The 72,089-nt window shown below is 44.7% G+C and overlaps 1 protein-coding gene across 1 annotated transcript; it reads right to left on the reverse strand.

The window, feature by feature from the left end:
• Positions 1–3,953: 3,953 nt before the first annotated feature.
• Positions 3,954–55,309, reverse strand: LOC142187873 (NACHT, LRR and PYD domains-containing protein 3-like). Its single transcript, XM_075261681.1, has 10 exons — positions 55,253–55,309; positions 53,616–53,787; positions 47,527–47,592; positions 32,927–34,625; positions 27,386–27,556; positions 26,282–26,452; positions 20,131–20,301; positions 13,709–13,879; positions 5,423–5,593; positions 3,954–4,779 (listed from the first exon to the last, which is right to left on the reverse strand). The coding sequence occupies exons 1-10, from the start codon at positions 55,307–55,309 to the stop codon at positions 4,692–4,694; spliced, it is 2,937 nt and encodes a 978-aa protein (XP_075117782.1). The 3' UTR covers positions 3,954–4,691.
• Between the last annotated feature and the right edge of the window lie 16,780 nt (positions 55,310–72,089).

A 72,089-nucleotide genomic window follows, 5' to 3' on the forward strand; every position in this document is an offset into this window, starting at 1 on the left:
GTAATGCAGCCGGGTGTAATGGCGCTGGCACAGCTTCTTTGCTCGCGCCATTACTGGTCAGTAATAGTACTGACCTGAGCGCGAACGTGCTACTTGCCAGGACATACTATTACTGACCAGAGCGTTAAGGGGTTAAAATTATCTCATCATTAAAAAAAAAAAATAATAATATCTCATCATCTACTCCCCCCTTTGAATCATGAACTCCTATTCGTAAAAGAGTTGCAGGATTCAAAAGTCAAACAATTCTGAAATGAGATGTTGGAGGAGGATTGTAGAGCAAATTCCATCTTGCGCTATCTTACCAAGGAAATATGACATCTGTCTACCTGTGTGAGGATTGCCTTACAACTGTTCTGATAGAGGAAACACAGCAGGTTCATGGTAGCAGCTTCACATGTCTGTCTATCTGTGGCACAAGGAAGAAAAATTATCAACATATCGCAATAATATTCACTTAATTTCCCATAAAACATTTGTCTATTCTTTTCATACTCTGGCTGTTTCTGGCAGTGGATAGGAGTGTGTCACTTCCACTATCAGCTCTTTACTCTTTTAGTATATACCATAGTTAAGGTGATGATAACAGACAAAACAATAAATTCACATAATATTGTATAAAACGTAGTCACAAATGACACAAACTATCTCCAAAAGTGATTACTCACAATGCAGCTGCTTCTAAATAGATACTTAAGATGTTCAGGGCAGTACAATGCTTCACCTGCCCTTAGGACACTGTCAGCAGTTACAGAATAGGGCTTTTGCATACCTTATTTTTACATTTAACCATGGGTTAACCCTTTTCGTCCAAATCATTATCTTTGTTTCCACTGCAAGATTTATTACCCCTTGTAAACAGTGTCTTATCATGGAAGCAGCTGCGTTGGCTCTCCCCAAACTTGTCAGACCTGTAGTACTACATGTCCCATCAGACTTATTTATACAATCCCAAGTAAATTCAGTTCTCTACAACTTCTAAACACTCCAGAATTACAAACAATTCATTAAATGCTCAAAATATATATATCAGCAGAGAAGGCAGAAGCTTTAAATAAGGGATCAAATCTATCTCCCGATCACCATGACAAAAATTTATACACAAAAAAAAACACATTACAGAGCAGATATGTGAGTGACTTCTAATTTACTTAGTCAGATGTCTAGCACCTTGTAGCAAACAATGTCGCAGAAACACCACTTTAGTTTTGCAGAACTGCAATTTATCTTTACCTGCGTGTACATGTTACCTTGTGGGAAGATAGTTCACATGTATTGCAATGCCTACCCCTATGGTGCCTAATCCCATATCAGAAGGATCATCTGAATAACAATGACCAATAACAATGTACATGTATGAGTATCAGATAAAACTTTTTCACACAATAAATCCTGATTATTAACATTCATGGATTTATAGTATAAACCCATAACCAATATTTATATTACAAGTATAAAGCCCATGTGATATACTTGATACACACAAGCACTAATAAACACTGAGTACATAGTACATGTACATGGTATATCAAGTACATCTCATATTCACCAAAACACACATATATGTATTCAACAATCGAAAGAACTTTTGCCTCCCTTTCATATCTACTTGTCACCACCCTCTGTGGGGTTATCAGCAATCAATATCTTCATCTGCTCTCTGTAGAGACTGAAAATGAAACAATACAGGCATGGACAAACAGAACATGTACACATAGCAGACACATGTAACATGTACATATAACTGACACACATATGGGTCCATTTACTTCTCTGAACCTTTAATACAAACATGCAAACTTCACACTGGAGCTCCAGACAAAACAAATGTCCATTAAATCATAAAGAGCTTGTCAAATTTTTATATATTTTGTACAGTGATATCAATTATTGTCTCAGGATGGCCATATCTTATTCTTCTTTTCCTACAAATGATCACAGTTAGTTATAATCCCTGCACAGCTAAATATTGAGGAGAAAACAAACCAAAACATGTAAGCAGATGCCTTCCTCTTCAATTTGTATATTACTGTAAAATAAACATAATAATGATTATCTCAAATGTATGCCATTAATCCAATTCTAAAGCCATTAAATATGATTTAAGCAGACAGCCAATACTGATACCAACATTACATATTAATATTTTTGTGCAATTTTTGAATATTTCCATGGCAAACCCCACTCTTCTAATTGCCACAGATGTTCAGAATCTCTTAAAAGTCTGGCAGTTGGCCCTTAAGGCAAACCTCAAATATAGTTTATACCACTGTAAAACATCACAATACTCTTACACAAGGCTTAAAAGTCAAATACTGGCATTGCTAAAAACAGCTTACACTATACAGTTACGAATTATTAAACCATATATTCATAATTTTCCATACATTAAACCAGTGGTGTTACAATCTATCACTTGTAGCTGACAACTTAGTTTTGTTTCATCCTCTCCCCCTCCCCCTTCTTGCTAAATTCTCCCAAAGCATGTATACTGCATACCTCTGCTGTAGATAAGAGGGACACTGTAGCTAGAGAGCCTGACCTTCATTGTGAGTTGTCCTGACCCTGAGTAGGGGCAGGTTTTCTACAATTGTCCCTTCGTTTGTGGCACCAACAATCCCTGGCCAGATGTCCCGATTTTCCACAATTAAAACACTTTCGAGTTCCCTTCCGCCCTTGTTGCCTAGGGCGGGTGCCTTGTTGGCCTTGATTACTTGGATTATCCAGTTTTAAGGTATCCGGATTAGTGTAATTTTTCACTGTAGCTGCTGCCTTTTTCTTTCTCACATTTACATCAAACCCAACAGCCTTGGCATACAAGTCATCTGGATTTGTGCATCTCAAATCTGGGTTGCAGCTTATTTATTTTTTTGCTTAGTGCTCAAGGCAAAACCTCTTTCGGTTTCCACAGACTAAACTTCTGTCTGTGTCCTTATTCCAAACACCCCTGAATCTTTGCACGTACTTGCTCTTTTGCTCTAACTAAGGATGGAGAATGACTCACCCTTCTGTGCTGCCCTATACACTTTATAACAGATGTAGCAACCAAATGACAGCATGGACAGTATACAAAGAATGAGGTATAACGTTTCCCACCCCCCCTAGAGACAGGTTCCTCCGCAACGGCCTCATCATCCCCGGAGCTGAAGGCCTCACCGGCTGATGACATAGCCGGGGCCGTAGTAGGATCAGCAACAGGCAGAGTGGCGAAGTCCCGGCCTCTGACCCTGCCACGAAAAGCAGGGCACCCGCAACGGATAGGTCCTGGAGAAGATCCTGGGTCTTCTTCTTCCTGAAGCAAGGCCAGCTGGAGGGAGGCAGGAGCAGATCTCTTGGAATGCCGTGGTCTGCATACACCCTGGAGACTGGAAGCAACGGAGGTCGCTGTTGGGGGAGGAGCAACACTGCAGGAGGGTTGGGGGGCAAGAACATGCGCACTGTAGCAGAGGTGGATGCATTACCTGGAGGGTCCCGAGGAGGGCTCCGGCGGTGTTGCTTGGGAGAAGCTGAAGGGCTCAAGCGCTGTGGAGGCTGGGAGGGCCGGGCCCTAACCCTGAGCGCAGCAGGCACAACCCTGGCATCGGAAGGAGCTGCAGGGGACGGAGGAGGCTGCAACACCATGAATGGAGGCAAGTCGATGGATAGAGTCCTGAAGAAACGCATCAACAGAGATGCTGGCCATTTTCAGGTAAGGCAGACGGAGTTGTATGCGAAAGATCTTGCTTCAGGGCAGGAACAGGGAAGATAGGGAGAGAGGAGGGATATGTATATCCCCCAGGGGGGGTCATGGCACAGTTGCCACCTGCAGACCGGACCATGAACTGTAAACAACTAATCAGGAGTTAACCCCTAACGTGCTGCAGAGCAGGCTCGTGCATGACTAAGGAATCCGTCATGACGGGACTGCGCTTATTTCATTCAGCAACGGCCCTCCCTTTAGTGTGATAGGATGATACAACACAACACGTTACAGGACACAGACACAATGACAATGGGAATAGCGGTTTATTTCATCCACACACATGGCACTATTATACTACATGTAACCTCTTATGGCTGATATGTAATAACATGGGATAGGAAGAAGACCTCATACAAGACAAGTCCGTGTCAGACGGATCACACAACAAGTCTGTCTTGGGGCTGATGACATCACACAGATGATCTCCTCGTTGTCACACACTTTGTGTCTTGGTCTATGGGAGGAGGTTACAGGATAAAACACATGGAGCTTATTACACAGATGGGGCTGGAGGATCTAGGGGTGGCCATACTGTAGTCTGTGACGTCATGGCCGTCTGCTGTAGGGACATCAGTGTCCTCCTCTATGTAATATACAGGATCTGAGTGTATCATACAGTTATACAGGCCAGGGGTTGTGTAATATGGAGGTTTTATCCCCTATAGACAGCGCTGGGTCCTAGGTCTGTGCCCATGATGTCAGGATATCCATCACCAAACCATGACCCCAGTCACATCACCAGTATACCCATCATGTGTCACATCAGGGGCAAGGACTTACTGTAATACAATTTGACATGTGGGCGGAGCTTACATTGTATGTAATATGTAAATGAGTGATATTACCCATAATGCACCAGGAGACGCTCCTAATACTGGAGCTGTGAAGAAGTATTCACCATAATGTCCTGTTATCTGCTCCGCACATACACATCTGGCCTCTGGTTTATTTAGTAATATATCTTCATATTTGGTTTGTGTCTTTCCAGGTTTCTTATTTCTTCCTTCTCCTCTTCAGACAATCTATTGCCCCACAGACTAGAACATAAAACAGACAGCGCAGTATTAGTGACTTTGTATTGTGAGGATTTTCTCCTGACCTCAGATTAGTCAGTGACTAGATCTGCTGAGGATGAATCTGTACAATGTTACCAGGGGCTGGTGATGGGCTATAGGGGATACATGTACATAGTCAGCACTGCAGGACAGGTAATATACAGGACACGACCACCAGAGCGACGCTGTAACAGCAGATGATCTATCAGGTGAGTATAAGCCATGTTATTACCATATTATATGATATTGTTCCCTGCTGTGCAGCCATTTCTATCATTTCTAGACAACCTTTTTCTGAGGCTTTTGTTAGTATCTTGTGATATTATGATGATTGGTCTTCAAGACAAATTGGGATCTTTAAATAAATGGGGGATAAGTTGTGTGTGGAGACATCTGAATGGCAAACCGAGCAGTGTATGGCAGAGCTAAGACAGCGGGATAGCAGAGTGTGACCAGTGGTAGTGTAGAAATATGGTGTCCAGCCCAGTATTGGCGCTGGAGTGTACTCAACCTAAGAGGTGGCAGATCATCTGCCATTTTAACTCCCATCCTCTGGTCTCACCCACCTTGGTTGTGGCACCTGTCCCCACACATGTCTCCTCCTGTACACATCTCTTATACTCACTGTAATTCCTGTATCCTGCAGGCTGGACTGGACAGAGCGGCCATCAAGTCACTGAAGTGAGGACCGGACAGACGGTTATTATACAGCACAAGTCTCTTCAGGGACTGGTTATTCCTTATTACAGAGGACAACTGGGTGCAGGAAGTGTCTGGTAGATAAATACCATGTAAACTGTAAGAATAAGGACAGTATCACACAGGATAGGATTAGATACACAGCTCAGTATGCAGTATCACACAGGATAGGATTAGATACACAGCTCAGTATACAGTATCACACAGGATAGGATTAGATACACAGCTCAGTATACAGTATCACACAGGATAGGATTAGATACACAGCTCAGTATACAGTATCACACAGGATAGGATTAGATACACAGCTCAGTATACAGTATCACACAGGATAGGATTAGATACACAGCTCAGTATACAGTGTCACACAGGATAGGATTAGATACACAGCTCAGTATACAGTATCACACAGGATAGGATTAGATACACAGCTCAGTATACAGTATCACACAGGATAGGATTAGATACACAGCTCAGTATACAGTATCACAGGATAGGATTAGATACACAGCTCAGTATACAGTATCACACAGGATAGGATTAGATACACAGCTCAGTATACAGTATCACACAGGATAGGATTAGATACACAGCTCAGTATACAGTATCACACAGGATAGGATTAGATACACAGCTCAGTATACAGTATCACACAGGATAGGATTAGATACACAGCTCAGTATACAGTATCACACAGGATAGGATTAGATACACAGCTCAGTATACAGTATCACACAGGATAGGATTAGATACACAGCTCAGTATACAGTATCACACAGGATAGGATTAGATACACAGCTCAGTATACATTATCATTCATGATAGGATTGGATACACAGCTCAGTATACCGTATCACACGGGATAGGATTAGATACACAGCTCAGTATACCGTATCACACGGGATAGGATTAGATACACAGCTCAGTATACAGTATCACACGGGATAGGATTAGATACACAGCTCAGTATACAGTATCACACGGGATAGGATTAGATACACAGCTCAGTATACAGTATCACACGGGATAGGATTAGATACACAGCTCAGTATACAGTATCACACGGGATAGGATTAGATACACAGCTCAGTATACAGTATCACACAGGATAGGATTAGATACACAGCTCAGTATACAGTATCACACAGGATAGGATTAGATACACAGCTCAGTATACAGTATCACACAGGATAGGATTAGATACACAGCTCAGTATACATTATCATTCATGATAGGATTGGATACACAGTGCAGCATACAGTATCGCACATGACAGGAATATACAGCCGTGGCCATTGTATTGTGTCTATTTGTACCACACTAAGCATGGAGAACAGAAAGAGAAAAAGAGAACTGTCTGAGGAGTTGAGAGCCAAAATGGTGGAAAAATATCAACGATCTCAAGATTACAAGTCCATCTCCAGAGATCTTGATGTTCCTTTGTGTGGCCCTGAGCAAAATTAAAAGTGGGCACCCAAATGCTGATATATGAGGGTAGTTTGAAAAGTTTCCAACCTCCACATGTAGATGGCAACAATCGTCAACCAAAGTTGGGGAATGTGTTCACGCATGTGTTAGAATGTACTTACAAAAATTTCAGCCATTTTGCACCAGTGGTTTTTCTTTGAGTCGTAGTGAGTCGATGCAAGTGATTTTGTGAAAATGGATAAAATTGAATATCGAGCTGTCATTAGATATTTGTTTTTGAAAGGCAATATGCCTTTGCGAATTAAAGACGAGTTGGACGCTGTGTACGGGGACTCTGCACCATCATGTGCCATCGTCAAATTTTGGGCAGCTGAATTTAAACGTGGCCGTACCAGCTTGGTTGACGACGAACGTTCGGGACGGCCAAAAACTGCAACCACGAACAAAAACATTACTCAAGTGCACCAAATGGTGTTAGACAACCATCAAATTAATGTTAGAGAGATAGCAGAGGGTATGAGCATATCGAAAGAAAGTGCTTGCCACATATTGATGGAAATTTTAGGAATGAGAAAGCTGACGGCGCGCTGGGTGCCGCTATTGCTCACTCTGGACCAAAAACGTGTTCGGATGAACATTTGCAAAGCTCTGTTGGTGCAATTTAGGCGCAATAAATCAGAGTTTTGATGCCGATCAATTACTGTGGATGAAACTTGGAGACACCATTACACCCCAGAAACAAAAACACAGTCAAAACAGTGGACTGCGAATCAGCTCCAAAATGAAGAAAATTCGGCTCCAAAATAGGCAAAGACAGTTCCTTCAGCTGGGAAAGTGATGGCAACTGTTTTCTGGGATAGTCATGGAGTTCTCTTCATAGATTTTCTTGAAAAAGGAAAAACTATTACAGGAGCATACTACGCGACATTAGTAGACAAACTGAAAGTGGAAATTGAGGAAAAATGGCCCCATTTGCAGAACAAGAAAATTCTGTTTCATCAGGACAATGCAGCCAGTGCTATGGCGAAAATCCATAAACTGCCAGATCTAGCGCCAAGCTACTTTTTTTTTTGTTCCCTTGCTAAAAGTTGAGCTCGTAGGACAGAAATTTTCATCAAATGAAGTAGTCATCACTTTCCTGAACAACTATTTTGAAGAGAAAGATACCAACTTTTTTTTGACGGGTTAAAGAGATGAGATCATCGATGAGAGAAGTGTATATAAGGAGATTATGTTGAAAAATAAAAATAAATTTGATGAAAAAAATGTCTTATTTCTTGGTTAGGTCGGAAACTTTTCAGACTAGCCTCATACAAACAACACTATCATCTTCTAGTGACGATATGACCACCTTTGTATCGCCTAATAGATTTTTGCACCCACTCATCAGTTATTATAACACCTCCTTATAAATAATATTACACCCTTATCAGTAACAGCTCTATAAATGTTAGTCACTGCTTATAAATAGTGCCCTGTATCAGTAATATTCCCTCTTATCTGTAGTAGTTCTCCTTTATCAGTAACAGTCGCCCTTATTAATAATATCTCTCTCATATATTATAATTACCATTATAAATAATAGTCCCCATTATCACTAATAGCTCCCTTTATAAATAAGTCCACTTGACAATTATAATCCCCTGTATAAATAATCCCCCTCTTATAATAATAGTTCCCCCTTATAATAGATGCCTTATATATAATAGTTCCCCCTTATAATCGATGCCTTATGTATAAGAATTTGCCCTTTTTAGAAGCCTTTTATAAATAGCTCCTCCCTGATAAATAATAGCCCATCTTATAATAATAGTTCACTCTAATAGTAGCCACTATTAGGGGCATCAAGGGGTCCCCATAATAGAGTATGTTGTAGAGTTCCAAATTAAATATCAGGCCTGGAGAAGTTACACACATACACAGCTGATGGTGTATCAAGTGAGTTCTAATTTAATGGTGTGAAAAAGGTAGTTTAAATACAATACAGACAAAAGCAGGTTGGACTATTCTAATAACATGATTGGTTGTAGAGTTATAACATAAACCTGGCACATGACTATTGGCTGAGGCCTAATGTAATCTGCATCTCATTATTACTTTCCAAACTGGGATGGACTTTCTCATAAAACAAAGAAGAATTTAATATATTTATGTGTGAACTGACATCTCACACTATTTCTAAATGTATATATCATGGCAAGAGAGATAAGATGACATGCTGGCGCCAGACTACTCCAGCCTTGGAGATAATGAATAATAGGCTTCAGAAACTCTGTGTCTACACACTCAAAGTGACCTCCATATACCATACATCATCAAAAGATGAAGCCCTTGAGCAAAACAGAGAGATACGGATTCATAGTCCATTCATTAACATTCCATACTCCTAACGCTGGGTTCACACCTGCATGCCAGAAGACGGAAACCATAGAACGGGTCCCGCCGTGAGCGGCGGTGAGCGTTTTAGGCTCTCCGCCGCGAAACTGGATTTTTTTTTATCCGGACACAGAGTACTGCATGTCCGACTCTGTGTCCGGATTATAAAACCCGGTTTCGCGGCGGAGAGCATAAAACGCTCACCGCCACTCACGGCCGGACAACTCTCTCACCCATTCAAATGAATGGGTGAGAGAGACTCCTGCAGGTTTCCGTCTCCTGCCTCTGTTTTAGGCAGGAAACGAAAACCTGCAGTACGGAGAGGGCGACGCAGATGTGAACGAGCCCTTATAACCTAAAGGGGTCTCTTGGACTCTACAGAGATAAAAGACATACTTATACAGTTTTTATATGAAAGGTTACAAGATGGCTGACAAAATACAAAGATGGAGGATTTGACTCTAACACCACTGTATATATACTTTCCCTTTATAATAGCCCCCCTTATATTTACAGTGGGGAGAAAAGCCACCAATTGTGCAAGTTCTCCCACTTACAAAGATGAGGGAGAACTTGCACAATTGGTGGCTGACTAAATACTTTTTTTTACCCCACTGTAACAGTTCCCCCTTATATATAGTAGCCTGCCCTTTTATATAATAGCTACTCCATTATATATACAGTGTTGGCCAAAAGTATTGGCACCCCTGCAATTCTGTCAGATAATACTCTGTTTCTTCCAGAAAATGATTGCAAGCACAAATTCCTTGGTAATATTATTAGAGATGAGCGAACACTGTTCGGATCAGCCAATCCGAACAGCACGCTCCCATAGAAATGAATGGAAACACCTTTCCATTCATTTCTATGGGAGCGTGCTGTTCGGAACGGCTGTTCCGAACAGTGTTCGCTCATCTCTAATTATTATCTTCATTTAATTTGTCTTCAATGGAAAACCACAAAAAGAATTGTCAAAAAGCCAATTTGGATATAATTCCACACCAAACATAAAAAGGAGGTGGACAAAAGTATTGGCACTGTTTGAAAAATCATTTGATGCTTCTCTAATTTGTGTAATTAACAGCACCTGTTACTTACCTGAGGCACCTAACAGGTGGTGGCAATAACTAAATCACACTTGCAGCCAGTTGAAATGGATTAAAGTTGACTCCACCCTCTGTCCTGTGTCCTTGTGTGACCACATTGAGCATGTAGAAAAGAAAGAAGATCAAAGAACTGTCTGAGGACTTGAGAAGCAAAATTGTGAGGAAGCATGAGCAATCTCAAGGCTACAAGTCCATCTCCAAAGCCTTGAATGTTCCTGTGTCTACCGTGCGCAGAGTCATCAAGAAGTGTAAAGCCCATGGCACTGTGGCCAATCTCCCTAGATGTGGACACAAAAGAAACATTGACCAGAGATTTCACCGCAAGATTGTGCGGATGGCGGATAAAGAACCTCGACTAACATCCAAACAAGTCCAAGCTGCCCTGCAGTCCCGAGGGTACAACAGTGTCACCCCGTACTATCCGTCAGCGTCTGAATGAGAAGGGACTGTATGGTAGGAGACCCAGGAAGACCCCACTTCTTACCCAGAGACATAAGCCAGGCTGGAGTTTACCAAAACTTACCTGAGAAAGCCAAAACCATTCTGGAAGAATGTTCTCTGGTCAGATGAGACAAAAGTAGGAAAAGGCATTAACATAGAGTTTACAGGAAAAAAAAAAAAAAAAGCCTTCAAAGAAAAGAAGACGGTCCCTACAGTCAGACATGGCGGAGGTCCCTGATGGTTTGGGGTTGCTTTGCTGCCTCTGGCACTGGACTGCTTGACCGTGTGCATGGCATTATGAAGTCTGAAGACGATCAACACATTGTGCAGCATCATGTAGGGCCCAGTGTGAGAAAGCGGGGTCTCCCTCAGAGGTCAGGGCTCTTCCAGCAGGACAAGGACCCAAAACACACTTCAGGTCAGCACTAGAAAATGGTGGTGAGAGAAAGCCCTGGAGACTTGTAAAGTGGCAGCAATGAGTCCAGCCCTGAATCCCATAGAACACCTGTGGGGGAGGAGGAGAGATCTCTTGGTGGCAGTTTGGAGAAGGCCCCCTTCACATCTCAGGGGGGACCGCGAGCAGGAGCCAAAGAAGAAGGGTCTAAGATTCCATCAGAGCCTTGTAAGAAACTCATTGCTGGTTAGTGGAAGCGGTTGTGCACAGTTATTGTGTCTAAAGGTTGTGCTACCAAGTATTAGGCTGAGGGCGCCAATACTTCTGTCCGCACCAGTTTTGGAGTTTTGTGTAAAATGGTCAATGATGTGACTTTTTTTCATTCTCTTTTGTGTTTTTTCATTGCAAGCAAAATAAATGAAGATATTACCAAAGAGTTTGTGCTTGTAATCATTATCTGGGGGACACCGAGGATTATCTGACAGAATTGCAGGGGGGCCAATACTTTTGGCCAACACTGTAATAGCACCCTCTTATATAATTGTTTCCCTTATACAGTATCGGACTGAAGGGCCTAAAGCCCACCAGAAGAACTTGCTCTGGGGCCCCACCCAACAGCCTTCTTCTAATAGCCTACACCAGGGGTACTCTCAGCATGCATATTTGCTCTCTTGTTCTTGAAACTCCCAAAAAAGTGAATGAAGCATGTTGGGAGTTGAAGTTTCACTGCAGCTGGAGTACCAAAGGTTGCTGAACGCTGGCCTACACCACGGCTCCTTTACTGAAGTACGTTCCCAGTATAGTCATCCCTTCTAGTACTACACATGTGTGTAAGAATATAGTTGAGGGGATATCGTCACTGCATAGGGAGAGACCACCATTTAGGTGTGTGGAGTCGTATTAAGCCATGAGCGCTCCACTGTGCAAAGGAACATGTGAAGAATCTGCAAATCTGATTTCCATGATGCAATTAGGATGCCAGTGCCTCCGGCATGCACACCAATAGAGGGCGCTCACTGAGAATGTGCAAGTCTATTTACCATGATGTAATTAGGAAGACAGAGCCTCAGTCAAGCAAACCAATAGAGGGTGCTCCCTTTAACATCATGCCGACCTTCTCAGAGGTCTTTGTTTGCAATGATGTTGGGATTTTACCAGGTAGTCTCTCAGCCAAGGACAGCTGTTTCGATGTTATTGCATCTCATCAGCTTGGCACAGAGAAGACTGACCTGGCAGAGGTGAGAGGCTTAGACAGGGTTGAGGAGACATCCTCACTCCATAGGGAGAGACGATATCCCCTATGGAGTGACAATATCCCCATAACCCTGTCTAAGCCTCTCACCTCTGCCAGGTCAGTCCTCTCTGCGTCAAGCTGAAGAGATGCAATAACATATCCATATACTTACCTGTAGATTAGATTGGAAGAGCCTATTGCGGTGTTTGCGGACATTTCTGGATGCCGTTCACTCCTGTAATGTAAATAACCGCGACTAGGAACTAGAGGTTACCTAGGACGCTTGTGCGTTGTGTGGATGGAGTCTTCGGCTCTGCCCTAGGGGCGGGTCATGACTACGTGTCATCCTGGCAGTGTTTCCCAGTGATTGGGCACACCTCCGATGACGCAAAACCTATGGGAGGTGTCCGGGGTCTATATTAACCTGGATGTAGTGTATTGCCGATGCGGCTTTATATCACAAGCCGACCGGCATTACATGCACATGATGTTGCTCCTACCTTAACGGGAGATGAATGAATATAGCTCCCGGCTATGAATGTTAGGTCCGATATAGCCTCTGATGAACTGGATAAATGAAAAAACCAGGGGAAACGCGTCAGGCTAATTCTATGGGGCCGTTATCTATGTGTGTTTTTGAGTGATTGTGTCAAAGTTAGTGATTGTCAGTCTTAGTGATGGGGGCAGCAATCTTGCCCTCCAGTCTAGCGGTAGTGAGAATTCCACTACTGTGTGTGTATGCATGAGTTTAAATCTGTCTGGGGCTTGACTATATTCGGGTATTGCCTTTTAGTCCCTGAACGTTTGGTGTGTTATATCTACCCACAGATAGAGACAGTTGCACCTGATTAATAGTGGGTGTGTTGCAGCTAATAATAGTGGGGATCTTTACTGCCACAGTTAGGTTCTATATACACCCTCTTTGTCGCCCTAATAACTAGCATACACATTGAGGCTGACACTGATTATCACTTTTTTAGCCTCCTTTCTACTATATCTCGATTTTTGAGTATTAGTATCCCCTCTTTCCTGAGGGATCTTTTATGATATAGTAAATAAAAGTTATATTTTAATGTACCTATTCACTATTTTTTTATTTCCTCTGTACAATCTGCTTCAAAGTGGACCACATGCAATATGATCTGTGCCACAGGATGGGTGCCCACAGAGAGCTCTCTGAGTGCCACCTCTGGCACCCGTACCTTAGGTTCGTCATCACCATGCTATACTCACTTTATATCCTCTATCCTGCAGGCTGGACTGGACAGAGCGGCCATCAAGTCACTGAAGTGAGGACCGGAAAGATGGTTACCAGACAGGTCAAGTCTCTTCAGGGACTGGTTATTGCTTATTACAGAGGCCAACTGGGTGCAGGAAGTGTCTGGGAGATCATTACCAGCCAAACTGTAAGAATAAGAAGATAAGATGTGAGAGATGTATCAGCAGACTGTATCACACATGATAGGATTAGATACACACTTCAATAAAGACATCACATATGAAGGTGCAGACAGTGCACAGGTGCACACATGCATACCTTCCAACCGTCCCAGATTCTGCGGGACAGTCCCAGATTCAGGGTCATGTCCCACAGTCCCGATTGATGGGAGGTATGTCCCGAATTCAACTCATCTGCATCCGGAGAGAATACAAATGAGTTGAATATAGTGGTGAAGCAGGACCAGACAGCCCCCAACAACACTGAGTCCCTGCCTGCTCGGCCGTGTCTAGATGGAGGTGCTTCGGGTAGGGGTGGGTCCTCTCCAAGGAGGGCGGGGTCTCTTCCATCACAGCGCCGTACTCTAAAGAGGAAGAACAGAAAGCAGTGACAACTGTCTCAGGAGACTGCATATTGGAGAAGGCTGAGGGGAGGGGGTGATGTATTTACATGGCACTGCATGTTGAGAGGCTGAAAAGAGAGATGTTTTACATGGGACTGTATCCTGGAGGGTCTAGGGTACCGTTTGGTAGAAGGATGGACGTTATCCACATAATCTGGTCTCTCAGCCTCTCACTTCTACCAAATCAGTTCTCTCTAGGCTGCGCATTCTTCAAAGCCCAGCTAGACTCAGGAACATCCTTCGGCAATGGGCAGAGATCGGTAATGGCACTGATATCTCTTGCCTTGGGTCACATAACGGGAAAGTCGACAGTGTGCTGAATTCAGCGCACTGTCGGCTTTCTAGTGGTATGTAAAACCGCATGTGCCCGAGGACATGAAAGGTCCTCTTTTATGATTGAGTTGTAGCAGCTGTACAGGATAGAACGTTCTTGCATGACCCCATACCATACACAGAGTAATGGGGCTTGCCATCGGTTCAGTTGCACTCTCCTCCAGATGTTGCAGACTTTAGAACATATTCAGAAGGCTTGCTGGCCTGAATACCTGCCAGAGTTAATGTGGGCATATAACAACAGAGTCCATAGCACCACTGGCTACTCTCCCCACATACTTATATTTGGGAGAGCAGGACAAGAGATCATATGCTCAATCCCATGAAACCCCCACCAAGGAATGCTTCCGCCTGGGCCCAAGAGCAATGTTGTTGATTGAGGGCCATACACAAGGTTGTGGCAGACCGTCTGAGACAAGTGGTGCACCCCAACTCAAGGCCAGTTAAGAGAGATGTGTATGCCCCCGGTAACCGTGTAATAGTTAAGCCCAAACAGCCTTCTGGAAAGTTGGGGGTGAAGTGGGAAGCAGTAGCATAGGTGGTAAAGAGGAGGGTGGATCCAGACATCCCTGTGTATGAAGTAGAACCCATAGGGACAGGGGGACAATCGAGGAACCTGCACTATAATATGTTGAGGTGATATAATTTTGAGGATACAGTGGCAGAAGAGGGGGGATTCACTCCTGTACCATCGAGAATAGAAGTCCAATTTGATGATTATTGGTGGGCTGTTCCTGTCCCTGTAGCTACAGAAAATCCATCTGAGGTAATCTTGCCTCCTCGGGAGACAGTTACACAAGATGCAACTCCTGCAACAGACAATGTGTCTGACCTGACTCATGCCCAAACTCTATGCAGGACGACTAGGTCCAATTTAGGTGTACCCCCACAGGGCTATGCATAAGACGAGTTTGCGTGGGGAGGTATGCTAAGGACGTCAACCTCTAATGGGGTGGCATGTGAGAGGCAGGCAAATACACCACACTTGCCCATGTTTGACAACCTGTATATCCTGAATGAGTACTGTTGTATATAGTTGCACAATGTATGCTGATTACATTATATTGTATGGACTAACTCACGCTGTATTACCCTTTCATCACAAGATGCCACTGTTTCCCCCTGCTGTTCCTCCCCAGACTTTGTTAGAGACTTATTGAGATGCTGGGATAGAATCTGTCACCATCTGTGCTTGAGAATTTTTTGACAGTACCAAAAACAGCGCTGCGTGAACAGCGAGATGACCTCCCATCTAAGGTGAGGAGTGTAGAAGAGATCACGCAGGAGAGTGCCCCTGGGGAGCGACAAAAGCCAGGCCTTGTGAGGCGCTACATTGGGAACGGGAAATTAATGTATGGCAGTTGTAGGCAGGCAGAGGGAAAGGTTGTGGAGGGAAGATACTTCCCATTAAGATGGCTCCTCTTTATGTAATGTACTGAAATCCATGTCCAGGCTTTGGCTTTGATTGTAGACCTGGGCTCAAAGCTCTACTCCTGGGTTTGGTTAGAGCCAAACTGGAAGCATTATACCTGTTCAGATAGGAGGGTGTGTGTCGCTCTCCTTCCGGCTGCTGATGGTGGAACTTGAGCACCAAACACTGTGACTGTGTGGAGAACCAAAAGTGGAGACATAGTGTCCAGTTGGTGAGACTGTGGAATTGTTTTTCACCGAGACTGCTTTGTGCTGTTAGTGTCCTCTGCCACTTGGGTGAATTAAGCCATATTGACAGACTGATAGAGAGATTTAATAAAACCCAAAAGGTAATGCTAAAAAAAAGCTGTTAGAAAAGATGGGAAAGATTGGGATTGCCTGTTACCATATTTGCTATTTTCTATTAGTGAAGTTACTGAGGACGCTACAGGGTTCTCCCCATTTGAGCTGTTATATGGTAGACATCACCATGGTCTCTTAGACCTTGCTAAAGACACATAGGAATCGGAGACCACACCCTATCGCAGTGTTATTGAACATGTGGAAAACATGCAGGAGAGAATCTCCAAGATAATGCCCATAGAAAAAGAACATTTACAGAAGGCGCAGGAAATGCAAAAGAGTGTATATAATCGCTCTGCTAGAATAAGAGTGTTCACTTCTGGGAACCGGGTCTTAATACTTGTGCCCACCATAGAAAGCAAGTTCCTGGCTAAGTGGCAGGGCCCTTTTGAGATCCTGGAAAGGGTTGGAGAGGTAAATGACAAGGTGCACCAACCAGGGAAAAGGAAACCCATACAGATTTAACATGTAAATCTGATTAAACCCTGGAGAGAAAGGGAGTCTTTGGCTGCTCTAACCTGCCCATCCACAGTTGTCAAGTCAGAACACCACAAAGTGGGAATAGCAGAGACTCTGTCCACCTCTCAAAAACAGGAAACAAAAGAATTCTTGCAACACAACCAGGAAATGTTTTCTGGTTTACCAGGGTGTACCACTGTGATTGAGCATGAGATCATTACAGAACCACATGTAAAAGTAAAACCCTATATTATACCTGAGGCCCGTAGGAAGATTGTTTAAGAAGAGGTGCAGAGGATGTTATCTCTGGGAGTAATTGAAATGTCAAAGAGTGACTGGTCTAGGCCGATTGTACTGGTTCCTAAACCTAATGGGATTTGGCATTTTTGTAACGATTTCAGAGAGCTTAATGAGATTTCAAAAGTGGATGCCTACCATATGCCAAGGGTAGATGAACTCATAGGTTGGGTCCAGCCAGATATACAACGACCTTAGACCTTACAAAAGGGTATTGGCAGATATCACTGGATAAAGATGCCAGGGAGAAAACTGAGTTTTCAATCCCTGACGGTTGTTTCCAATATGTCAGGATGCCATTTGGTTCGAAGGGAGGTCCTTCCAAAGGGCAATGGATACCATCCTTGCCCCACACAAAGATTGCGCAGCCTATTTAGACAACATTGTTATTTTCAGTCTAGACTGGAGCAGCCATTTGAATAAGGTTCAGGCTGTTTTGGATTCTCTTAAGAAAGCGGGGTTTACGGCTAACCCAGAAAAATGTGCCATAGGCATGGAGCAGGCGAGGTATTTGGGCTATGTGGTAGGGAGGGGCTTGATTAAACCCCAAAATAATAAAGTAGATGCCATACAAAGCTGGCCTCGCCCACTCACAAAAAAAACAGGTAAGAACCTTTTTAGGAATTGTGGTGTATTACTGGCGATTTGTGCCCAATTTTGCTAGTATGGCAGCACCTTTATCCGACCTCACTAAGGGAAGAAAGTCGGTGATGGTCCAGTGGTCACCTGATGCAGAGAAGGCTTTTCAGAGCCTTAAAACATCCCTTTGTAGACAACCTGTCTTAATAGCACCAGACTTCGCAAAAGATTTTATAGTACAGACGCCTCAGAGGTCGGCTTAGCAGCTGTATTGTCACAAGAGGTCAATGGGGAGGCACATCCAGTGATGTATTTAAGCCGGAAAACAAATTCTGCCGAGAGGAACTATTCTCTCGTAGAAAAAGAGTGTCTAGCGGTTAAGTGAGCCTTGGACTCACTAAGATATTATCTCTTAGGCAGAAGATTTAGGCTAATCTCTGATCATGCTCCACTAAAGTGGATGAGTAAAAATAAGGGGAATAATGCGAGAGTGACAGGCTGGGTTTGGATGTTGCAAGACTTTGACTTTATAGTCAAACATAGACCTGGGAGGGCTCATATAAATGGATGACTTATCTAGCACACATTGTTTTTCTTCTAAAGGTGCCCAGCCCTACGACTTTGGGCAGAGGGGGAGGATATGTAGGCAGGCAGAGGGAAAGGTTGAGGTGGCTCCTCTCCACTATATAATGGACTAGAATCCATGTCCAGGTTTTGGGTTTGATTATAGACCTGGGCTCAAAGCTCTACTCCTAGCTTTGGTTAGAGCCAAACTAGAAGCCTTAACCCTGTCCAGACAGGAGGGTGTTGCTCACTCATCTTCCAGCTGCTGACGGTGGAACCTGAGCAGCAAACACTGTGACTGTGTGAAGAACTAAAAGTGGAGACAAAGTGTAAACCTGGTGAGCCTGTGGGACTTTTTCACAGAGACTGCTTTGTGCTGTTATTGTCCTCTGCTACTTGGCTGAATTAAGCCGTATTGTTGGAGTTGCCTTTTTGCTGATGGAAGCTATTTTGTGCTTGATATTTGTGAACTTTGTAAACTCCACCCAATAAAAGCATGAGTATGAATTTGCAGAAAGCCTCTATGCCTGGTAACCAGTCCCTCAGGGTCCTGAAGTTACACAGTCTAGAGGCAATGCCGCACACAGTAGAATAGATCCTGCATCAAAAACAGCTATTTCAGCTGATAAGGTCCATGACCCGGGTCGATCAGCTTGAGCTCAAGTCCGCCACACGCCACTGGTCTACAACGTACACACAACAATAGCTAGCTTTGGCGCCAAAGTGTAGGATTAGGGTGTTATCACTTGCTATTGACACTCAGTTGAACTTGTTGCTATCAGTTAAGACGTCTTCAGTTAATTATTTGCATTAAGGACTCTGGACTCTTCACCTCTTGCAATCTAATCCTGTGCATTTATGAAATATTACCAAGTTCATCAAGTTGCCTAACTCTGCTTGCTCAGGACGGTATTCTGATATTCACTAAGGGGGAACAAGGAGGCCTAAGTTTAGGGTTTTTTATAAGTTTTTTTAGCCCCAATGCTGCATCACCGGTAACAAAACACTTCCTTCTTTATCAGTGATATTAATCGGTAATTGGAGCGGCTATCCTTGTCGGGCCCATCAGTAGGCAAACTATATTGAGGTAGTTTGGACATATAGAGCCTATCAGGTTATGTAGCACTAGGGTCTGGGCTATCCAGTCAAGTGTATATAAAATTCTGTGCTTTTAACTAAACTGGTATTGGGTCATCCTTTTCGCCTATGACTTCGCTGCATTTTGGGGAGCCCGCCTCTGTCACAGCTTATATATGGATGGCTGCTGAACCACAGTCTTAGTGTTGGCATGCACATCTGTACAGTCCAGATAGGAACTGCACGGGATATCCAAAGCAACTAGACTAGATAGTAAACTGATCTGAACTGAGACTTCAACAGTCGTCACTGAGACAAAAGTCTCCTTCAACCCTGCTAGGGCTGTACCAAGGGGTAGGTTTGAAACACAGAGGAGAACTACATGGAAAACAATGAGAGAAAAACTGCAAACAATGACATAGAACACAGAGAACAGGACATACCAACATAACCCAGATGCATAAAAGACAAACAGTTAAAGGGAGTTTATCGTTACATTTAGGCAAATTTCCCTAAAAGCATGTTAGAATAGCTTTTAGAAAGGCATGTCTCTTCATGTGACGAAATCCTTTTCTTATTATTATTCACTGCGTTAGCAGCAGCACTTCTCACTACAGCGCATGCTTGGGATTTGCATGCGCTATAGTGAGAAGTGCTGCTAACACATTGAAGAATAACAAGAAAAGGATACTCCCTTTAAAGCAGTAGCACTCTGGGATGCTGTATACTCACTTTAATTCCTCTATCCTGCAGTCTGGACTGGACAGAACGTCCATTAATTCATTGAAGTGAGGACCGGACAGATTATTAATAGACAGGTCAAGTATCTTCATGGACTGGTTATTCCTTATTACAGAGGCCAACTGGGTGCAGGAAGTGTCTGGTAGATCATTACTACCCAAACTGTAAGGATAAGAAGAAGAAACGTAGTGTTAAGAGTAAAAATCCTCCATCTTTGTATTTCGTCAGCCATCTTGTAACCTTTCACACATAAACTGTATGTTATGTTATTAGAATAGTCCAACCTGCTTTTGTCTGTATTGTATTTAAACTACTTTTGTGCACCATTAAATTAGAATTCACTTGATACACCATCAGCTGTGCGTGTGTGACTTCTCCAGGCCTGATAATGGGCATGATTTCTTCAGGCCTGATGTTTAATTTGGAACTCAGCAACATACTCTATTATGGGAACTCCTTGATGTCCCTAACAGAACCTGGCAGCCCTAACGTGGGGCATCGATAATCGTTCAATGTGCAGCCGATAGTGTACTGATCCACTCACCAACCGATTTGGAGATGGGCGCGGAGGACCTCAGATGAATAAAACAGCGCTGTAGGTAAGCCCTTTCTTGCCAAATAACTAATCTGAGTAACTACCTGTGATCCTGTGTGTCGGTGAGTGAGGTTAGTGCTGCATATGTTATAACAATCGATGCCATTTTATATAGTGCGGAAGAACCTAAAGAGTACGTTGTCTGTAGTGGGGTAGGAAACGTTATACCTCATTCTTTGTCTACTGTCCATGCTGTCATTTGGTTGCTACTTCTGCCATAGAGTGTATAAAGCGGCACAGAAGGAAGAGTTATTCTTCAATCCTTAATTCCTAGAGTTGCGAGAGTAGAAGTACTGAGTGATTGAAAAGTTCTTGTTTTGGACACTAAGGACTGAGTAGAATCTGAGTAGGTACGTGCAAAGATTCAGGGGTGTTCGATAGAGGGACACAGACAGAAAGTTTAGTCTGTGGAAACCAAATGAGGGTTTTGCCCTGAGCACTACGCCAGAACATGCACATCAAGTAGAAGTGCAAAGATTCAGGGGTGTCTCGATAGGGGGACACTAAGCCAGAACATGCACATTAGAGATTAGTTCAATGAAAACAGAGTGACTGTTTGGGAGGTCCCACTAAGAGAAGTCAAAAGTGACCCTCTATTGTCTTAATTGCCCTAGAGGAGTGGGAAGCTCACGGCTGACTGGCCATCAGCTAGTATGGGGAAGGGACCCTCTGAGGTAGGGTACACCCCATATGAACTAATAGGAATGGGAGAGAGAGAAGAAGATGCCGCTCAAGGAAGGAAAAAAAAAATTAAAAGAGCAGGAGTTACCAATGGAGATTAGACAGGACAGATACAGGGATAGAGGGAAACCGGGAAGTGTTTTAATTGTGGAAACCAGGGACACTTGGCTAGAGATTGCTGGTGTTCTAAGCGAAGGACAAAGGCTTTGAGTGTAAGGAAATGTATAGTGAGCACCCATTCACAGTCCAGCTAAAGGGTTAATGTGCTCGGCACATAGCATTGTGTTGTTAGTTTGTTGGTTTGTGCTATGTAAGTGGAAACATGATATGCAAATTGGTGAGATGAAGGCATCTACTTACATGCTTTGGTTTGTTTTCTGTGTGGGGATTATAACTAACTCTGTGATTATTTGTAGGAAATGAAGATTAAGATTTGGTCATCCTGAGACAATAACTGATATCACTGTACAAAATATATGAAATATTTTAATTCAGACAAGTTCTTTTTGATTTAATTGACATTTGTTTTGTTCTGTCTGGAGCTCCAGTGTGAAGTTTGCATATTTGTATGGAAAGTTCAGAGAAGTGAATGGGCCCATATGTGTGTCAGTTGTATGTACATGTGTCTGCTATGTCTACATGTTCTGTTTGTCCATGCCTATATTGTTACATTTTCAGTCTACACAGCGAGCAGATGAAGATATTGACTGCTGATAACCCCACAGAGGGTGGTGACAAGTAGATATGAAAGGGAGGCAAAAAAGTTCTTTCCATTGTTGAATAATTATATGTGTGTTCTGGTGAATATGAGATGTACTTGATATACCATGTACATGTACTATGTACTCAGTGTTTATTGGTGCTTGTGTGTATCAAGTATATCACATGGGCTTTATACTTGTAATATAAATATTGGTTATGGGTTTATACTATAAATCCATGAATGTTAACAATCGGGATTTATTGTGTGAAAAAGTTATTCAGATGTTCCTTCTGATATGGGATTAGGCACCATAGGGGTAGGCAATTCATGTGAGGTATCTTGCCACAAGGGGCACAGAGCGCCCCTAACATGTACACACAGATAAAGATAAATTGCAGTTCTACAAAATTAAAGTGGTGTTTCTGGGTCATTGTTTACTACAAGGTGCTAGATAGCTGACTAAGTAAATCAGAAGTCACTCACATATCTGCTCTGTAACGGTGATCAGGGGATAGATTTGATCCCTTATTTAAGGCTTCTGCCTTCTCTGCTGATATATTTTGAGCATTTACTTACCTCAATGAATTTCTGGAATGTTTAGAAGTTTTAGAGAACTGACTTTACTTAGGATTGTATAAATAAGTTGCTGGGATATGTAGTACTACAGCTATGACAAGTGGTGGGAAGAGCCAGTGCAGCTGCTTCCAGGATAAGACACTGTTCACAAGGGGTAATAAATCTTGCAGTGGAAACAAAGATAACAATGGCTGGACATCTCAGACTGCAGTGTGTCTTATCTATGTCTTCTAATGTAAGCTTTGCATTGTGCGTTGCACTACAAGTCCTTTCTAACCTGTTAACAATAGTTTTAGGGGTGGAGTAAGGAGAGTCAGATAACTGAAAATTATTTTATTTTTGCTGATTTGGTTATGTAAATGATGAATCTATTGTTAACTCTGATAAGAGTTATTTTATTTTAGTTGAGTCTCGATTTGGGAATGATGGTGGATTCTGCACCAGATATGTCATGGTCACTGAATATGAGGTAAACCAAGGGTAAAAGCACAAGTAGAACCATTATAGAACTGTATGGGTCTCAGCTCATGAAGCTGAACTAGAAGCCATCACTGAGACAGGGTACAATGTCTGAGGGTAGGTGTTTGATATAGTAGGACTATGGTCCAATCTGGAGAGCGAGAGCTTTCTGTAGGGTTAATGTTAAGCCTAAAAGGATTTCCAGGCTGTTCAGGTAGTGATGGAGACCCTGCTGCTGCTCCCCACACAGGTGGGTATAGTCAAAAGTCAGGACACACACCAAGGCTGATACAAGAGAAAGTAGAGGTAACGTGTGGGCAGATACTGCCACTAACCCAGCTGCAGAAGCCTAGGGGATATGCCTTACTGATAAGTGGTCACTATACTAGACCCAAACCCCCTTTTAGCTGTCTTTTCAGGTTTTACAACACTGAGTCACCAAAAACGGTCCACGACTAAAAGAGGATGTACAAGTCCTGATGTCCGGTGGTAAGAGGGTATTTTTACTGAGGGCATTGTCCCTACTGATGGCATAAGCAGCTTATTCCTAAGTGACTGTTAGAAGTAGCCAAGTGTGACCTGGTGAGCGGGGGATGGGCGGCTGCAGGATTTAGCATCACTAAGCATGTGGTAAGTGCAAAGTAGGCCAGAAAGTGAAAAGTTTCTCAGAGCCATGCCCAGAGCCCTTGTACCCGTTCCAGAGATTGCAGGTTAACTATATGCCATTACTAGGTGAGACGGTATAAGTACGTGCTTGTGTGTATAGTTATCTATCTGCAGGAAAGTCTGAGGCATATCTGGTGAAGAAAGCTACCACAAACGGGGCTGCAGATAGACAGCTACTGAAGAAGTAGTGTGTCACTTGTATTGGTATTTTCTGTAAGGTACCCTCCTAAGAGAAGAATTGGCTTTAGCCCATGTCAAACTTTCTTTGGGTCAGCCCCTGGGTTAGGGTTGTATTCTTAGCCATTCCTACAGATGTGGTACAGTGTACTGGCTGACTATGTGATGTCTTGGCAAAAACATTTGACTAATGTAAAGTTTTGAGTTTTCTCCTCCCTCTCAGAGTTTAAGTTAGTGGGCGGGACCTATTCATTTGAGCCAAGAGATTGATGGTGTTAAAGAGACACGTGAGAAAAACCATGGAGCCAAGATTTGATGGTCTCTTCCAAGTGCTGCTGACTACCAGTACTTCTGTGAAACGTGAAGGAAAGCCTAGTTGTATCCATGCTTCACATTACAAGGAAGTCTCTACACACAGCAATGAAGATTCTCCTGATGTTACTGCTACAGATGGTCCTGATGATAAGCCTGCATAGAACATTTAACAATAAAGTGGGACAATAAGTTTCTTGAACATCATATGATCTTGATCGAAGATCTGAATGTGTCAGATTGTAGGATATGTACTCATAGTCCCATATTAGCCTCAGTCATGTCATATATAGCTGTTTCCTTGACACAAGAGGAAATGTTTGAAGTATATAGTTAAGAAGATACCACCTCATATTATAGGAACGATACATAGTATAAACAAGTAAATATCAGGAAGTTGTAGTAATAATCTTATGTTCATTTTGTTTGTGTAATACAAAGCATATACAAAAGGATGAGCAGACCAAAATATAAAAGGCCAGAACTATGATTGAGATTAGGTTGGAATACAGGAACATATGAGGGGAATCTGGTAAAGTCCGGCAGTAGACATTAGGTCACTGAAGTACCTAAATATGAATTCCTGTATTCAACCATCTCAAAATGGGGGAATGTTAAGAGTAAAAATCCTCCATCTTTGTATTTCGTCAGTCATCTTGTAACCTTTCACACATAAACTGTATAAGTAAGTCGCAGCTGGCTATTTGTATATCTCTTATCTCCATGGTATATGGAGGTCACTGAGAGTCATTTAGCACCAACATGACATCTTATCCATTTTTTCATGATATATACTGTGGGGGAGGTAGGCTCAGCGGTAGCAGCAGCGGACTCAGACAGTCAGAGACAGACACCAAAATCAGTTTAAACAGGGTTTTAGCCCTGTGTGTTTATTTTGCAAAAAGGTGTTGGCAAACAAAAACAGGCCTTTACTTCAGGCAAAAACAGAAACATAAATACCTGCCCGGCTAGGCGACTAACTACACAGATGCACTCTGTCTATACGTATGGCTTGCTTCGACCACACGGACAAAACAAATGAACAAGAAAACAAGCTGTGGAGCACCCACTGGTCTCACCAGTTTTCAGTTTGGATGGACAGGACCTGGCTCCACCACTCTCCCCCAGGAACTGCCCAGGAAAGAAGTTTTGAGAGGCTTTATAGGCCTGTGATTAGGCCTAACTGTTCCCACCTGTGCACACAAGCTCCTTCCTGCAGTAGGATGAGAAGAGGTTAACCTGCTAGATGCCTTGCTACAGCTATATGAAGCCCTCACTCACCACACATATGAGAGGACTCTGGGGGAGATATAGCGTCCTTCCAGGACTTTTCCTGTCACTTTCTTACAATACATATAGACATAGTGTGACATGTTAGTTCACACATAAATATTTTGAAACTTTCTTTGTTTAAGGACAAAGTCCATCCCAGTTTGGAAGTAATAATGAGATGCAGATTACATCAGGCCTCAGCCAATAGTCATGTGGCAGGATTATCTTATAACTCTACAACCAATCATGATATGCCAACCATGTTATTAGAATAGTCCAACCTGCTTTTGTCTGTATTGTATTTAAACTACCTTTGTGCACCATTAAATTAGAACTCACTTGATACACCATCAGCTGTGTGTGTGTGACTTCTCCAGGCCTGATAATGGGCATGATTTCTTCAGGCCTGATATTTAATTTGGAACTCAGCAACATACTCTATTATGAGGACCCCTTGATGTCCCTAACAGTAGCGACTCAGACAACACTGTCACACATGATAGGATTAGATACACAGCTCAGTAGAGAAGTCACATATGATAGGATTAGATACTCAGCTCAGTAGAGACGTCACATATGAAGGTGCAGTCAGCAGTTTATCTCATAGACATAACAATGGTGCAGAGAAACATAAAATAGAATAACATCCCTGTATAACTTGTCCCCACATGTCTCCTCCTGTACACATCTCTTATACTCACAGTAATTCCTGTATCCTGCAGTCTGGACTGGACAGAGCGGCCATCAAGTCACTGAAGTGAGGACCGAACAGATGGTTACGAGACAGGTCAAGTATCTTCAAGGACCGGTTATTCCTTATTCCAGAGGCCAACTGGGTGCAGGAAGTGTCTGATAGAAGATTACCACTCAAACTGTAAGAATAAGAAGATGAGATGTATCAGCAGCTGTATCACACAGGATAGGATTAGATACACAGCTCAGTATACAGTATCACACAGGATAGGATTAGATGCACAGCTCAGTATACAGTATCACACAGGATAGGATTAGATACACAGCTCAGTATACAGTATCACACAGGATAGGATTAGATACACAGCTCAGTATACAGTATCACACAGGATAGGATTAGATATGCAGCTCAGTATACAGTATCACACAGGATAGGATTAGATACGCAGCTCAGTATACTATCACAAAGGATAGGATTAGATACACAGCTCAGTATACAGTATCACAAAGGATAGGATTAGATACACAGCTCAGTATACAGTATAGGATTAGATACACAGCTCAGTATACAGTATCACACAGGATAGGATTAGATACACAGCTCAGTATACAGTATCACACAGGATGGGATTGGATACACAGCTCAGTATACAGTATCACACAGGATAGGATTAGATACACAGCTCAGTTTACAGTATCACACAGGATAGGATTAGATGCACAGCTCAGTATACAGTATCACACAGGATAGGTTTAGATACACAGCTCAGTATACAGTATCACACAGGATAAGATTAGATACACAGCTCAGTATACAGTATCACACAGGATAGGATTAGATAAACAGCTCAGTATACAGTATCACACAGGATAGGATTAGATACACCGCTCAGTATACAGTATCACACAGGAGAGGATTAGATATAGCTCAGTATACAGTATCACACAGGATAGGATTAGATACACAGCTCAGTAGAGACATCACATATGAAGGTGCAGTCAGCAGTTTCTCTCATAGACATAACAATGGTGCGGAGGAACATAAAATAGAATAACATCCCTGTATAACTTGTCCCCACATGTCTCCTCCTGTACACATCTCTTATACTCACAGTAATGTCTCTATCCTGCAGGCTGGACTGGACAGAGCGGCCATCAAGTCACTGAAGTGAGGACCGGACAGACGGTTATCAGTCAAGACAAGTCTCTTCAAGGACTGGTTATTCCTTATCACAGAGGCCAAGTGGGTGCAGGAAGTGTCTGGTAGATTATTCTTACCTAAACTGTAAGAATTAGAAGATGAGATGTGAGTGATGTATCAGCAGCTGTATCACACAGCATAGGATTAGATACACAGCTCAGTATATAGTATCACACAGGATAGGATTAGATACACAGCTCAGTATACAGTATCACACAGGATAGGATTAGATACACAGCTCAGTATACAGTATCACACAGGATAGGATTAGATACACAGCTCAGTATACAGTATCACACAGGATAGGATTAGATACACAGCTCAGTATACAGTATCACACAGGATAGGATTAGATACACAGCTCAGTATACAGTATCACACAGGATAGGATTAGATACACAGCTCAGTATACAGTATCACACAGGATAGGATTAGATACACAGCTCCGTATACAGTATCACACAGGATAGGATTAGATACACAGCTTAGTATACAAGGTTCCTTTTCTGGAGGGATCTATAAAATAGCTCCTAACCAGACGGCAGACGACTTGAGAACTTGTTTAGAAAATCAGGGTTACTCTGACTAGACCCTTAGGAAAGCTTTTTAAACTGTGTTAACCAGCAAAAGGAGAGACCTACTGGTAGCAAAACCAAGATCAACTGAAAAAAACAAAACTTCAGTGTCATTGGTACCTTTGACATAGCACATTTCAAAGTTTAAAAAAAAATCCTTCAGCGAAACTGGTGGATTTTACTACAGTATGAGGAACTGAATAAAGTCCTCTCCTCGTACCCCCAGATAGTTTATAGGAAGGGTAGAAGTCTGATATAGATCCCTCCAAGAAAGGAATCATGAAAATTGACTGAAAGAGAACTATCATGTGGGAATTGTGTCGCCTGTGGACAAATTAAAACTGCAGAACAATTACTCCATCTCTAAAGAGGTTTTTGAAGTCAAAGAATTCATCAACTGTAAGAGTTATAAGGTAATTTATATAGCTCACTGGATCTATCCAATGGACTATATAGGCAAGATGAAAAGGCAATTCAGACGTTGTATGAGATATCACTATAACGACATCCTATTATCCTATTAATATTATAAAGGTGAAAGTTTGTGAGTTTGGATGTTTGTGGGATTGTGAGTTTGGATGTTCGGATGTTTGTTCCTCAATCAACGGCTGAATGGATTTTGGGGAAATTTCATACACACACACACATATTTCCCAGGAAAAGGTAGTAGGCTACTTTAAATGTGGGTCACTCACCCCAAATCGCCACCGTGACCCTCCAAGGACGCCTTTGCCACGGCTGTAGCAGCTGGCATTCCGCCAGCACTGGTCTGTGCACGGACCTCCTACTGGTGCATGGCAGGCTGTGGGCGAGCTCTGGAGCCAGGGCTGTGGCACCATAAGTTGGGGGCTGAAGGTGGGCGTGCCGATTCAGCGGGGAAACAGTGAGGAAGATGGTGGCAGCCCACATGGTCCCGGCATCGCAGCTATCCCAGGCCACCTACTCAGCTCGCAGACGGAGGAGGTTGCTGCACCCGACACACCACAGGTTAGTGCAGCAGGTACAGAGGGTTGGGGAAGGGGTGTCCCGGGGGGATGTGTGTGTCCCTAAGTCGGTGTCCCCAGGGATCAACCACATTCCCCAGCTTCATGTCCCCCCCCTACAATGGCCCCAGTGTAGTTGGACTCACCTTGCCACGCTCCCCCGCCGCTCTCTCCGCTCGCTAACTGCACATAGGTGTCGGGCGGCTGGCTGCCTATGGCAGGTAGACTGCAATAGAGGCGCCGGTATTCGTCAATGCACTGCATAATCCTGGTGCCTCTATTGCAGTCTACCTACCTAGACTGCAATAGAAGCGCACGACTGACAGGCCAGGGAGGCAGCGTGAGGCTCCGGCTGTCATACCAACCTGACGCTGGCCCTCGCTCTGCCTCATATATGCCAACACGCAGCCAGCCGCTTGACACCTATGTGCAGCGAGCAAGCGGAGAGAGTGGCGGGGGAGCGTGACAAGGTGAGTCCAACTACACTGGGGCCGATGTGGGGGGGGCATGAGGCTGGGAGCAGAGATGGGGGGACAAGACACTGGGGGCAGAGATCGGGGGACAAGAAACTGGGGGCAGATGAAGGGGGGCAAGAAACTGGGGGCAGATGAAGGAGGGGCAAGAAACAGGTGGCAGATGAAGTGGGGGACAAGAAACTGGGGGCAGAGATGGTGAGACAAGAAACTGAGGGCAGAGATGGGGGGACAAGAAACTGGGGGCAGATGACGGGGGACAAGAAACTGGGGCCAGAGATGGGGGAAAAGAGACTGGGGGCCGATGAAAGGGAGAACAAGAAACTGGGGGCAGAGATGGGGGGACAAGAAACTGGGGGCAGATGAGGGGGGTGACAAGAAACTGGGGACAGAGATGGGGACCAAGAAACTGGGGGCAGATGAAGGGGGGGACATGAAACTGGGGGAAGAGATGGGGGGACAAGAAACTGGGGGCAGAGATGGGGGGACAAGAAACTGGAGGCAGAGATGAGGGGGACAAGAAACTGGGGGCAGATGACAGGGGGACAAGAAACTGGGGGCAGATGAAGGGGGGACATGAAACTGTGGGAAGAGATGGGGGGACAAGAAACTGGGGGCAGAGATGGGGGTCAAGAAACAGGAGGCAGAGATAGGGGGGCAAGAAACTGGGGCCAGAGATGGGGGGGAAAGAGACTGGGGGCCAATGAAAGGGAGGACAAGAAATTGGGGGCAGAGATGGGGGGACAAGAAACTGGGGGCAGATGAAGAGGGTGACAAGAAACTGGGGACAGAGATGGGGGAAACAAGAAACTGGGGGAAGAGATGGGGACCAAGAAACTGGGGGCAGAGATGGGGGGACAAGAAATTGGAGGCAGAGATAGGGGGCCAAGTAACTAGGGGCAGACAAGGGAGGACAAGAAATATACGCGGTTCAGCGCCACCGCCAACCCGCAGACGAAGTCGCAGGTAATTGCTAGTATTCCATAAACACGACACACCTCTAGCCAGACATGTGCTACTAAAACACGAAAACGATCCCCTAGCTTACAAATTTATGGGAATACAGACAGTACCATCACCAAGAAGGGAAGGGGACTGGGACGGTACCATTTTTCAGAATATATGCCAATGAAGCTATAGATTTAGACCTTTAAATTTGAACGGTTTAAATGAAAATATCTCCTCCGGATGTTTCCTGTAATTCACTCACTCCCATAACAGATCCTGTTCATTATATTTTTTCTATAACGACCTTGCAAATCAGAAAGGGCTCGAAATTTCTAACATTCTGACTCTTTGGTTGATCGTCTCATATAAATAAACATATATATATATATATATATATATATATATATATATATATATATATATATTCAGGGTCTGGGGTTGCTAGGTGGGGTGGCATAGACACACAAGTGCAGTTTTTTTTAGTCCAGAACAAAGTTACAGTTTATTTTCACTCAAAAACACAGTGCAGCAACAAAAGGAAACAATACAAAAATAACTCCCTGCCCGGCACTAACTAATCATAGAATAGGTGACCTCACCTAGAATAACAGAAATCAAAAGCCAGTAGAATCATTCAGGACACAGCTCCAAAAATATGACCTCTCTGTCAGCTCTCCAGCCAAGCTCTGTCCCAAGTCTGCTGCTGGAGCTGGCTTCTTAAGCCTCCTTGACGAGGAGACTCTCTACAGCTGAGTTGCTGCCGTAACATCCCCAAAGTGTGGACTGGAAGGAAGGGGGTGGAATGACAGGTCCCACTACCAATCCTACCTGCCATTCCTAAAAATCTAGCCCAATACTGAGCATTTACCAAAATGACCAGCAGACGAAAGTTGTCTGCTGAGAACAAACATTCCTTCTGGAGTTTTCTCATTTCACTCACCTTAGTAGTCTGGGAGAGATGTACACCCCCTCCATTACCTGACCAGCCATCCGCTTACACCCCCTCTATTACCTGACCAGCCATATATACACATATATTATATAAATGAATGATATCGTAAACTGTAATATTGATGTGGATGTTGAGTTAGTTTGACACAAGATCTTCACAAGGACCCTGCACCTGATACATAAAGGAGCCCTCACATCTCCTCAGTAGTGCAGCCTCAGGATATAACTACAGCAGTTATATATCAGCATAGAAGATGGAGAGATGCTTCCACGTCTGTAATTTACTCTAAAGCTCCTTCTATACATTTCCTATTGTAGGGACCTTTATGGTGATCCTTCCTATCCTACTAATATTATAAATGTGAAAGTTTGGATGTTTGTCCCTCAATCATGCAAAAACGGCTAAACATATTTGAATGAAATTTAGCACATAGTTTGTAACCTCAATTAAAACATAGGCTACTTTTTATCCTCGTAAATGACATGGCTTCACGATTGTTATGAATTTATGTTCACATACTATATTACACTGCTTTTGCAGCAGCTTATCTCGGCTTCTGAGAAAGCCAGGTCTGTTATCTCTCTGTGTACACCCTTTTGCATATTATCTGATCTGCTCCAGGCAATGCTCAAAAACTGACATGGACAAACACCTTTAATACAAATTGGCAGTTTGACAATTAGAAACATACCTGGAAAAAGAAAATCTAATTTGTCACAAACAACGAGAACTATGAAGGAAGCCAGAAATAAACAAAGTTCTCCTCAAGCGGAGCTGAGGGGGATCATCAACACCAACAACACGCTCATTATATGACGACCCATCGAGCTGCTGAGATGCCAGAACAATCACAGGTACAGTGCAAGAAACAAGTTCAGCGGCAGGCCAGCTTGAGACCTGCTGAAACGCTGGAGGATGTGGATCATCTATGCCGACAACATGCTCATTATATGGCTTCCCAGCAAGCTATTGAGATACCAGAACAATCACGAGTATAGTGCAAGGAATGTTTTCAAAGGCCAGCTTGACAGCTGTTGAAACGCCAAAGCAGGCGGATCATCAACACCTAAAACACGCTAATTATATGGTGTCCCAGCGAGTTGCTTAGATGCTGGAACAATCACAGGCATGGTATGAGGAACAATTTCAGCAGCAGGACAGCTTGAAAGCTGCCAAAATGCCGGAGCAAGCAAACCATTGACGCCAGAAATTTGCTGAATATAGGTGGATCATCGACGCCAACAATCCGCAGATGAAGTCACATGCTGAAGCTAGTATATAAATATATGTAACACATGAAGTATTGTAGATCTGCATTTATATCTACAAGACTCTCCATCTACTGCTCAGCCCGGCCCACCAGTGCTCTGTGGTCATATCTGCAGCCCGGTCCTCACTAACATCACCACAGGAATCTGACCCCACCTACTACACAACAGACACGATGTATAATACAATAAGTGTATCGGAGGTTTGTCAGAACCTTAATACCAGAGATAGATAAAATATAATAGTATTTACCTCAGATTCTGCAGGTTATGTAACCCTGGTACAAGTCTCTCTAATCCTTCAGTGTCTAAGGAACATCCCAATATACTGAGTTCTTCAATATGTGTACAGGTTTCCATGATGAATGCCAACACTGTGCAGTCTAGAGCGGACATGTGAACATGAGAAAGGTCCAATTTTCTTAGTGATTGTAATGATCCCAGCACTAGAGCCTTATTCCGGGTCTCAAACAAATAGAAGAATGTCCTGAGAAGACGTCGCTTCTTATCTTTACTTTCCTTTAGTCTCTGTTCTTCTACAACAAAGTTCTTCAGCCAAGTGATCACATTTCTGGAGGCCTGAGCTGCTTGTTTGTCCAGGTATCCAGTTAGTATTGACCTGGTGGTGCCGTCTGATAGACCACACAGGAAACGGAGGAACATCTCACCACGTCCATCAGGATAGGATTTGGCTTCTTCTAGTGATTTCTGTAACTTCTCAGGAGAATAATCAGTATAATGGACCAAGGCAGAGAAGAATTCCTGAACAGTGAGATGTAAGAAGGAATAGGTCACAGGTTCCTCCGATTCCATCACAAAACTTGATAAGAGCTTTGACTTATGGTCCACATGGAAAGAATCCAGATCTCGTTCCTCAAAAATAACCCTGTGATTCATGACTCCATGTTGTGCCATCCACCCGATGGACTGCAGGATCTTCTGAGCGTCACTTTTCTCCAGGCTGTGATTGGTCAGAATGTTGGCGACAAATATGGCAAAGAGTTGTGTCACTGTTCTGGGTAATAATGTCACCTGCTGGTCACTACTTGTGGTCTGGAAGCTCCTGGATAATACAGTACAGATGATCCAGCAGTAGGACGGGAGGTAACAGAACGTGTACAAGGTGGCATTCTGCTTCACATAAGTAAAAGCCTTCTCTGACAGTTCAGGGTTGGAGAAGAAATTCTCAAAGTAAGTCTGTCGTTGTTCTGGAAGAAACCCAGTGATTTCTACTATTCTCTGGAAAACTGTACAACCAATTGGTGCCAGTCTGGTTGGACGACTGGTCATTAGGACAGAACAACCATTAAGAAGAGACTTTCTCACCAAACTAACCACAATCTGACCACAATGTCCGAGCTGTTTAGGATGAGAGCACAAGTGACGTGATGTGAAATCCATTGTATGATTGCTTTCATCTAATCCATCAAATATAAAGAGAAGTTTCTCTGGATCCTGTAAGATGTTGTCCAGCTGCTCCTCCAGATATGGGTACTGATGAAGGATCATGGTCTCCAGACTAACCTTATCCAGTCTGTTCAGTTCCCGGAATTTGAAGAAAAAGACAAAAGAGAATCTTTGATAGAAATCGCCCTTCACCCAGTCATAGACAAACTTCTGCATCAGTGTGGTCTTCCCTACACCGGGCACTCCAATCACCATTACCATATGTGGTACAAGTCTGGATTGGTGGCACCCACGGAACATCTTGTTGGGGGAAATTCCATGTAATTCATTTTGTTTTTCCTTTAAATATTCCTCATGTCTTTCCCCGGTCTCTATGAGCTCATTCTCAGAATGTTCCCTAAAGCGATCAGTGGTGACAATGATGAGGTTCACATAACGTGTAGAGAAGGAGAAACTTTCCTCTCCCTGGTCACATCTTGGAGGTTTGTGCTCTGTAAGTTTCACAGTTTTTTCATATAAATGTTTCCTGTGACTGTTCTGGACATCTGTAGAAATAAAGGAGAAAATAAGAAGCCAAAAAACAATTTTGTTGAAAAAAATGTCATCTCTAGTAAACTTGTCCCATGGTTCATATGTGTAAAGTGTCTAAAATAAAAACTCAACTTATAGAAAAGAAAACAGCAGTCACCCTATAAACTCCTTCTAGAGGGAAAAAAAGAGAAAAATAAATAAATAAAAATAATCTGTATATATTGTGGAGGAGTAGGCTCAGCGGTAGCAGCAGCAGACCCGGATAGTCAGCGACAGACACACAAAAATCTGAGAAAAAAAAGAAGCCTTAATTTCCAGCAAAAACCATAAAACAAAACCTGCTCACCTGAGCTGCTAACTAAACACAGGAATGTTAACTATACGTGTGGCTTGCTCAGGCGACACAAAAAAAACCAAAACAAAACAGAGGCAAAACAAAACAGAGGTCTCTCATCAAAGGTCAGGTTGTTGTGACAGGAACTGGCACCTCCTCTCTCCCCCGGGAACTGCCCAGGACTGATGTCTTGTCAGGGTTTTATAGGGCCTTAATGAACCCCAGCTCTCACCTGTGCATGAGAGCTCCTTCCTGCAGTAGGACAAGGAGTGGTTAAGCTCACAGGTGAGGTTTTACTACTGCCCTGTGTTTACCTCACTTATCACACATACGTGAGGAATCTGGGAGGAGATATAGCATCCTTCCAGAACTTTCCCTGTCACCATCTCATAATATAGACATATACACCGTACATTCATACACATATACTGTATAAATACTCTGAGAAGGTAACTGGCAAAGTGCTGAAGTCCAAGTATATCAGCCTCAGGTTTCTGACATGTGTGGTCCAGGGCAGATCTGGAATAGGCCTCAGCCCAGGTGTAGGTAGTAGTAAAGCATCTACCCTTTTCGTCAAGCCACCCCACCACACCCCTTTCCTTTGAAGTGTGACAGGTACCACGCCCCTTAGTTCCCAAAACAGTTTTCAGCAACCCGCCCCACCACACCCCGTTACGCCCATGGTGACAGGTCTCCTCCAAGATTATTAGCGGATGTATTTGGCAATTGCTGATGATCAGGCTGATACTGGTTAACAAGGTGTAAAGTAGCACACTCTATAGCGCTCTGCTTAGCAAGAACCAAGTACCTTTGCATTACGTCCGTTTACCTTTTAATTTTCACATCATCCAGCAAGTCAGAGTTGTGTAAAATACCGCTAATTTCAGTATCCAGCCTTTGTATTATGCTCTGTCTTACATTGGGTGGCGGTGTAAAGAATTGACCTATTCTGTTGAGTTCGTGTTTGGGCACCAAGTACATTTTCTCAGCATGATTCATTATTTGTTAAAAAGCAAACTCGTTATTAACGGAATTGCAAATCCCAATAGCAGCCCTATGACTCCACCCGTCTGATTCACTAAGCACTTCTTTGTCTTTATGGAGATTGATTTATCACACAGCTTCCTTATAGCTTTACGCCACTTCTTTAGTATCTTTTCTGACCCTCCTTAAGCGGAATTCGTCCTTTCAGGATATTTAAGGCGATCTCGCCTATGGACGCTATTAAATCATCGCTAGCATGACGCAAAATAGATTTCCTGACAGAAGGCGTCGTTTTTACAAGTGTTTTTAAGAGAGCCCAATTACAGCGTAATCTCTCAAACATCTTGCCGCTACTACGCAGTTGGCCTAGAATGTGCTTAGCCTTCTAAATCTCAGTTTTTAAAAGTATTTTTCTTCAGAATATACACAGCCGGCAGAGCTGATGGTAAGAACCCCGACCTTAAACGGAGGTGCTCGGGGGTGGTAGCCCTTAAATCTACTAGCAGGTGCCCATAAGGCTCCCGTGTAGCATCCTCAAAAGCTTCCAAGAAGAAATGTGTTTTCCCAGGATACATCTGTCTCGCTAATGTTAGAATTTGCAATTTATCACGAGGGTTATGAAAGAGAACCACGTACTTGGTGTTTAAACTTATCGTTCTACTCTTTTTACCCTGACAGAATATGTTCTGTACCAGATACAAAATACTTAGGTTTCTATGATGGACGTACTTGGTAAATGCCTTTTCAAGCTCATTGTTTACACTAGCGGTTTCCATCAACAGTCAAATTTACCTTGTCGGGTGGGAGTATGCGGCAGTTCTTAAATAAACCTGATGTGTGGAAAGCTGTCACGGAGCAAAGGTACACGTCTTCCTCCGGATGGTCTTTTGAATCAACACGGACGCAAGAGGTCGGGAGACAACAGCAATTTATTGTAATCCACAAAGTTAGTAGCCGGCGGCGGTCACATCAACCGTAATAACAATAAGTCCACGGAAGTCACAATCCAATGATAGCTTTGGCTCCTTGGTCCTGTAACTAAATCCTGGCTCTCTGCAGAGCTGTGCACAGGCCGGCTAACACATACTAACTGCTAGCTATATACTATATACTAAGACTGTTACACCTATATCTGTGGGTGGGAAGGGCTGAGTCACAGATCCTTCCCCCCTCACCTATACCAAGGAGAGCAGACTCCCTGTCTACTATGGACAATGCACCATCCAACATCTTCTTGGAGACACTGATCAGATTATCTCCACCCATTGTCCTCACTGGTCCTCACTAGTTAGAGGTATTTGCATACAATGTGCTAACACACTAGACCCTAATCAGCCAACTACACATTGATGTATATAACAGGTTAGAGAATACATTCCACATGAAATATATATTACACATGGCCTATAGTATAGACTCTAACCATCCCGTGACAACCCCTCCCCCTCTCAAAACATGTGCATGACACAATTGGCCTACACAGGTAAATTGGGGAATGCACATCAGTCTCTATAGCTCATATGTCCTCCTGCCGGGATAACCCATCTGCGTTCTGGTGTTGGTTCCCTCGGCGGTACTGAATGGTAAAGTTGTAGAGTTGAAGGGCTGGCATCTGGCAGAAAATCCGGTGGATCCATGTTGGCGTCTCTCTGAGCTTGGCTTCGGGTCACTGCTCCCACAAAGTGGCACTGTAGTTTTCCAACATCGTTGCCTAACAGAACATCGGCCGGCAGCCCGCTCATCACACCAATTGTGCATCGTTTTGGTCCATAACCATAGTCGAGTTCCACGGTAGCTTTAGGAATACGTTTCCGAGTACCTCCTGGCAACTCGATAGAAAGGCCAGGGCCCTCCTCTAGGGCCTCGGGTCGAACTACTCGGGGGTCCGCTACCGTTAGGAAAGCTCCCGAGTCCCGGAATCCAACAACTGTTCGGCCATCCAGTAGGACCTCCTGCAAGTGCTTCCGCTGAAGGTTTGCAGGATGCGTGGCGGAGGGCTGGATCCCATAGACCCCTGGAGGTGGAACAGATGGGTCATTCATGGAGTCATCTGGAAATGGGGCCAAACTTTCTGTCCTAGGGGTGGTTCCCAGGTAGTGAATAGGCCGGGATGCCACTGTGGCCCGTGCCCCCATGTTAGCAGGGCAACTAGCTTGCAAATGTCCAGGCCGCCCGCACCCAAAACATCTGCGCTCTAGCATTCTTCCAGTAGGTCGTTGTCTAGGGACAGGGTTGTTCATAGCTGGAGGCCGATGGGCTGGGGCAGGGGTAGAGGGGGAATTGTAATCCTGAGGCCGGGCACGAAAGGTGGGTGGCTGGATGAAGGGTGTCTGGCGGACTGTGGTAGTTTTCCGCTCCTCTGCAAACAACCTCTTCCACTGCGGCTTGATGGTCAGGCCCTCATCTGCAAGAGAAGCAGCTTGCTCCACTGTGGCTGGGTTCCGTTCCAGCACCCACTCACGGATCTCAGCGGGGCACTGGGAAAAGAACTGTTCCTTAAGTATGACTTGGAGGATCTTATCGACTGTGACAGCCTCCTCTCCTTCTAGCCAGCGCTTGCATGCTTGCTTCAACTTGTGGGCGAACATGTGAAAGGAGCTTCCCCCATTGTAAGACAAAGAGCGGAACTGAACTCGGTAGGTCTCTGGAGTGACTGCATAATACTTCTGCACCGCTCTTTTAATGGCCTCATAGTCCCGCTGATCACTAGGGTCCATGGCTCTGAGAGCTTCCGCAGCCCCATCTCGTAGGTGCCCCACCAGATACCGGACCCAATCCTTCTCTGGGACTTCCATCAGGCGGCACTGGTGTTCGAAGTCCTGAAAATATCCATCAACATCCCCAGCCGCTTCATCAAAGGTCTTGAAGTGTTTATGGGAGACATATGGTGGTTCTCTCACTGTTGGGCTGGGGGTCGACTTTTGATTATAATTCCGCGTAGTTATCTCAGCCATTCGCATTTCATGCGCCATTCTTTCCTTTTCATGCGCCATTCTCTGTTCCTCCTTCTCCGTTTCCTGAGCCCTCTGTAATGCTCTACTCCTTTGCTCTGCAGTTGCTCCTAGCCCCAGCACTGCCAATTCCTCCTCATACAAAACAACCCATCTGCTCTTTTGGGTCTGTACCTGCCACTCCCGTATCTCTACTGTCTCCTGGGGGCAGCCCTCCTCATGGTCGCTTTGCAGGGTCATCTCCTCCAGTGCCTCGATCAGTTGCTCTTTCGTTCTTCCCTGGTAACTCAGGTTTAGTTCCCGGGCCCTTACTTGTAGACTTGCCATAGTCCAGTTCCTGTATTCTGAGGTTGTGGCTCCATTAATCGCTGAGCTGCTGTAGTCCATCTCGCTGTCCGCTGTTGATCCCACTGCTGCCAACCAGTTGTCACGGAGCAAAGGTACACGTCTTCCTCCGGATGGTCTTTTGAATCAACACGGACGCAAGAGGTCGGGAGACAACAGCAATTTATTGTAATCCACAAAGTTAGTAGCCGGCGGCGGTCACATCAACCGTAATAACAATAAGTCCACGGAAGTCACAATCCAATGATAGCTTTGGCTCCTTGGTCCTGTAACTAAATCCTGGCTCTCTGCAGAGCTGTGCACAGGCCGGCTAACACATACTAACTGCTAGCTATATACTATATACTAAGACTGTTACACCTATATCTGTGGGTGGGAAGGGCTGAGTCACAGATCCTTCCCCCCTCACCTATACCAAGGAGAGCAGACTCCCTGTCTACTATGGACAATGCACCATCCAACATCTTCTTGGAGACACTGATCAGATTATCTCCACCCATTGTCCTCACTGGTCCTCACTAGTTAGAGGTATTTGCATACAATGTGCTAACACACTAGACCCTAATCAGCCAACTACACATTGATGTATATAACAGGTTAGAGAATACATTCCACATGAAATATATATTACACATGGCCTATAGTATAGACTCTAACCATCCCGTGACAAAAGCATAGAGAGAGTTCATCATAAACTAATCAGCAACTAATTCGCCTGAAAAAAGAATGGTGTAAGTATGTCATAATGGTATTCGAGGCTGAAAGGTAGTGTGGTAAAATCGTCTTGTAGCCTTCTCTTTGTATATACACACCTCTGGGTTTTGCGCAACGACCTTGTTTCAGTCTGCCACAATTTCCTGTTTCTAACAAATCCTGGCTGCGCCAGATATACATTTTTGGGTTTCAAGTCCACGGTTGTGGATGTAATCCAAAACCAAATCTTTTAGGCTGTCAAAATTGACATCCCGAGAATTAGCAACATTTAGCGTGATGCCCTTGACCATCAAAACCATCTTACCGGTATTCAGTTTGTACCCATAAGATTTTCGTCCTGTAGATACAAATTCTGTGATGTAGGTGTTATCGGGTATCTTGCTGGTTAATTTGCCCAAATAATCACCTAAAGGGGGACACCAGTCACCTTCACGATGAACAAAAATGACAGAGTCTGTGTCGTGATACAGGCACCTTTCCTGCAGCCTATCCTCCAGGGTTTAGAGCTCTAGTCTGGTGTAGGCGGTTGTAAAGAAATCCTCATCTCTCCCTCTCTCCTACCCCACCATATAACTTTCTCTGCACAGCTCCTCACAAACCTGCAGGCTTTCCGCCCCAGACACATACAACCCCCCCGCGGCCTCTCCTACCTACACCTGCTGTCACTCTCCCTACTCCTCCTTACTTCTGGGGACATATCTCCTAACCCTGGACCTCCCCAGCAAATCCCCACACCTGGCGCTAGCACACGGAACCTCCGAAATCTCCAACCAATCACACTCACTCCTACCCCTCCCCCTGCCCTCCCTGGTGCACTATGGAATGCCCGCTCCGTATGTAATAAACTTGCCTACATCCACGACCTTTTTATTCTTAACAAACTTACATTTCTCTGTCTCACAGAAACATGGCTGACACCCTCAGACACCACCTCCCCTGCCGCCCTCTCCTATGGAGGTCTGCACTTCTCACATACCCCCCCGCCCCAACAACAAACCTGGTGGAGGTGTAGGCATCCTCCTGTCAGACAAGTGCTCATTTGCCCCTATCCAGGCGCTACCTGCCCTCACCCCCCCATCCTTTGAAGTGCACTCTGTTCGTATCTACTCACCCTCCAACCTCCAACTGGCCGTCATATATGGACTGCCGGGACCTACCGCTGCCTTTATCGACCACTTCACCACCTGGCTCACACACTTCCTCTCCACAGAAACCCCCACCATCATCATGGGCGACTTCAACATCCCCATCAACACAGACCACCCCTCCGCCTCCAGTCTCCTATCCCTCACTGCCTCCTTTGGTCTCTCCCAATGGTCCTCTTCTGCCACCCACATAAAGGCCCACTAGACCTAATATTCACCCGCCTCTGCTCCATATGCAACCTCTCTAACTCTCCATCCACGCTCTCGGACCACAACCTGCTGACATTCTCTGCCCTCTCCTCTCCAATAGACTCCCCAACCTCTAAACCAACACGCCCCCGCAGGAACCTCAACCGCCTTGACACCTGCACCCTCTCAGACTCTCTCCTACCACTCGCTGACATCTCCTCACTCCAGGACACAGATGCCGCTGCTGCCTTCTATAATACCACCATTACCTCAGCCTTTGATTCTGTAGCCCCCTACACAAACTCCAGAGCCCGACCAACCAATAGACAACCCTGGCACACTGACCTGACTAAAAAAACTGAGACGTGCCTCGCGGGTTGCAGAACGCCTCTGGAAGAAAAGCCACTCCAAAGAGGAGTTCCTCAGGTACAAAGAAGCAGTTATCTCATTTAAGAACGCACTCACCTCCGCAAAGCAGGTCTACTTCACCACACTCATATCTTCACTCTCTCGCAACCCCAAACAGCTATTCTCCACCTTCAACTCCCTCCTCCGTCCTCCCGCCCCCCCTCCGACATCACTTATCTCAGCTGACGACTTTGCTGACCTCTTACTTTAAAACTAAAACTGACACCATCAGAGACAGTCTCAACCTACTCCCCCGACAACCCCTCTACCCAACTACTTACTGTTCCTCATCCCTGACCTGCTTCTCCTCCATAACTGACGAAAAACTCTCCTCCCTTATCTCCAAATCCCACCTCACCTCCTGCGCGCTCGACCTGATCCAGTCACATCTCATCCCCAAACTCGCTGAAGTCATTATTCCAGCCCTAACCCATCTCTTCAATCTATCCCTAACCAATGGATCCTTCCCCTCAGCCTTCAAACACGCCACTGTCACTCCTATACTTAAGAAACCATCCCTTGACCCGTCCTCTCCTGCCAACTATCGTCCCATCTCTCTGCTCCCGTACGCCTCAAAACTTCTTGAGCAGCATGTCCACTCTGAACTCTCCTCCTATTTCTCATCCAACCTGCTCTTTGACAGACTTCAGTCAGGCTTCAGACCCCGGCACTCCACTGAAACTGCCCTAACAAAAGTCACCAATGACCTGCTAACCGCCAAAGCCAAGCGCCATTACTCTGTCCTCCTCCTCCTCGACCTCTCCTCTGCCTTTGACACAGTTGACCACTCCCTCCTGTTAGAAATTCTCTCATCCCTTGGTATCTCAGACCTGGCCCATTCCTGGATCTCCTCATACCTCACCGACCGCACATTCAGCGTCTCCCACTCGCACACCACCTCCACACCTCGCCCTCTCTCTGTAGGTGTCCCCCAGGGCTCCGTCCTAGGACCCCTCCTGTTCTCCATCTACACCCTTGGCCTGGGCCAACTCATAGAATCTCATGGCTTTCAGTACCACTGCTATGCCGATGACACCCAAATCTACATCTCTGGACCAGACATTGCCTCCCTGCTGGCCAGAATTCCAGATTGTTTAGCAGCCGTAGCCTCCTTCCTCTCCTCCCGCTTTCTCAAACTCAACATGGAGAAAACAGAGTTTATCATCTTCAGCCCATCCTGTATGGCCCCACCACCTGACCCATCTATCAAAGTTAATGGAACCACAATTACCCCTGTCCCACAGGCCCGATGCCTTGGGGTAACCCTGGACTCTGACCTATCCTTCAAGCCACATATTCAAGCCCTCAACACCTCCTGCCGCCTCCAACTCAAGAACATCCACCGAATTCGCCCCTTCCTCACCCAGGAAACTACCAAGATGCTCGTCCAGGCCCTCATAATCTCCCGCTTAGACTACTGCAACACCCTTCTGCATGGACTCCCAGCAAACACCCTCGCCCCCTCCAGTCCACCTTAAACTGCGCTGCTCGCTTAATTCACCTCACCCCCGATCCTCATCGGCTGCTCCCCTCTGCCAGTCCCTCCACTGGTTACCCATAGCCCAGCGAATTGAGTTCAAGCTACTAACGCTAACATACAAAGCCATCCACAACCTGTCCCTCCATATATCTCTGACCTAATCTCCCGCTACCTGCCCACACGTAACCTCAGATCTTCCAATGACCTCCTACTCCGCTCTGCCCTCATCTGCTCCTCACACAACCGTCTCCAAGATTTCTCCCGTGCATCCCCCATACTCTGAAACTCCTTACCACGACACATAAGACTGACCCCCACAATCACAGGCTTCAAAAAGGCCCTTAAAACTCACCTATTCAGGAAGGCCTACAACCTCCAATAACACTATCACCGCACTGCCATCTGTACAGTCTCCCCCTCTCCTTCTGTCTCTACCCCCTTCCCTCATAGATTGTAAGTCCTTGTGGTCAGGGCCCTCTACCCCACTGTGCCAGTCAGTCATTGTTAGTGTTATATCTACCTGTATATTCTGTGTATTGTATGTAACCCCCAAATGTAAAGCACCATGGGATTAATGGTGCTATATAAATAAATAAATAATAATAATAATAATAATAATAATAAAAACAGGCTATAAAAATGTTTGTGTTTTTGTTGATTGTGTGGTTTCCTTGTGCGTATTTCCAATTGACCGAGGCTGTCTCATCATCGAGGAAATTTAGCTCTGAGACCTCGTAGTATGGGAGAAAGACATAGCTAAAGAGCTCGTCAGGGTCATTCACGATACTGGTGCGAGGTAAATTAGATCTCTGCGCAAACTTTCCCCATTATGAATTTAAGAAAAGTTTGGAGACCTGTCTTTTTGCAGGATTTACGGAGATATTTGTCGGTTCTAACTGTACACCTTGCTTTTCAAGAAATGCTTCAACGTATTCTTTTTTCTTATCAGAATCCGTACACCAGCTCGGATACCCCGACGTCTCTTGCTTGGTCCTAAGATGGAGCTCGATTAGGGGGCAAACAGTTTGTCGGTCGTGTCGGGAAAATGCCAAATCTCATAGATCTCTGCCAGTCTGTAACCCTTTATCCAAAGCCACCAACAATTCTATCGTGCACCAAGTATCTGTCATTGTTCATCGCTGTGCGTGCAGACATCAAACATTGAATTTGCAGCGCAGGTATTGCAAAGGGGGAACATTAACTTACCATTCATTTTCACCGGCAGCACCAGGAAAAACAAGTCCCTGGGTGGATAAACCTTTACTTTGGCACTACCAAAGTAATTTTTTATGTAACCGAAATTCTCATAAATTATGTCAAGATGGCCTACCTGATACGTTTTTATTTTGTTGACAAGGGGACACAGACTGGTGAAATCGTAGTAATGTATAGTCTCCCCTTCACTCAGTTTGTGATAGAGCTTTATGGCCTTAGTCCTACCGCCGTGAAGCGCATCACAAGGATTAAGCGGCGTTGGGAACCGCATGTGAAGGAGGAATGCCTGAAGGTTAGAATCGCATTTTGGTATGTCAACTCATTGTTTGGTTTTTGAAGAAATTCCCATATGGAAACTCTTGTGAATGCACAGCTTGAAGCATGTGGCAATGTGATACACTCATTGGTTTATACAGTAATGCCTTTGTGTGAATGTGGCTATATGTGATGAGATACATTCTGCTGATATAGCTAGGCTATCAGATACATTTTTGAGATACATTCTGCTGATATATCTAATATTTGCATGATACAATGAACGGGGGAGAGGAATCCTGAGCAGTAAGTGAGGAATCACTGAGCAGTAAGGCCTGCCCTTCTGACGGTGAAGGGATATCTGTGCCGAAACTAACAGCACTGATATCTCCAGCACCAGGGCATGTACCGTCAAAGCTGACATTGCACTGAATTCAGCTTTCCAGCAGTATAGAAAACCACAGGTGCCAGAGAAAGTGAAAAATCCTCTTGAAATTGATGGAGAGAACATTTCTCCATTGAGGACTTTCATCTCTGCCGATTTTCAGTGGTTTTTGGAGACCCAGATGTGAACTTAGTCTTAGTTATTCATGACTGCAACATACGGGGGACTACATGACCTGGTTAGTTAGGCAGGTTGGCCATAATACAGGACTCATCTATATAGCCGCTGACATAATACCCTGATGTCCCATAGTGGCCCCTCTGCAGAATATAATATCCCATAGTAGACACTGCACACAGTATGATGTCACCTATGGTGTTTGGTGCAAATATTACAAATATTTTGGGTTCAGTAGAACAGAAAAGTTTTTGGGATCACAACCCATGAACTATTATTACACTTTGGGGTCTCTTCAGAACCCAGAGTATAATGTTCGGAGGCCCAGGGGCAGTTTAAAAACAAACAAACAAAAAAACGGTCGAAGGCTGCATTCACACTGAGTAACGCTGGCGTTTTTTGTGCTTATTTTTGCACATAGCACGGCGTTAACGCCTGGCAACGCCACCGCAAAATAGCACGGCGCAAACGCGGTGTATACGCGGCGTAACGCGGCGTTAACGTGGCGTTAACGCGGCGCTATGTGCAAAAATAAGCACAAAAAACGCCAGCGTTACTCAGTGTGAATGCAGCCTAACTGACGTCTCCTGTGCTCCAGTGCTACTTCTGCTGACAATGCAGAAAGTCCAAGTAGTAAATTGTGTGCTACAACCACAGAGGAGGAGAAGGAACACTCAGAAGCATAACTCAACATCATCTCATCATACCTGTCAGATGTCATATCCTTCTCTGACTGATAGGAGAGTCAAGTAATCAAAAATGTCATCTTCATTCTCAGGAAGTAGAGGAATCCTGCAGCTACTGGTGGCTCTTCCCAGACCAGAAGTTGTATTGCTGTTGCCACCCACATTCTAATTGTATGTACTTGTAGGGGTGAACTGAAAATCTGAGTGGTGTTAGCTTAACAGGAGGTGGTGTTACCTCATACACTAGACTCTCCAGAAAATGACTGGACTGGATTTCCTGTCCCCTGCTAAAGGCTCCGCCCACAGCTTGCTAGAAGCTTCTTTGTAGAAGCTTGTGCTGTGTATGAAGTGATTGGGATCCTACCATCACATGAACCTACATAGAGTGAACCATAGGTGACAGCAGAGTAGTATATGGACCATATGATGCAGTAAATGAACACAATAAATGCACCCAGGAAATGCAGATGATACAATAGACAGTGATACCCAGTATTGGTACATTGTGAGAAACATTCTGCCATACCACAGCCATTCCTATCATGGCAGGATGGAGTGTACTGAGACACTACAAATCTGTAAAACACACAAGTCAGGCAATGTTGTGAGTGAGACCTTGCACTTAAAAGCCGATTGAAATTGGTATTTGGCACTCAAAGGTGACTGTTCAGACTGCAGATCTCACAGAAATTATATAAAAGGACCTTTTTTGAAATTCTTTTGTCTTATCTGTAAGCTTAATGCATTTCCCCACTGATACAAGATGTACCAAAAAAATGTAGAGGCTTCATTTCCTGGCATAGGCCCATCGGTATTAACTCTCCACAATGTTTTGGCACTACGTGTTTCATCATTTTTGGGGATCAGTCACAGCATGCTCTGGGTATGGATTTGTTTTCTAAATTTTTGTTCCATAGGCTTTTCATTTAGTCTTCAAAGACAATAAGGAATATAGAGCAACCAGAGGTGTAACTTAAAGCCCCTGGGCACAAATGCAGTCTTCTTCTCAAAAAGTTTGCTTCAAATCTCCTGTAAAACTCCAAAAAAAAAAAAAAACACCTGCAATGTCCAGACTGCATGGTGCAGGTTATGGCCTGGGGTATATAGGTTGGATTGTAGATATGACGTCCATCCAAACTTACTCTCACAGTTTCTGTCACTTACACTAGGTCCATAATAGTCAGCAGATTGATGACTACTGACTACATAATGACACTGGGAATACCTAGTATCGGCAAGTCTGACCATTGTACTCCGGCTTCCACCTCCTCACTAATCCTAAGGAGGGAGAATAACAACTCATCACCTCCTAACAAGAATGAGGACACAAGACAGAATATCATCAGAAATACTGAAACCCCTGATAATATTTATATATCCCAGAGTAAAGTGTGTTAGCAGGACGTCTTACTGACTGACACCTTCTCCTGCAGGCCGCTGCTGTATCTGTATTAGATATAGAGACTGTATATATAATGTACACTTACCTGTCAGTTCTGGGGTTAGTCGGTGTCTGTATACTGTATCTGTATTAGTTATAGAGACTGTATATATAATGTGCACTCACCTGTCAGTTCTGAGGTTAGTCGGTGTCTGTATACTGTATCTGTATTAGTTCTAGAGACTGTATATATAATGTGCACTCACCTGTCAGTTCTGGGGTTAGTCGGTGTCCGTCTTCATCCAGTAGGATTTGCTGCACCAGAGTGTCACCTAATAAGAGATGACAGATTAGTAGGATTTTCTAGTGTATAGATGTGCAGATACAATATAACTATGGGATTATACAGTGACTGGGACAAGGTGTAATGGCCCTAAAGGCAGAACTGAGAAGAACGTCCCAGCCCCTGCTCCCCCATTGTACCCCAGTCACTGAAGTCCAATGATTCAGTGTCTCAGTCTCTTGTGTCCGGTCTTCATGTTATACTAGACTAGAACTTAACTAGTTCTGCAGATTTAGGTATTTGGGTCGGCCATATAATATCACTGGACACCATATAATATCACTGGACACAATATAATATCACTGGACACCATATAATATCACTGGACACAATATAATATCACTGGACACCATATAATATCACTGGACACCATATAATATCACTGGACACAATATAATATCACTGGACCCCATATAATATCACTGAACACCATATAATATCACTGGACACCATATAATATCACTGGACCCCATATAATATCACTGGACACCATATAATATAACTGGACACCATATAATATCGCTGGACGCCATATAATACCGCTGGACGCCATATAATATCACTGGACACAATATAATATCACTGGACCCCATATAATATCACTGGACACCATATAATATCACTGGACACAATATAATATCACTGGACACCATATAATATCACTGGACACCATATAATATCACTGGACACAATATAATATCACTGAACACCATATAATATCACTGGACACCATATAATATCACTGGACCCCATATAATATCACTGGACCCCATATAATATCACTGGACCCCATATAATATCACTGGACACCATATAATATCACTGGACACAATATAATATCACTGGACACCATATAATATCACTGGACCCCATATAATATAACTGGACACCATATAATATCACTGGACACAATATAATATCACTGGACCCCATATAATATCACTGGACACCATATAATATCACTGGACACAATATAATATCACTGGACCCCATATAATATCACTGGACCCCATATAATATCACTGGACACCATATAATATCACTGGACACCATATAATATAACTGGACACCATATAATATCACTGGACACAATATAATATCACTAGACACCATATAATATCACTGGACACCATATAATATCACTGGACACAATATAATATCACTGGACCCCATATAATATCGCTGGACCCCATATAATATCGCTGGACACCATATAATATCGCTGGACACCATATAATATAGCTGGACACCATATAATATCGCTGGACACCATATAATATCGCTGGACACCATATAATATCGCTGGACCCCATATAATATCGCTGGACGCCATATAATACCGCTGGACGCCATATAATACCGCTGGACGCCATATAATACCGCTGGACACCATATAATACCGCTGGACCCCATATAATATCGCTGGACACCATATAATATCGCTGGACACCATATAATATCGCTGGACACCATATAATATCGCTGGACCCCATATAATATCGCTGGACCCCATATAATATCGCTGGACCCCATATAATATCGCTGGACCCCATATAATATCGCTGGACACCATATAATATCGCTGGACACCATATAATATCGCTGGACACCATATAATATCGCTGGACACCATATAATATCGCTGGACACCATATAATATCGCTGGACAACATATAATACCACTGGAGTCCAGGGATTAGGTAAATCTATGCTTCCTTAGCTGCTACTTACCATACTGCTATACACCATATGCAATACCTCCCCCTTGGCACTTTCTGCTGTTTGTCCACAGGCCATATCTATATGACCTGTCCATATACAATGGGCTGTGCTGTACATTAACTCATAAACCTCTGGCCAGCATCCACATAGATCCCAGAGGTGCGCCCTCCCCCCGCTCATTATACCACAGAGCTTTCTCTACATCCATCATCCTAAACGTTCTCTCCGTGTCTTCCCTAGTGTGGTTCCCAGCGGCTACACAGCGGTTCATACCCTTCTGACTTACCTCATATAAAACACCAGTAATTCCATAGGTATGTAGTATTGTTCTTGCCTAAATCTATATCAAATGTGTCCTTATGCGCAATCCATGAATATACGATTCTATGTCTACCTTATAGATATACACTATATATCTGTAGGTGCACACAGCGGGTCCATACCCTTCTAACTAACCTTATATAAAACACCACTAGTATTGTTCTCACCTAAGTCTATAGTTAATGTGACCTTCTGAACAATGCATGAACATACGATACTCTATGTCTACCTTCTAGGTGTACTCTATATCTCTATATGGAGACCGTATACCCTGTATAGAACACACCTGTAATATGGTCACTAGATGTCTACTACTTATTCTGGGTTTGGCTCCTTGTCTTTTCATACAAATCTCTGTTTCATTACATCCTTATCTTCTGTCTCAGATCACCTCTTGGTCCCGTCAAGGATACGTTGGGGTAGGCTTAGATCATGGGATTGTTGTTCTTATATTGAGCCATGGAGCTTATACATTTTTCCATTATGTATTGCAACTTCACCGGGGGTTTTATTGTTGCCCTTGGCGCGATTTGAACACCAGGACTCCAGCGCTGCAAGGCTACAATGCTAACCACTGAGCCACCGTGTGGCCCCTAGAATTTGTATTTTGTATACCACTCTCACAAAGTGTGCAATTCTACATTGTAGAGTCTGTGGAAGGCCGCAACTAGGCCGAAACATAACTAATTAACTATTGTACTCTACTCACATGCTTGGATATGAATAAAATCATTTTGATATAAATCCCATTTTCAGTAGAAAAATTGTATTGTATATCATATACACATACCTCCCAACTTTTGAAAAACTGAAAGAGGGACAAAATGTGCGGCGCGACTCCGCCCACTTGTTAATTTTTCATGTTCCCGCACACAGTATAATCCTCCTACAGTCACCCGTAAATTATATGTCCCCCCTCTATCTCTCCCCCAGTTTTATATACACCCTTCATTTGCCCCCAGTTTCATGTCCCCCTTCCATCTCTGCCCCCAGATTCATGTCCCCCCATCTCTGCCCCCAGTTTCATGTCCCCTCCATCTCTGCCCCCAGATTCATGTCCCTCCATCTCTGCTCCCAGTTTCATGTCCCCTCCATCTCTGCCCCCAGATTCATGTCCCCCATCTATCTCTGCCCCCAGATTCATGTCCCCCATCTCTGCCCCCAGATTCATGTCCCCTCATCTCTGACCCCAGATTCATGCCCCCTCCATCTCTGCCCCCAGATTCATGCCCCCACATCTCTTCCCCCAGATTCATGTCCCTCCATCTCTGCCCCCAGTTTCATGTCCCCCCCTCCATCTCTGCCCCCAGATTCATGTCCCCCCTCCATCTCTGCCCCCAGATTCATGTCCCCCATCTCTGCCCCCAGATTCATGTCCCCTCATCTCTGACCCCAGATTCATGTCCCCTCCATCTCTGCCCCCAGATTCATGTCCCCCCATCTCTGCCCCAGACTCATGTCCCTCCATCTCTGCCCCCAGATTCATGTCCCCTCCATCTCTGCCCCCAGATTCAGGTCCCTCCATCTCTGCCCCCAGACTCATGTCCCTCCATCTCTGCCCCCAGATTCATGTCCCCTCCATCTCTGCCCCCAGATTCAGGTCCCTCCATCTCTGCCCCCAGATTCATGTCCCCCATCTTTGCCCCCAGATTCATGTCCCCCATCTCTGCCCCCAGATTCATGTCTCCACATCTCTGCCCCCAGATTCATGTCCCTCCATCTCTGCCCCCAGATTCATGCCCTCTCCTTCTCTGCCCCCAGATTCATGTCCCCACATCTCTGCCCCCAGTGTCATGCCGTCCTCTCCATCTCTGCCCCCAGTGTCATGCCGTCCTCTCCATCTCTGCCCCCAGTGTCATGCCATCCCCTCCTTCATCTGCCCCCAGTGTCATGCCGTCCTCTCCATCTCTGCCCCCAGTGTCATGCCGTCCTCTAAATCTCTGCCCCCAGTGTCATGCCGTCCTCTCCTTCATCTGCCCCTAGTTTCACGTTCCACCTCCACATTACACTTACCTTCTCCTCCGCTCCCTCGCAGCTCTCTGCGCGCCTCTCTCGCTGACACATATGCGGCTGAAGTGAGGAGCTGACCTGTGTCAGCTCCTCACTTCGCCGCTGCCGCCGGCTACTGGCTTGTAGACGCGATCATCACATCGCGTCTACAAGCCAGTAGCCGGTGGTAGCGGCGAAGCGAAGAGCTGACACAGGTCAGCTCCTCGCTTCAGCCGCATATGTGTTCAACTCAGATCTGCGTCCTCTGGACGCAGATCTGTGTTGAAATCGGGACATACCTCCCTCCAACCGGGACCGTGGAACATGTCACCCAAATCGTGAATGTCCCGCAGAAATCGGGACGGTTGGGAGGTATGTATACACAATGTTACCTGTATGACACATCACATACACAATCAGCGCCGCACCTTCCATGAGGCGACCTGAAGCAAGCGCTTCAGGCGGCGCAATGTCAGGGAGGGCGGCATTTTTGATTACCTAAGCCAGTCAGGACTTGCTAAGCACCGAGCGGTGGTTTGGGGAGGCGCTGCTCCAGTGGCCTCCCCTCACGCTCAGGCAGAGAGCAGGTCATCTCCATGCCTGCTCTCTGCCTGCGAACGGTGATAAGCCCCGCCCCCTTCACTTGGTCACGCCCAATTAGCTCAGTCACGCCCCATTCACTCCGCCCCCCTCCTCGGGGGGGGGGCTTTCTGTAGTTCACCTCAAGCGGCGAAAGGGGTAGGTTCACCCCTGTACACAATGTTACCTGTATGACACATCACATACAAAATGTTACCTGTATGACACATCACATACACAATGTTACCTGTATGACGGACACATCGCATACACAATGTTACCTGTATGACGGACACATCACATACACAATGTTACCTGTATGACGGACACATCAAATACACAATGTTACCTGTATGACACATCACATACAAAATGTTACCTGTATGACACATCACATACACAATGTTACCTGTATGACGGACACATCACATACACAATGTTACCTGTATGACTGACACATCACATACACAATGTTACCTGTATGACTGACACATCACATACACAATGTTACCTGTATGACACATCACATACACAATGTTACCTGTATGACGGACACATCACATACACAATGTTACCTGTATGATGGACACATCGCATACACAATGTTACCTGTATGACACATCTCATACTCAATGTTACCTGTATGACGGACACATCACATACACAATGTTACCTGTATGACACATCACATACACAATGTTACCTGTATGATGGACACATCACATACACAATGTTACCTGTATGACACATCACATATACAATGTTACATCACATACACAATGTTACCTGTATGATGGACACATCACATACACAATGTTACCTGTATGACAGACACATCACATACACAATGTTACCTGTATGACGGACACATCACATACACAATGTTACCTGTATGACTGACACATCACATACACAATGTTACCTGTATGACACATCACATACACAATGTTACATCACATACACAATGTTACCTGTATGATGGACACATCACATACACAATGTTACCTGTATGACACATCACATACACAATGTTACCTCTATGACGGACACATCACATACACAATGTTACCTGTATGACAGACACATCACATACACAATGTTACCTGTATGACGGACACATCACATACACAATGTTACCTGTATGACACATCACATACACAATGTTACCTGTATGACACATCACATACACAATGTTACCTGTATGACGGACACATCACATACACAGTGTTACCTGTATGACGGACACATCACATACACAATGTTACCTGTATGACGGACACATCACATACACAATGTTACCTGTATGACAGACACATCACATACACAATGTTACCTGTATGACGGACACATCACATACACAATGTTACCTGTATGACGGACACATCACATACACAATGTTACCTGTATGTTGGAGTTCCTCCAGTACAGCCTGCAGGCCGGGGGTCCCATGATCCTTCTGTATGACATATAGACTGACCCACAATGCTATCACAGCTTCTCTTCCTCTCTGGAAAATATCCTGTAGTAAAGTCCGGGCCAATGTTTTTCTATTATTTTCTAAACTGAGGTATTTCTAGAAAACAGGAAAGTCACACATACAGAATACAAAGGGTTAACACACTTATATTTCCTGTCAGTTTTCCTATAAATTTATGGAATGATTGGGGAGAAATCCTTCCGGCAGCACAAGTAACCATCAGATTATTCCCAGGATCTAATGACCCCTTAATGTATATGTGTGGTGTGGGGGTTACTAAAAACACCACGCCATGTTGGATTATATACTTTTAGGATATTCTCTAGAGATGAGTGAACAGTAAAATATTCGATGTTCGTTATTCGTTACGAATAGCCGCTCAATATTCGACTATTTGAACGAATATCGAACCCCATTATAGTCTATGGGATAAAATGCTTCATTTCAGGGGATCCCACCATTCAACTCAGGAGAGTCACCAAGTCCACTATGACACCTCAGCAAATGATGTCAACACCTCTGCAATGCAACTGGGACAGCAGGGGAAGCATGTCTGGGGGGATCTAACAAGCCCAAGTCACTGTATTATGTTGGTATCCCTGTCAGCCTGCGATATGCCTGAGATTACTTTTTCCCATAGGAATGCACTGACCAGCGTTGATTGGCCGAATGCCATACAGAGTACAGCATTCGGCCAATCAACGCTGGTTCTGGCGGAGGCTTGTCTGTGAGGAGGCGGAGTCTAAGATTGGACCAGAATGGAGACTGCTCCAAAGATGCAGTCGAGCTCAGTACACGGCCACCACTGCTACATCGGAGATGAAGCAGAGCTGGCTGTGTGCTCAGCTCTCTACACCGGAGATGTAGCAGAGCTGAGTGTGCACTATGCTCTGCTACACCCGAGATGCAGCAGAGCTAAATGTGCAGCAGGGTTCAACGCACACTCAGCACTGCTACATCTCAGATGTAGCAGTGCTGAGTATGCGCTGAACCCTGCTACACACTCAGCTTTGCTGCATCTCTGTGTGTGCTGAGCTCTGCTGCTTCTCCGTGTAGCAGGGCTATGTCAGCACTGCTACATCTGAGATCGGACCACAATGGAAACTGCTGTGGACAGATCTTAGACTCCACCTCCTTCGGCAGAACTAGTGTTTATTGGCTGAATGCTGTACTCTGGCCAATCAACGCTAGTCAATCCATTCCTATGGGAAAAAGTCAGCTTGCGCATATCGCAAGCTGACAGGGATCCCAACCAGATAGAGCCCCAAAGAGCTGGGTGAGTAACATTCCCCTCTAAATAAAGGTAATCCCTAGCTAACCCTCCTGTACATCTGTCCCTGTCTCACAGTCACATAGTTCAGTCTCATATGAACCGGATATTAAATCCACCATTCGTATAAATTGGAGGTCACCTGATTTCAGCCGCCAATTCCTTTTTCCGATTTTTTTTTCTATGCCTCCGTTGTCGTAGTTCCTGTCCCAACTCCCCTGCACAGTTATTGGGGCAAAAAAACACGCCAGGGAAGGTGGGAAGACTAGAGCCAGAGGACATCCGCTTCACCAAACCCAGGCCAGAGCCAACAGGGCCGAAAATGTTCGCTCTTGTAGCCTCCCACATCGAGGCCACAGTCTTCAGTGGTATGTAATTTTTTTAATCTCTGCAACTCCAAACTGAGTAGGGGCTCTGAAAAGAGCAACCTTACAACCACTGCCATGCGCCGTCATTTGGAAGGCAAGCACTGGGCTCAGTGGCAGAGAGCAAACGCAGAACAATCGTCGTCCGGCATTGCCGCCACTGCCTCTCCCATTGTTGCCAGTGCTGGTGCTGCAGTCCAGACCAGCAGCCAGGAAACCTCCACATCTGCCTCCACCACTTTATATACTTCTCCCTCATCCTCCCCTTTTCCTGCCTCAGCTCCTTTTCCTGCCTCAGCTCCTTCTCCTGCACCATCATGCGCCTCTTCCCAGTAACCCACCATCTCCCAGACTTTTGAGTGCAGGCAAAAATACAGCGCTACCCACCCCCATGCACAAGCCTTAAATGCGTACATCTCCAAACTCCTGGTCCAGGAGATGTTGCCGTTCCGTCTTGTGGAAACTCAGGCCTTCCGCGACCTGATGGCAAATGCGGCACCTCGCTATGCCGTCCCTAGCCATCACTACTTTTCCTGCTGTGCCATCCCCGCCTTGCACCAGCATGTGTCACGGCGGCCCTAAGTTCCGTGATTTGCACAAAGGTCCACTTGACCACCGACGCATGGACAAGTGAATGCGGACAGGGACCCTACATTTCACTGACGGCACACTGTGTGACTGTAGTTGAGGCTGGGACCGGGTCACAATCTGTGGCGGTCTACCTCATTTCCCCACCCAACATTCCTGACAGGGGCTCTGAACCACCACCCTCCTCCTCCTCCTACGCCATCACATCGACCCCAGCTACCAGCTGGAAACGCTGCAGCACTGGCATAGGGAGACGTCAGCAGGCCGTGCTGAAGTCATAAACTTAGGGGACAGACAGAACAGCCTCAGAGGTGAGGGATGCCCTCCTCAATGAGACTGCAACATGGCTTTCGCCACTGCACCTTGTGTGCCCACTTTCCGAGGCCTCCAGCAACGCCACCATCTGCCAGTTCACCGGCTGATGTGCAATGTCCCCACACGCTAGAACTCGACGTACCACATGTTGAGTAGAGTGTGTGAGCAGCAGAGACCCTTGATGGAGTGCCATCTCCAAAACCCAAGGGTTCCTCAGAGTCTCTGCACCATGAGTGTCCATGGATGGCAGACTTTTGCGAGAATTTGCGTGTCTTTGAGGAGTCAACCATGAGGGTCAGCTGTGACGACGCACTCGTGACGACGCAATCCCGCTCCTGTGTGTGATGCAAGAATCCCTCATCGTCATCAGGGATAACGCATAGGACGCTGAGGAGTTGGGCATAGGAGCTGAAACATCCCAGCAGGATAGTCATGGCACACTCCTCAGCGTATATTGAGGGAGGAGGAGGAGGATGAAGTGACAGATCTCATTGTCACACAGGAGGCTAGCGGGGAAATTCACTGCGTCCCATTGCTGCAGCTCGGTTGGGGCGAAATGGAGGATTCTAATTTTATTCCAGTAGAGGGGAGGGCCAGTCACATGAGTGATTGCCACAAGCAACTGGTGCAGAATATGATGGAGATGTTTCCATCAACTGTCGTTGGCGGCACACAGGAGAGTTCCTCCAACAGGCCACAAACTGTCATCCGGTCCACACACGGCAGGGGCACACTCTCCAAGGTCTGGGACACGTTAATGGCACCCACTCGCCAAAGTACCGCCACTGAAGGGTCTAGTGTCACCAGGAGGGATAAGTATAGGCGCATGTAGCGGGAGTACCTGGCCGACACCAGCCCTGTGCTCTCCGATCCTTTTGCAGCCTATACTTATTGGGTCTCTTGCGCTGTACGCATTGGAGGTCCTTTCCTGCCCTGCCGCCAGCGTGCTTTCGGAAAGGGTCTTTAGCGCAGCTGGTGGCATAATTACGGATAAGCGCAGCCGGCTGTCAGCTGACAGTGCTGACCGGCTGACGCTCATAAAATTGAACAGCCACTGGATAGACCCATCATTTTCATGTCCACCGGTGTCAAGCACCCCGACATGAAGTTGCATGTGTGTGCTCACCCTCTACAATTCCTCCTCCTCCTCATACTCCTCCTCCATCAGCGCTGCATAATTCTGATCCTACTAGGATCAATCCATCCTGATTCCCCCCAACTGCAGGTAGAAGGCTGAAGTCACCTGAAGGGCCTCAATCTCTGCTGGGAGCTCAGCTTAAGGGCCTGTAACTTAATTTGGAAGGGCTCACGTTAATAGCCATAAAAGTGAATTTTGGAAGGTCTTACCACATCACACACATCCACAATGACAGTTCAGGGTGGGGACTGGAAGATTTCCCATTGTCTATTCCATCTGTGGTTGTCATGGGCAACGTGATATAAAGGGGTGCTTGTTAATGTTTCTTTAGCTTAAATTTGGGTTTGTGTCCATCCATTTGGGGAGTAAAGAAGGTTTCCAGGTATTTTCCCACTTTGATAGAGGTTTTTTTGAGTGTTTGGAAAGTGTGTAGTTGTTAGGCTGTGATAGTGGGGTAAAACTGTGACTTGGACTTGTTAGATGCCCCCAGACATGCTTCCCCTGCTGTCCCAGTTGCACTCCAGTGTGTTGGCATCATTTCCTGAGGTGTCATAGTGGACTTGGTGACCCTCCTGAGTTGAATTGTGGGATCCCCTGATACGAAGCATTTTCTCCCATAGACTATAATGGGGTTCGATATTCGTTCGAATAGTCCAATATTGAGAGGCTATTCAAAATGAATATCGAATATTTTACTGTTCGCTCATATATATTTGTTATCACTGAAAATCTCTTAAGTTTGTGGTTGTGACAAAATGTGAAAAAGTTCAAGAGGTGTGAAGATATTTGCAAGCTGCTGTATACCCCATGATATCACCGGTAACCTGTTCCTATAACACATGATATCACCGGCAACCTGTTCCTATAACACACGATATCACCGGCAACCTGTTCCTATAACACAGGATATCACCGGTAACCTGTTCCTATAACACAGGATATCACCGGTAACCTGTTCCTATAACACAGGATATCACCGGTAACCTATTCCTATAACACAGGATATCACCGGTAACCTGTTCCTATAACACACGATATCACCGGTAACCTGTTCCTATAACACACGATATCACCGGTAACCTGTTCCTATAACACACGATATCACCGGTAACCTGTTCCTATAACACACGATATCACCGGTAACCTGTTCCTATAACACACGATATCACCGGTAACCTGTTCCTATAACACAGGATATCACCGGTAACCTGTTCCTATAACACAGGATATCACCGGTAACCTGTTCCTATAACACAGGATATCACCGGTAACCTGTTCCTATAACACAGGATATCACCGGTAACCTGTTCCTATAACACACGATATCACCGGTAACCTGTTCCTATAACACAGGATATCACCGGTAACCTCTTCCTATAACACACGATATCACCGGTAACCTGTTCCTATAAAACACGATATCACCGGTAACCTGTTCCTATAACACATGATATCACCAGTAACCTGTTCCTATAACACACGATATCACTGGTAACCTGTTCCTATAACACAGGATATCACCGGTAACCTGTTCCTATAACACACGATATCACCGGTAACCTGTTCCTATAACACAAGATATTACCGGTAACCTGTTCCTATAACACATGATATCACCGGTAACCTGTTCCTATAACACAGGATATCACCGGTAACCTCTTCCTATAACACACGATATCACCAGTAACCTGTTCCTATAAAACACGATATCACCGGTAACCTGTTCCTATAACACACGATATCACCGGTAACCTGTTCCTATAACACAAGATATTACCGGTAACCTGTTCCTATAACACATGATATCACCGGTAACCTGTTCCTATAACACACAATATCACCAGTAACCTGATCCTATAACACACGATATCACCGGTAACCTGTTCCTATAACACAATATCACCGGTAACCTGTTCCTATAACACAGGATATCACCGGTAACCTGTTCCTATAACACACGATATCACCGGTAACCTGTTCCTATAACACACGATATCACCGGTAACCTGTTCCTATAACACACGATATCACCAGTAACCTGTTCCTATAACACAGGATATCACCGGTAACCTGTTCCTATAACACACAATATCACCGGTAACCTGTTCCTATAACACACGATATCACCGGTAACCTGTTCCTATAACACACGATATCACCGGTAACCTGTTCCTATAACACAGGATATCACCGGTAACCTGTTCCTATAACACAGGATATCACCGGTAACCTGTTCCTATAACACACGATATCACCGGTAACCTGTTCCTATAACACACGATATCACCGGTAACCTGTTCCTATAACACAGGATATCACCGGTAACCTGTTCCTATAACACAGGATATCACCGGTAACCTGTTCCTATAACACAAGATATCACCGGTAACCTGTTCCTATAACACAAGATATCACCGGTAACCTGTTCCTATAACACACGATATCACTGGTAACCTGTTCCTATAAAACACGATATCACCGGTAACCTGTTCCTATAACACACGATATCACCGGTAACCTGTTCCTATAACACAAGATATTACCGGTAACCTGTTCCTATAACACATGATATCACCGGTAACCTGTTCCTATAACACAGGATATCACCGGTAACCTCTTCCTATAACACACGATATCACCAGTAACCTGTTCCTATAAAACACGATATCACCGGTAACCTGTTCCTATAACACACGATATCACCGGTAACCTGTTCCTATAACACAAGATATTACCGGTAACCTGTTCCTATAACACATGATATCACCGGTAACCTGTTCCTATAACACACAATATCACCAGTAACCTGATCCTATAACACACGATATCACCGGTAACCTGTTCCTATAACACAATATCACCGGTAACCTGTTCCTATAACACAGGATATCACCGGTAACCTGTTCCTATAACACACGATATCACCGGTAACCTGTTCCTATAACACACGATATCACCGGTAACCTGTTCCTATAACACACGATATCACCAGTAACCTGTTCCTATAACACAGGATATCACCGGTAACCTGTTCCTATAACACACAATATCACCGGTAACCTGTTCCTATAACACACGATATCACCGGTAACCTGTTCCTATAACACACGATATCACCGGTAACCTGTTCCTATAACACAGGATATCACCGGTAACCTGTTCCTATAACACAGGATATCACCGGTAACCTGTTCCTATAACACACGATATCACCGGTAACCTGTTCCTATAACACACGATATCACCGGTAACCTGTTCCTATAACACAGGATATCACCGGTAACCTGTTCCTATAACACAGGATATCACCGGTAACCTGTTCCTATAACACAAGATATCACCGGTAACCTGTTCCTATAACACAAGATATCACCGGTAACCTGTTCCTATAACACACGATATCACTGGTAACCTGTTCCTATAAAACACGATATCACCGGTAACCTGTTCCTATAACACACGATATCACCGGTAACCTGTTCCTATAACACAAGATATTACCGGTAACCTGTTCCTATAACACATGATATCACCGGTAACCTGTTCCTATAACACAGGATATCACCGGTAACCTCTTCCTATAACACACGATATCACCAGTAACCTGTTCCTATAAAACACGATATCACCGGTAACCTGTTCCTATAACACACGATATCACCGGTAACCTGTTCCTATAACACAAGATATTACCGGTAACCTGTTCCTATAACACATGATATCACCGGTAACCTGTTCCTATAACACACAATATCACCAGTAACCTGATCCTATAACACACGATATCACCGGTAACCTGTTCCTATAACACAATATCACCGGTAACCTGTTCCTATAACACAGGATATCACCGGTAACCTGTTCCTATAACACACGATATCACCGGTAACCTGTTCCTATAACACACGATATCACCGGTAACCTGTTCCTATAACACACGATATCACCAGTAACCTGTTCCTATAACACAGGATATCACCGGTAACCTGTTCCTATAACACACAATATCACCGGTAACCTGTTCCTATAACACACGATATCACCGGTAACCTGTTCCTATAACACACGATATCACCGGTAACCTGTTCCTATAACACAGGATATCACCGGTAACCTGTTCCTATAACACAGGATATCACCGGTAACCTGTTCCTATAACACACGATATCACCGGTAACCTGTTCCTATAACACACAATATCACCGGTAACCTGTTCCTATAACACGATATCACCGGTAACCTGTTCCTATAACACAGGATATCACCGGTAACCTGTTCCTATAACACAAGATATCACCGGTAACCTGTTCCTATAACACACGATATCACTGGTAACCTGTTCCTATAAAACACGATATCACCGGTAACCTGTTCCTATAACACACGATATCACCGGTAACCTGTTCCTATAACACAAGATATTACCGGTAACCTGTTCCTATAACACATGATATCACCAGTAACCTGTTCCTATAACACAGGATATCACCGGTAACCTCTTCCTATAACACACGATATCACCAGTAACCTGTTCCTATAAAACACGATATCACCGGTAACCTGTTCCTATAACACACGATATCACCGGTAACCTGTTCCTATAACACAAGATATTACCGGTAACCTGTTCCTATAACACATGATATCACCGGTAACCTGTTCCTATAACACACAATATCACCAGTAACCTGATCCTATAACACACGATATCACCGGTAACCTGTTCCTATAACACAATATCACCGGTAACCTGTTCCTATAACACAGGATATCACCGGTAACCTGTTCCTATAACACACGATATCACCGGTAACCTGTTCCTATAACACACGATATCACCGGTAACCTGTTCCTATAACACACGATATCATCAGTAACCTGTTCCTATAACACAGGATATCACCGGTAACCTGTTCCTATAACACACGATATAACCGGTAACCTGTTCCTATAACACACGATATCACCGGTCACCTGTTCCTATAACACAGGATATCACCGGTAACCTGTTCCTATAACACACAATATCACCGGTAACCTGTTCCTATAACACAAGATATTACCGGTAACCTGTTCCTATAACACATGATATCACCGGTAACCTGTTCCTATAACACAGGATATCACCGGTAACCTCTTCCTATAACACACGATATCACCAGTAACCTGTTCCTATAAAACACGATATCACCGGTAACCTGTTCCTATAACACACGATATCACCGGTAACCTCTTCCTATAACACACGATATCACCAGTAACCTGTTCCTATAACACAAGATATTACCGGTAACCTGTTCCTATAACACATGATATCACCGGTAACCTGTTCCTATAACACACAATATCACCAGTAACCTGATCCTCTAACACACGATATCACCGGTAACCTGTTCCTATAACACAATATCACCGGTAACCTGTTCCTATAACACAGGATATCACCGGTAACCTGTTCCTATAACACACGATATCACCGGTAACCTGTTCCTATAACACACGATATCACCGGTAACCTGTTCCTATAACACAGGATATCACCGGTAACCTGTTCCTATAACACAGGATATCACCGGTAACCTGTTCCTATAACACACGATATCACCGGTAACCTGTTCCTATAACACACGATATCACCAGTAACCTGTTCCTATAACACAGGATATCACCGGTAACCTGTTCCTATAACACACGATATCACCGGTAACCTGTTCCTATAACACACGATATCACCAGTAACCTGTTCCTATAACACAGGATATCACCGGTAACCTGTTCCTATAACACACAATATCACCGGTAACCTACGGCTTCCCATTCACTTCCCATTCACTTCAATGGAAGCGCTTGTAATGCCGGTGTTACGAGCGCTCCCATTGAAGTGAATGGGAAGTGTTCGGGAGCCTTCCGCAGCGCTCGCGTGTACGGCTGTGAATGAGGATTTTTACAAGCCCGGCGTTACTCTGTGTGCATGCAGTCTTACTCACCTTTCCTGGGCTCCGGCCCAGTATCCTGTTCCCATGAGCGATTCCGCTTAAAGGGGTATTCCCATGTACATAACCATTTTTAAATTTATAAATCATTAAAATTTAAACATTCTTGCAAATATAAGTGATTAAATATTTTGCAGAGTTTTAAAGATTTTCTCTAAATATCTTGTGGTCACAGTCTTGTGATCTTGATCAGTTGCCAATGGATACGACCATGAATGTAAGATCTTTCTAAGGTCAGAAAATCAGCCATGATGTCCTTATTGTGGCCGGGATATCTTCTGATACATGTAGTGTCCCTGTCTGATGACACAGCTACAATAAGATAATCATGGATGGGTTTTTGATAAGTCCCAGACTATATAAAGTTTCTGCATTGGTGGTCGTATTCATTGGCAACCGATCAAGACAACAGGCTGTCGCCACTAGGGTAGTAGAGAAAATCTTTAAAACTCTGCAGAATTTTTAACTACTTATATTTCCAAAAATGTTTAACTTTTAATTATCTTCAAATATAGATAATTTAATGTTATGGCTGCTCAGGGTGTAATAGTATTATGATTGTTGTAAGAAGGAAGAAGAGGAGAAATCTTTACCGTATCTGGAAGAATCCTCATAATCTCTGGAGGATTCCTTATCATCCCTGGAGGAATTCTCATCATCTCTGGAGGATTCCTTATTGTCTCTGGAGGAATCCTCATCATCTCTGGAGGAATCTTTATCTTCTCTGGAGGAATCCTTATCATCTCTGGAGGAATCTTTATCTTCTCTGGAGGAATCCTTATCATCTCTGGAAGATTCCTTATCATCTCTGGAAGATTCCTTATCATCTCTGGAGGAATCATTATCTTCTCTGGAGGATTCCTTATTATCTCTGGAGGAATCCTCATCATCTCTGGAGAAATCTTTATCTTGTCTGGAGGATTCCTTATTATCTCTGGAGGAATCCTCATCATCTCTGGAGGAATATTTATCTTCTCTGGAGGATTCCTTATTATCTCTGGAGGAATCTTTATCATCTTTGGATGATTCCTTATAATCTCTGGAGGAATATTTATTTTCTCTGGAGGAATCCTCATCATCTATGGAGGAATCCTTATCATGTCTGGAGGAATCCTTATCATGTCTGGAGGATTCCTTATCATCTCTGGAGAAATATTTATCTTCTCTGGAGGATTCCTTATCATCTCTGGAGGAATCCTTATCATGTCTGGATGAATCCTTATCTTCTCTGGAGGATTCCTTATCAGATCTGGAGGAATCCTTATCATGTCTGGAGAAATCCTTATCATGTGTGGAGGATTCCTTATCATCTCTGGAGGAATCCTTATCATCTCTGGAGGATTCCTTATCATCTCTGGAGGAATCCTTATTATCTCTGGAGGAATCCTCATCATCTTTGGAGGAATCTTTATCTTCTCTGGAAGATTTCTTATTATCTCTGGAGGAATCCTCATCATCTCTGGAGGAATATTTATCTTCTCTGGAGGAATCCTTATCATCTCTGGAGGATTCCTTATCATCTCTGTAGGAATATTTATTTTCTCTGGAGGAATCCTCATCATCTCTGGAGGAATCCTTAAAATTTCTGGAGGATTCCTTATCATCTCTGGAAGATTCCTTATCAGCTCTGGAGGAATCTTTATCTTCTCTGGAGGATTCCTTATTATCTCTGGAGGAATCCTCATCATCTCTGGACGAATATTTATCTTCTCTGGAGGAATCCTTATCATCTCTGGATGATTCCTTATCATCTCTGGAGGAACATTTATTTTCTCTGGAGGAATCCTCATCATCTATGGAGGAATCCTTATCATTTCTGGAGGATTCCTTATCATGTCTGGAGGAATATTTATCTTCTCTGGAGGATTCCTTATCATGTCTGGAGGAATCCTTATCATGTCTGGAGGATTCCTTATCATCTCTGGAGGAATCCTTATCATCTCTGGAGGATTCCTTATCATCTCTGGAGGAATCTTTATCTTCTCTGGAGGATTCCTTATTATCTCTGGAGGAATCTTCATCATCTCTGGAGGAATCTTTATCTTCTCTGGAAGATTTCTTATTATCGCTGGAGGAATCCTCATCATCCCTGGAGGAATATTTATCTTCTCTGGAGGAATCCTTATCATCTCTGGAGGAATCCTTATCATGTCTGGAGGATTCCTTATCATCTCTGGAGGAATCCTTATCATCTCTGGAGGATTCCTTATAATCTCTGGAGAAATCTTTATCATCTCTGGAGGAATCTTTATCTTCTCTGGAGGATTCCTTATAATCTCTGGAGGAATCCTCATCATCTCTGCAGGAATATTTATCTTCTCTGGAGGAATCCTCATAATCTCTGGAGGATTCTTTATCTTCTCTGGTGGATTCCTTATTATCTCTGGAGGAATCCTTATAATTCCTGGAGGATTCCTTATCATCTCTGGAGGAATATTTATCTTCTCTGGAGGATTCCTTATAATCTCTGGAGGAATCCTCATCATCTCTGGAGGAATCCTCATCATCTCTGGCAGATTCCTTATTATCTCTGGAGGAATCATCATCATCTCTGGAAGTTTTATTATCCATTACTGAGTCTGGGGAAACATCCCTGCAAGAAAAATAAAAAATATATTCATTACAAAACAAAAAAATCTTTAACCCTTAAAGCAGAAGAAGATTTTCAATTTCTCCATAATTGGCTGTAACCATTATTTTGTGTAACTCTCCATTTCCTCGTGTCCTCCTTATATCTGGAATGGGTTCCAGACATAAGGAGAACTGCTTAGAACTGCTTAGACTCCGCCTCCTCACAGACGAGCCTCAGGCAGAACCAGCGTTGATTGGCCGAATGCCGTACTCTGTATGGCATTCGGCCAATCAATGCTGGTCAATGCATTCCTATGGGAAAAAGTCAGCTCCCGCATATCGCTAGCTGACAGGGATCCCGACATAATACAGTGACTTGGGCTTGTTAGATACCCCCAGACATGCCGCCCCTGCTGTCCCAGTTGCATTGTAGAGGTGTTGGCATCATTTCCTGGGGTGTCATAGTGGACTTGGTGACCCTCCTGAGTCGAATGGTGGGATCCCCCTAAATGAGTATTTATTCCCCGTAGACTATAATGGGGTTCGATGTTTGATCGAACAGTCGAGTATTGAGCGACTACTTGAATAGAACTTTGAACATTTCACTGTTCGCTCATCTCTAATTGTGTTATTGGTGAGGGTTACATTCATTTATTGGCTAATTAGTCATTGAAGTCGTCTCATTTTATGGATACATTTTCTCTTCCCTTTATACAATGTTCTTTATGCAATCCTAGTTGTTACATATCTTATCATTTACTATACCAGTATGATATCTCTTCATCAATCTGAAATCCATATTCCTGTTATTTTATGGAAATAATTCCTTCCTATTCCCTATTTATATTTATTTAATATCTTTTATTATTTATATGTGCATTTATTCTATTTCATATTATTTATTACTGATTCTTAGTAGAGATCAGCGAACACTAAAATGTTCGAGGTTCGAAATTCGATTCGAACAGCCGCTCAATGTTCGTGTGTTCGAACGGGTTTCGAACCCCATTATAGTCTATGGGGAACAGATACTCGTTAAGGGGGAAACCCAAATCCGTGTCTGGAGGGTCACCAAGTCCACTATGACACCCCAGGAAATGATGCCAACACCTCTGGAATGACACTGGGACAGCAGGGGAAGCATGTCTGGGGGCATCTAACACACCAAAGACCCTCTATTACCCCAACATCACAGCCGAACAACTACACACTTTACACACTCAATACCACCTCTCTGACAGTAGGAAAACACCTTGAAACATGTGTATTTGGCACTTGCAGTGAGGAGAGCTTGTCACCAGCAGTGAATTTGGCCCTTGTAGTAAGTTGAGGTTGGCACCAACATTTGTTTTGAAAATCAGGGTGGATTGAGCCTCTAACCAGCAGAGTTTGGGCAAATTCATGGTGGAGGGAGCCTCTAAAAACCCCAGTTTGGACCAATTCATGGTGGAGGGAGCCTCTAAACAGCCCAGTTTGGACCAATTCATGGTGGAGGGAGCCTCTAAAAATCCCAGTTTGGACCAATTCATGGTGGATTGAGCCTCTAACCAGCAGAGTTTGGCCAAATTCATGGTGGAGGGAGCCTCTAAAAACCCCAGTTTGGACCAATTCATGGTGGAGGGAGCCTCTAAAAAACCCAGTTTGGACCAATTCATGGTGGAGGGAGCCTCTAAACAGCCCAGTTTGGGCAAATTCATGGTGGAGGGAGCCTCTAAAAACCCCAGTTTGGACCAATTCATGGTGGAGGGAGCCTCTAAAAACCCCAGTTAGGCCAAATTCATGGTGGAGGGAGCCTCTAAAAACCCCAGTTTGGACCAATTCATGGTCGAGGGAGCCTCTAAAACCCCCAGTTTGGACCAATTCATGGTGGAGGGAGCCTCTAAAAACCCCAGTTAGGCCAAATTCATGGTGGAGGGAGCCTCTAAACAGCCCAGTTTGGACCAATTCATGGTGGAGGGAGCCTCTAAAATCCCAGTTTGGACCAATTCATGGTGGAGGGAGCCTCTAAAATCCCAGTTTGGACCAATTCATGGTGGAGGGAGCCTCTAAAAACCCCAGTTAGGCCAAATTCATGGTGGAGGGAGCCTCTAAAAACCCCAGTTAGGCCAAATTCATGGTGGAGGGAGCCTCTAAACAGCCCAGTTTGGACCAATTCATGGTGGAGGGAGCCTCTAAAAACCCCAGTTTGGACCAATTCATGGTGGAGGGAGCCTCTAAAAACCCCAGTTAGGTCAAATTCATGGTGGAGGGAGCCTCTAAACAGCCCAGTTTGGACCAATTCATGGTGGAGGGAGCCTCTAAACAGCCCAGTTTGGACCAATTCATGGTGGAGGGAGCCTCGAAAAATCCCAGTTTGGACCAATTCATGGTGGATTGAGCCTCTAACCAGCAGAGTTTGGCCAAATTCATGGTGAAGGGAGCCTCTAAAAATCCCAGTTTGGACCAATTCATGGTGGAGGGAGCCTCTAAAAACCCCAGTTTGGACCAATTCATGGTGGAGGGAGCCTCTAAACAGCCCAGTTTGGGCAAATTCATGGTGGAGGGAGCCTCTAAAAACCCCAGTTAGGCCAAATTCATGGTGGAGGGAGCCTCTAAACAGCCCAGTTTGGACCAATTCATGGTGGAGGGAGCCTCTAAAAACCCCAGTTTGGACCAATTCATGGTCGAGTAAGCCTCTAAAAACCCCAGTTTGGACCAATTCATGGTCGAGGGAGCCTCTAAAAACCCCAGTTTGGACCAATTCATGGTGGAGGGAACCTCTAAAAACCCCAGTTAGGCCTAATTCATGGTGGAGGGAGCCTCTAAACAGCCCAGTTTGGACCAATTCATGGTGGAGGGAGCCTCTAAAATCCCAGTTTGGACCAATTCATGGTGGAGGGAGCCTCTAAAAACCCCAGTTAGGCCAAATTCATGGTGGAGGGAGCCTCTAAAAACCCCAGTTTGGACCAATTCATGGTGGAGGGAGCCTCTAAAAACCCCAGTTTGGACCAATTCATGGTGGAGGGAGCCTCTAAAAACCCCAGTTTGGACCAATTCATGGTGAAGGGAGCCTCTAAAAACCCCAGTTAGGCCAAATTCATGGTGGAGGGAGCCTCTAAAAACCCCAGTTTGGACCAATTCATGGTGGAGGGAGCCTCTAAAAACCCCAGTTTGGACCAATTCATGGTGGAGGGAGCCTCTAAAAACCCCAGTTTGGACCAATTCATGGTGGAGGGAGCCTCTAAAAACCCCAGTTAGGCCAAATTCATGGTGGAGGGAGCCTCTAAAAACCCCAGTTTGGACCAATTCATGGTGGAGGGAGCCTCTAAAAACCCCAGTTAGGCCAAATTCATGGTGGAGGGAGCCTCTAAAAACCCCAGTTTGGACCAATTCATGGTGGAGGGAGCCTCTAAAAACCCCAGTTTGGACCAATTCATGGTGGAGGGAACCTCTAAACAGCCCAGTTTGGACCAATTCATGGTGGAGGGAGCCTCTAAAAATCCCAGTTTGGACCAATTCATGGTGGATTAAGCCTCTAACCAGCAGAGTTTGGCCAAATTCATGGTGGAGGGAGCCTCTAAAAACCCCAGTTTGGACCAATTCATGGTGGAGGGAGCCTCTAAAAAACCCAGTTTGGACCAATTCATGGTGGAGGGAGCCTCTAAACAGCCCAGTTTGGGCAAATTCATGGTGGAGGGAGCCTCTAAAAACCCCAGTTTGGACCAATTCATGGTGGAGGGAGCCTCTAAAAACCCCAGTTAGGCCAAATTCATGGTGGAGGGAGCCTTTAAAAACCCCAGTTTGGACCAATTCATGGTCGAGGGAGCCTCTAAAAACCCCAGTTTGGACCAATTCATGGTGGAGGGAGCCTCTAAAAACCCCAGTTAGGCCAAATTCATGGTGGAGGGAGCCTCTAAACAGCCCAGTTTGGACCAATTCATGGTGGAGGGAGCCTCTAAAATCCCAGTTTGGACCAATTCATGGTGGAGGGAGCCTCTAAAATCCCAGTTTGGACCAATTCATGGTGGAGGGAGCCTCTAAAAACCCCAGTTAGGCCAAATTCATGGTGGAGGGAGCCTCTAAACAGCCCAGTTTGGACCAATTCATGGTGGAGGGAGCCTCTAAAAATCCCAGTTTGGACCAATTCATGGTGGAGGGAGCCTCTAAAAACCCCAGTTTGGACCAATTCATGGTGGAGGGAGCCTCTAAAAACCCCAGTTAGGTCAAATTCATGGTGGAGGGAGCCTCTAAACAGCCCAGTTTGGACCAATTCATGGTGGAGGGAGCCTCTAAACAGCCCAGTTTGGACCAATTCATGGTGGAGGGAGCCTCTAAAAATCCCAGTTTGGACCAATTCATGGTGGATTGAGCCTCTAACCAGCAGAGTTTGGCCAAATTCATGGTGAAGGGAGCCTAAAAATCCCAGTTTGGACCAATTCATGGTGGAGGGAGCCTCTAAAAACCCCAGTTTGGACCAATTCATGGTGGAGGGAGCCTCTAAAATCCCCAGTTTGGACCAATTCATGGTGGAGGGAGCCTCTAAAAACCCCAGTTAGGCCAAATTCATGGTGGAGGGAGCCTCTAAACAGCCCAGTTTGGACCAATTCATGGTGGAGGGAGCCTCTAAAAACCCCAGTTTGGACCAATTCATGGTCGAGGGAGCCTCTAAAAACCCCAGTTTGGACCAATTCATGGTCGAGGGAGCCTCTAAAAACCCCAGTTTGGACCAATTCATGGTGGAGGGAACCTCTAAAAACCCCAGTTAGGCCAAATTCATGGTGGAGGGAGCCTCTAAACAGCCCAGTTTGGACCAATTCATGGTGGAGGGAGCCTCTAAAATCCCAGTTTGGACCAATTCATGGTGGAGGGAGCCTCTAAAAACCCCAGTTAGGCCAAATTCATGGTGGAGGGAGCCTCTAAAAACCCCAGTTTGGACCAATTCATGGTGGAGGGAGCCTCTAAAAACCCCAGTTTGGACCAATTCATGGTGGAGGGAGCCTCTAAAAACCCCAGTTTGGACCAATTCATGGTGGAGGGAACCTCTAAAAACCCCAGTTAGGCCAAATTCATGGTGGAGGGAGCCTCTAAAAACCCCAGTTTGGACCAATTCATGGTGGAGGGAGCCTCTAAAAAACCCAGTTTGGACCAATTCATGGTGGAGGGAGCCTCTAAAAACCCGTTAGGCCAAATTCATGGTGGAGGGAGCCTCTAAAAACCCCAGTTTGGACCAATTCATGGTGGAGGGAGCCTCTAAAAACCCAGTTTGGACCAATTCACGGTGGAGGGAGCCTCTAAAAACCCCAGTTAGGCCAAATTCATGGTGGAGGGAGCCTCTAAAAATCCCAGTTTGGACCAATTCATGGTGGAGGGAGCCTCTAAACAGCCCAAGTTTGGACCAATTCATGGTGGAGGGAGCCTCTAAAAACCCCAGTTAGGCCAAATTCATGGTGGAGGGAGCCTCTAACCAGCCCAGTTTGGACCAATTCATGGTGGAGGGAGCCTCTAAAAATCCCAGTTTGGACCAATTCGTGGTGGAGGGAGCCTCTAAACAGCCCAGTTTGGGCAAATTCATGGTGGAGGGAGCCTCTAAAAACCCCAGTTTGGATCAATTCATGGTGGAGGGAGCCTCTAAAAACCCCAGTTAGGCCAAATTCATGGTGGAGGGAGCCTCTAAAAACCCAGTTTGGACCAATTCATGGTGGAGGGAGCCTCTAAAAACCCCAGTTAGGCCAAATTCATGGTGGAGGGAGCCTCTAAAAACCCCAGTTTGGACCAATTCATGGTGGAGGGAGCCTCTAAAAACCCCAGTTTGGACCAATTCATGGTGGAGGGAGCCTCTAAACAGCCCAGTTTGGACCAATTCATGGTGGAGGGAGCCTCTAAAAAACCCAGTTTGGACCAATTCATGGTGGAGGGAGCTTCTAAAAACCCCAGTTTGGACCAATTCATGGTGGAGGGAGCCTCTAAAAACCCCAGTTAGGCCAAATTCATGGTGGAGGGAGCCTCTAAACAGCCCAGTTTGGACCAATTCATGGTGGAGGGAGCCTCTAAAAACCCCAGTTTGGACCAATTCATGGTGGAGGGAGCCTCTAAAAACCCCAGTTTGGACCAATTCATGGTGGAGGGAACCTCTAAAAACCCCAGTTAGGCCTAATTCATGGTGGAGGGAGCCTCTAAAC

This window comes from Leptodactylus fuscus, unplaced genomic scaffold (assembly GCF_031893055.1).
Source record: "Leptodactylus fuscus isolate aLepFus1 unplaced genomic scaffold, aLepFus1.hap2 HAP2_SCAFFOLD_268, whole genome shotgun sequence".
Lineage (NCBI taxonomy): Eukaryota > Metazoa > Chordata > Amphibia > Anura > Leptodactylidae > Leptodactylus > Leptodactylus fuscus.

Bases quoted from the DNA above. Each gene is read 5' to 3' on its own strand.
- LOC142187873 (XM_075261681.1), bottom strand. From the start codon at position 55,309: ATGTGGGAGGCTACAAGAGCGAACATTTTCGGCCCTGTTGGCTCTGGC. The intron at 20,302-26,281 runs GTGAGTATAAGA...TTATCCTTACAG, and splicing joins TGCAGGATACAGGAATTACT to TTTGGGTAGTAATGATCTAC. The intron at 5,594-13,708 runs GTGAGTATAGCA...TTATTCTTACAG, and splicing joins TGCAGGATAGAGGATATAAA to TTTACATGGTATTTATCTAC.